The 56,259-nt window shown below is 54.9% G+C and overlaps 1 protein-coding gene across 3 annotated transcripts; it reads left to right on the top strand.

Annotated features, from left to right (window-relative positions):
* The first annotated feature begins 787 nt into the window (after positions 1–787).
* On the top strand, positions 788–55,804 carry LOC144939153 (C-type mannose receptor 2-like). Of its 3 annotated transcripts, none has more exons than XM_078866676.1 (32): positions 788–900; positions 3,279–3,682; positions 9,719–9,924; positions 10,781–10,976; positions 13,687–13,860; positions 15,793–15,969; positions 16,931–17,044; positions 17,489–17,647; positions 19,386–19,571; positions 25,639–25,796; positions 26,256–26,363; positions 26,813–26,931; positions 27,229–27,398; positions 27,752–27,969; positions 29,341–29,465; positions 30,956–31,109; positions 31,762–31,897; positions 39,423–39,464; positions 40,330–40,493; positions 41,419–41,480; positions 42,345–42,445; positions 42,789–42,931; positions 43,614–43,728; positions 44,643–44,794; positions 45,868–45,958; positions 48,237–48,475; positions 48,993–49,167; positions 51,327–51,467; positions 52,691–52,807; positions 53,057–53,230; positions 53,682–53,708; positions 55,581–55,804. In XM_078866676.1, exons 2-32 carry the CDS (start codon positions 3,619–3,621, stop codon positions 55,802–55,804), a joined length of 4,431 nt encoding a protein of 1,476 aa, XP_078722802.1. In that variant the 5' UTR covers positions 788–900; positions 3,279–3,618. The 3 variants fall into 3 exon arrangements, with proteins under 3 accessions (XP_078722802.1, XP_078722800.1, XP_078722801.1); XM_078866674.1 differs by having other exon boundaries at positions 52,691–52,840; XM_078866675.1 differs by having other exon boundaries at positions 805–885; positions 52,691–52,840.
* Positions 55,805–56,259: the final 455 nt, after the last annotated feature.

Below are 56,259 nucleotides of genomic sequence, written 5' to 3'. Positions count from 1 at the left end.
TGATAATTGTTTTTTTGACATTAGCTGCTGCTGCTGCCGCTGTTGTTATTTGTGCTTGTGCACCACTGCTAACGCAGCAGCAGCAACACGAATGTATCAGAAAACTTGGACCGGTGGTGATTTGACTGAAAATCAGAAACTTTCCCGGCATTCGTGTCGGCGTTTGCCAATCAACGTGTGCACGTGCTATGTGGGGAGCGGTGGCGCAGCGGTTAGCGCTACGCTGCGCTGCGAAACCCAGGGACCCGGGTTCGATTCCCGCTCACGGCCAACACCGGTGACAAGTATCTGAACCGGTCCTGGGCCTCCCTTAGGTCAACTCAGCCTCAAATTAGTAGCCAGTGTGGTGTGTAAACATCGCCACTGGGGAGACAAAGGCGGTCGAGCGTGGTGCTGGCCACCCACCCCCTCGTGTGCGGTGCCGGCCTCCATAGGTGCTCGCTAACAGCACTTTCCCTAACAGTCTGTTAAAGCTATACGGAGGATCTTTGTACGTATGTGGGGAGCGGTGGTGCAGTGGTTAGCGCGCTGTGCTACGCAACTCAGGGACCCGGGTTCGATTCCCGCTCACGGCCATCCCCCGCACTTCCGATTAGCGCGGTTGGCTGCGTACGGTGAAAACAAAGTTCAACACACCCACATACACACACACACATTTTTCCCCAATTCTCGGAAGCCTGCGTTCGCTCCCCCAGTTCCAAAAACTCTCCACCCACCCTCTCTCGCATCTCTCCAATCTCCCCCCACCCCGCCCCTCAGTGCTGCCCCCCCTCACCATCACCATCACCTCCTGCCCCTCTTCCTCGACAACATCAGCAGCAGCAGAAGTCGCTCGCCGCCGCTTCTGATTTAAATCCTCGAGCCAAGCTGCGAAGTGGCCGCGTGGTGAGCTGCCTTCAGGTGTGTGTACGCCTGTGTGTGTACACGTGTGTGTGTGCACGTGCTATGCACATGTGTGTGTATGCGCCTGTGTGTGTGCACTTGTATGTGTGCACGTGTACGTGTGTGTTTATGTGTGCACGTTTGTGTGTGTTTGTGTGTGCGCGTTTGTGTGTGTTTGTGTGTGCGCGTTTGTGTGTTTGTGTGTACTCGTGTGTACTCGTGTGTACTCGTGTGTGTTTGTGTGTGCACGTGTGTGTTTGTGTGTGCACGTGTATGTGGCACATTTATGGAGAGCCGTGGCGCAGTGGTTAGATCGCTGCGCTACGAACCTGGCGATACGAGTTCGGTTCCCCGCTCACGGCCAACATCAGTGGTAATCGTCTAAGTCGTCTCAGCCTCAAATGAGTACCTGATGTAGTCCGTAAACATCGCCACTTGGGAGACAAAGGCGGTCGGGCGTGGTGCTGGTCCCCTCGTGTACCGTTCAGCCCTTTATTGGTGCTCGCTAACAGCACTTTCCCCAAAGGCGTTTGAGGCTATACGGGGGACATTTGTCTTGTGTGCACATGCATATGTATGTGCGCACGTGTCTTTTGTGTGGGGAGCGGTAGTGTAGCGGTTAGCGCGCTGCGCTATGAACCTGGCGACCTGGGTTCGATTCCCGCTCACGGCTAACACCAGTGACGATTATCTGAACCGGTCCTGGGCCTCCCCTAGGTCGACTCAGCCTTAAATGAGTACCTGGTGCGGTGTGTAAACATCGCCACTGGGGAGACAAAGGCGGTCGGGCGTGGTGCTGGCCACCCACCCCCTCGTGTACCGCTCCGGCCTTCATAGGTGCTCGCTAACAGCACTTGCCCCTACAGTCTGTTAAGGCTATACGGGGGATCTTTTGTAAGGCGTGTGTGGTGTGTGTGTCACGTGTGTGTGTACGTGTCTGTAAGGCGTGGGTGGTGTGTGTGTGTCTCAGGTGTGTGTGTGTCTCAGGTGTGTGTGTGTCTCAGGTGTGTGTGTGTCTCAGGTGTGTGTGTGTCTCAGGTGTGTGTGTACGTGTCTGTAAGGCGTGTGTGGTGTGTGTGTGTCTCAGGTGTGTGTGTACGTGTCTGTAAGGCGTGTGTGTGTCACGTGTGTGTGTACGTGTCTGTAAGGCGTGGGTGGTGTGTATGTGTCTCAGGTGTGTGTGTGTGTGTCTCAGGTGTGTGTGTGTGTGTGTACGTGTCTGTAAGGCGTGTGTGTGGTGTGTGTGTGTCACGTGTGTGTGTACGTGTCTGTAAGGCGTGTGGGGAGCGGTAGTGTAGTGGTTAGCGCGCTGCGCTATGAACCTGGCGACCCGGGTTTGATTCCCGTTCACGGCTAACACCAGTGACGATTATCTGAACCGGTCCTGGGCCTCCCCTAGGTCGACTCAGCCTTAAATGAGTACCTGGTGCGGTGTGTAAACATCGCCACTGGGGAGACAAAGGCGGTCGAGCGTGGTGCTGGCCACCCACCCCCTCGTGTACCGTTCCGGCCTTCATAGGTGCTCGCTAACAGCACTTTCCCCTACAGTCTGTGAAGGCTATACGGGGGATCTTTGTCTTTGTAAGGCGTGTGTGTGTATCTCAGGTGTGTGTGTACGTGTCTGTAAGGCGTGTGTGGTGTGTGTATCTCAGGTGTGTGTGTACGTGTCTGTAAGGCGTGTGTGGTGTGTGTGTATCTCAGGTGTGTGTGCACGTGTCTGTAAGGTGTGTGTGTGTGTGCATATCACGTGTGAGGTGCCCACGTGTGCAAGCATCTCCGGCGTGCAGGTTCGTGTGCAACTCAGCACCATGTGTTTGCATATCAACGGTGTGTGTGCGTGTGCATCCCACATGTGTGTTTGACTATTCCCGGTGGATGAACTTGTGTGTGTGTGTGTCATTTTGGTGGTCGTTAACAGCACTTGCACCAATAGTATGTTAAGGCTATACGGGTGATCTTTGTCTTTGTGCGTACGTGTGTGTATTTTATCTTAAGTGCATGTGCCGCGTGTGTGTGCATCTCAGTGCGTGCGTGTTTATCAGGTGTGTGTGCATCTCAGGTATCAGTGCGTGCGTGTTTATCAGGTGTTTGTGTGTGTATCAGGTGTGTGTATGTGTGTCAGATGTGTGTGTGTGCACGTTCGTGTGTAAGGTGTGACAATTATCTGAACCGGTTCTGGGCCTCCCCTAGGTAGACTCAGCCTTAAATGTGGTTACCCGGTGCTGTGTGTAAACATCAGCGCTGGGGAGACAAAGGCGGCCGGGGCCGTGGGGCTGGCCACCCATCCACGCGCTCGTGAGTCGTGCCTGCCTAAATAGGTGTTCACTAACGAAACAGAATCACGTTGAACACGGTGATCTTCGTCTCTGCGTGCGCGCTTGCGTGTGATTCATCAGACTCGCGCGGGCCTCAAACACCTGAAGCTTGGCTTCAAAGGCGCCGCCTGCACCTGTGCAGCTCCACGGGGAGGACGGGACGTGCCGCCCGTCAAAGAGAGAGCGAGAGAGAGCGAGAGGGAGAGCGAGAGAGAGCGAGAGGGAGAGCGAGAGGGAGAGCGAGAGGGAGGGAACTTCTGCCGACTTCTCTCACATCTCTTCACCCCCTCTTCCACTCCACCTCCACTCACCCCCATCCCCTCTCTCTCCTCATCTCCCGGAACTTTCGACCTTTGTACCCCCCCCCCTCTCTCCCCCAGAGCCCCCCCCCACCGCCGACCCCCCCCCCCCAAACCTCGCGATGGCCCCCCTCCTGCGTGTGCTCCTCCTCGCCCACCTGGTGTCGCAAGCTGCCCCCCAGACAGGTAAGGCGCGCGCGCTGTGGATCGCGATCTCTGCGAAAGCAAAGGGTTGGTGGATCACGTAAAGATTTGTGAAATCATCTTCCATCACCCCCCCTCCCCTTCCTCACCACCACCACCGCCATCAATCCGCTGGGCGGAGTGGTTGCCTCGCCTCAGTGGATGGCAGCACAGCAAGTGGGCTCGAGAATGAAGCCGTCGATGCGGATCGTTGAGTGTTTAGGGTGCCGTGGTGGCGAGATGTTAACTACCTCGCCTGGTGTACAGGAGGTCGTGAGTTACATCCCGACCCCCTGACGCCTGCTGTGCATGTGGAGTTTGCGTTTCTCTCTCTCTCTCCACGTGGTCGCGTGGATTTTTCTCCGGGTCCTCCGCTTTTCCCCTCAACATTTAGAATCAACGTCACTCGTTTAGAGTCTTTATCGGCTGTGCATGTCCACGTGATGAAGCTACGTCGTCGTGCTGTCGTTTGTGGCCAGATCGCTTCCGAAAGAAGAGCTGTATAGCTCAGTGGGCCTCACCTAAAATTAAAAGTTTAGTTTTAGCCTCGTATGTGTGGTGAGCTTCCTCCAGGTACTCAGATTTTCTCACCCATCCGACAAATAACACCCCACTCCCGCGTTTCGCTTTCATGATTTCACCTCGTAACGCTGTGCCACCTCCGATGAGCACGGTTGGCTACGTACGGTGCGGAAGAAGTTCAACGTACGTACGCACATCGCTCTCGTCGAGAGAGGACGACTCGGACACGGCCCGGAGGAGGAGCCACAGGCGAGCGGGGAGGGCAGCAGCAGCAGCAGCCGCGGCGGTGACCCGGCATGGCCAACAGTCGGCCAAGCTCTGCGATCCCCTCTGTATATTAAGGTGTTATCGACCAATTAATGAGCGTCCATGCACGTGGGTGGAAACCGGAGTTCCCGGCGACAACTCGCGGATGCGAGGGGTGAACACTCGATGGCTCTCTGCACCTCCGTTTGGTCCGGTGCGAAAGGAGTTCAACAAACGTGCATATGCCGTACAGATGGATCAGATGTTCGTGGCGTTCACATTGGCGTGCACTGCCTTCTCATGGCGAGCCCGGCTACGTCTCCTGGACGCCCAAACGGGAGGGGAATGGTCACCGCGTCTGTGTGTGATCCGCCAACCCTGTCGCGTTCACTGCGTGCGTGACACGGGCGCCAGTAAGCCTCCGATACGCCGAGCGGCCAGAAGGAAACGGCCCTGCAAGTCACTGTGTGACGGTGGAGGGTCGGCGCGTTTCTGGAGCGGAGCAAGGTCGTCGTGATAAGAGCTAGGGGCGGCGGTGGGAGAAGAGAAAATTACAAGGTCGGGCAGTGCGAGGGAGGAAGCAGAGAGGGCCGAGTGTTGGACTGCAAAAGTGGCCAAAACATTCCACTGCGAGATTCTCCTGAAACGAGTCATTAGGGCTCGGACGAGGCTTTGCCGGATGAATCAAAGATATCGTTTGCGGCCGCAGAAGAGACAATGATTGCATTGCACCATCTAGCCCTAAACGTTACAATTTTTTTTTTTACAAAATTATTAATTTGTCTATCTACTGCTGATATGAAGACTTTTCGCAGCAGATGCCTTTAGACTTTGGTTGACTCTGTGTGTGCGTCACCATACTTTACCACGACTGATCAGTGCCGGGCATGGGGGGGGGGGTGCGAGAAGAACCCAGGACGGACCGGTTCAGACATTGCTGAAGTTAGCCGTGGCCTGGAATCGAACCTGGGACCAGCTGAGTTCACTGCACAGTGTTCGAAGCACGACCTCTCCGCTCCACCAACGCCTCCTGGGGTGTTCCCCTACACATTAAGACTCAACATCCAGGCGTTTCGATGATTTTGCTGATGCAAATGTCCACGTGACGAGCCACTTCGTTTGAGCTGCCATTGGCGCCCAGGTCGCTTCTGAAAAAGAAGCTCATAGCTCAGTGGACCTTACCTGGATAGGTAAACAATATGATAATTATCTGGCAACAAAACTGACACCTTTTTTTACAAGGAGTCATGTTTGCATAGACCACAATACCTGCAGTCGGAATGCAAACAAAAAACATAACTCTGATAATGTATGCACTGTCCTTGAAGTTGATTGGTCCACACCCGCGGCAGCTTTCCTCAGAGCCTAGTCTCACATGGGTTGAACCAGCTGACACCAAAAGGCACACAACTCAAAGACAATGCACCATCAGAGTGTGATAGCTCAGGGTAAGCAAATGAGGTTCCAATGGAGAAAAACAATAGTTTAGTTTTATTTGTATATTTTTTATTGTGATTTGTTTACCTTTCTTGTACTTTGCGCTCCTAGCGTGTTTTTGTATCGTTTGTTTGTTGTAACGTTCTAACCCCGTGCCCCGACTGGACATCTGCAAAACATAACTGTTATTCTGATTCTGCTGTGGAATGGTGGTGTCGCATGAGCCGACACCACCATTCCACGCGCTCCTGTTGCTGCCCTCGTACTCCGTTCTCACTCAGTCATCCTGAGCGGCAGCAGCCACAATCTATCATCTATCCACCGCTGGATGATGACCTCCCTAAGCCGCCCACATAAGTTGAACCCGTGCTGCGTTAACCCCGTGTCAATTTACAAACGCTTCAACCCATCAATCTTAATTTTGGAGCTTCAACCCATGCCGCAGGCACAACAGAACAACGGCCCCTGCATTGAATTTCAAGAGGCGCGGGAGGGACAAGGCCTTCATCGAGCAGTGGATAGATAATGGCTGCTGATGGTGGTGGACCTAGAACACTTGATTCATAGACAAGGTGGGGATGAGGATGAGGAGGAGGCACGGTGCGTGGGTGCCTACGAAGCTCTGCGCGACTCATTGTTTGCAGAGGAAGCTCGCGGGGGAGCGATTTCAGAGGAAGCGAGGGGGTTGGTGGTAGGAGGAGGGGGGGTCAGCGATAGGGGGGCGGGGGGGAGCAGAGGTGGGAGGGGATAGGGGATCAGGGGAAGTCAGAGGAAGGGCGGGTCCGTCTACTCTTGTGAAAAGACGACGAGATCCCTTCCTCTTAACTTCACACGCGTGTGTTTGTGTTCGAGTAGAAACACACACACACACGGATAAAGATCCCCCGCGTAGCTTCTATCAGACTGTAGGGGCAAGTGCTGTTAGTGAGTAGCACCTATGGAGGCCGACACGGCACACGAAGGGGCCAGCACCACGCCCGGCCGCCTTTGTATCCCCAGTGGCGATGTTTACACACCGCACCAGCTACTCATTTGACGCTTAGCCGACCTAGGGGAGACCCAGGAACGATTCAGAAAATCGTCACCGGTGTTGTCCGTGAGCGGGAATCGAACTCGCAGCGCTAACCACTACCCCACCACTCCACGCGCACGCCCGCACACAATAATGTAGGAAATGGTCAAACATCCCAGTGGCGCAGGAGTCTCACGAAGAGTAATCTTGAGACTCGGGGAGGCTTTCCTGGGCACACAAAGGGCTATTGTTGTCACTGCATCCGCCCGGGCATTCTGCTCTGGTCAAGAGGTCCCGACTCACAGTTCGAAGGCCAATTCATCATTTTCTTGTCGCACGGCTGCTGATGTCGATGCAGAGCAGCGACTACGATTTCACAATCAGGTGGTCAAGTCCGATAACCGCGTCAGGGGCAGCGGAGTGCGTCGCTGCGATGTCGACTTCGTGTTTGTGGATCGGGGCATCGCGTCCTTGCACGTTGTACGGCCTCTGTTCTGGATGGCCACAGTCGCACCGCGATTTGTGCATCGGGTATCCGCATCTGCCGTGATTTGTGCACCGGGTGCGGTTCAGGGTGGACCGCGAGCCTCGTGGAAGATCAAAAACCCACGGGGGATCTTCCGCGTTGGGTCTTTCACATTGACAGACGTAGCAGACAAATGAAGCGAATTATAAACTCATCGTCATCAATCTTAATTTTTGGAGCTTTCGTGACTGCAGGAATTATTCTTTGGTTCTTTCGGTTAAGTCACGTCATCAACAGCGGTTGTGCACGTGGCTGCCCGTAATCCAGCACTGTGGAAGCAGCAGCCAGAGTTTGTGGATCGCACACAGACGCTGCGTTGACGAGGTGTCATCACCGTGATGCATCAGGAGAAGGCTGCATGGCAAAAATGTGGACTCCACCTGTTCCATCTGTATGGGATAGAGGGTTGCCCCCTCGCATACATGGGCTTGCCATCGGGCGCTCCGGTGTCGTCCTCTCACATGCATAAACACGCGTGAATTGGCCGATAACACTTTCATGCATAGGGGACCGCAGAACTTGGGCATTTATTGTGGTTGCGCCGGATCACCGCTGCATGGCTGCTGCTGCTGCTGCTGCCTTCATGCTCGTCTGTCGTTCCTCCTCCTCCTCTCTCTCTCTACGACGGCGAGTGAAGACTGTGCGGCTGAGCGTTACCAGTTGACACGCTCATTATTTTGAAGGGGCACCACGGTGGTGGTGATTTTCGATGTAAAGCTTTCGTGACTGCAGGGATTCATCTTCTTGGTTCTTTCGGTAAAGTGTAAACATAATGCACGGGCATAATATGACTTTGAGACCCTCCCCCCCACCTCCTACGCATTCCACAAGTAGTGACTAATCCCATATCTGCATTTTCCATAAATATGATAAATTCCTCTGTTGATATGCAAATTCCTTTGTCAAGGCGCCCTTCCTCCCCTAACCCAGCTTAAATATACGCTGCCAAGCTTGTTGGTGTTCATTCAGACGCTGTCTTTCCGACAGACCTGTTCTTCACCTGAGGACGGCTGCTTGCGTTGTGGCCGAAACGTCGTGAGAATTGTATTTTATTATGTTTTATTTTTATTATTTTATTATTTCCCTTCTACGTGACTTTACCGAAAGAACCAAGAAGGTGGTGGTGATGTTAACTACCTCGCCTGGTATACAGGAGGTCGTGCGGAGGGGGGGGGGGGCACGGGGGAGGGGGGAGGGGAGTAGGGGGGTGCAGGGAGGGGGTTGCACACAGAGTTACTTCGCGGTAAATTAGCTGTAGATTTGAGGTTCTTTACAACATCAGTAGGACTGATACATTTACGGAAGTTTGCGGTATTTAGGGGCGCCGCGGTGGCGAGATGGAGTTCCATCCCGACCCTGACCCCTGCTGTTTATTTGGAGTTTGCGGTGTCTCTCTCTCTCTCTGTGGTCGCGTGGATTTTTCTCCGGGTCCTCCGGTTTTTCCCTCCACATGTAGAATCAACAATGTGCGTTTAGAGCATTTTGCCGCTATACATGTCCAAGTGATGATAAGCCACTTCGTTTCGCTATCGTTTGTGGGCAGGGCACTTCTAATAAAAAATATAACTACATTGCTCAGTGGGTCTCAACCTGGCACAAGAAAACCAAAAATAGTTGCGATGTGGCCCAACGAACTTCTCTGTGGTTCTCGTTCTCTGAGCGGCCACTATCGCTGCTGCTGCTGCTGCTTCGCTCAGCCTCAAACCCGAGATGACTTGCCACTGCGCCTGATTCCTTCCACGTAAGTTTTTTTTTTACTTCAGCCGGAACAGTCCGGAACGCTTTGACCAGAGTTCGATTCCCGCTCACCGCCAGCACCAGTGGCGAGATTATCTGCACCGATCCTGGCCTTCCCCGAGGCCAACTGAGCCTCAAATGAGTACCTGGTGCTGGCGAGTAAAAACAAACATCGCCACTCGAGAGATAAAGGCGGACGGGCGTGGTGCCGTAGCCCGGTCTTCATAGGTGCTGCTCACTAACTGCGCTTTCCCCAACAGTTTCTTAAGGCTACACGGGGGATCTTTGTCTTTTTGGCGGTGTGCAAAAACACGTGCATTAGGATTCTAGGAAGATATGGTATGATAATGATATACATAGATTATTGGTAATTGTGTATATTGTACTATATTATTATTATGGTTTGCACTCTAGTGGTAGTGCCTTACGCCAAACAATACTCGGTACTTTACACCATGCCTAGCAGCGTCCTGCAGAGAATACCGCGTGAGCGATGGAGCCTCGCTTCCACACGATAACCCGCTGCCGTCGTCTTCCTGTTCCTTTCTGTCGCCTCTAGAGCCAATCACCTTCCTCCTGGAGAACAAGGCGGGTGGCCAATGCCTGACCGTGCAGAGTGGAGCGCTCAAGTTGGCGCCGTGTGACCCCAAGGTCACGGGACAGCACTGGCTCTGGGGCTCCACCGAGAACCTCATGAGCGCGTCCCAGACCCCCGAGGATCGAGGCCTCTGCCTCACCGCCACGGCGCTCAAGAAGAGCGCGGCTGTAAGTGAACGGAGGGAGGGGGGCGAGGGGGGTGGAGAAACTGGCAGGAGGAAGGCGGCGATGACGATGTTTTTGCGTTAGTGGTGGTGGGGAGCGGTAGTGTAGCGGTTAGCGCTACGCTGCGCTATGAACCTGGCGACCCGGGTTCGATTCCCGCTCACGGCCAACACCAGTGACGATTATCTTAACCGGTCCTGGGCCTCCCCTAGGTCGACTCAGCCTGAAATGAGTACCTGGTGTGGTGTGTAAACATCGCCACTGGGGAGACAAAGGCGGTCGGGTGTGGTGCTGGCCACCCACCCCCTCGTGTACCGTTCCGGCCTTCATAGGTGCTCGCTAACAGCACTTGCCCCGACAGTCTGTTAAGGCTATACGGGGGATCTTTGTTGGCGTCAGTGGCAGCAGGGCGAAGGTCGAGATGGAGTCCTCCTCGGCACGGTGCCCCCCCCCATACCCCCGACGCCTTCAAACTAAATCTGAAGTATGACATCTGACACCGTAAAGTCGAAGCGCCCCCCCCCCCCCCGCTTCCCAAAGCGCGGGGCCCAGGGCGGCCGCCCCGACTCGCCGTGTCCGTGGGGAAGGCTCTGCCTGCAGGGACCACTCTTTTCAGTTTCACTCTCACAACCACGTGGCCTTACATCCTCTCGAGGAGAGCCATCAGCTGTAGCAGCCCCGTGGTCACGGCGGTGATTATGACACTGACGCTGCTGCCACTGACGGTGACGGAGGCGATGACGTTGCTTCTGTTCTTGCTGCTACTGATAATAATCATGATGACTGTGACAATGATGGACGTTGCTGCTGTTGATGACAATACAAATGACGACATCGCCGCTGCTGCCGCTGCGTGTAGGTGTCGGTGGAGCGGTGCTCTGCGTCCCAGGAGAGCCAGCAGCAGTGGCAGTGTCGCGACAGCGAGCTGATGGCGGCCAAAAAGCAAGTGCTGTCCCTGACGATACAGAGCGGGCAGCTGTCGCTGGGCCGCACAGGGGGCATCAGCTGGAGGATCCATGGCTCGGAGGAGACTCCGTGCAGCGTCAAGCATCAACGTGGGTGTTTGACCAACCTCCCCCAACCCGCACAACCACGGCCCATCGCTGCCAACCGCAGCTCAGAATCATCAACAAAACACGTTAATGAGACTGCAGCGCGTGGAATCCGATGAGCTATGATGCTCTTGTTTCCACAGATGCCCAGTACGGGCGCGGTCAGCGAGTTAGAATGGCAAACCGCACGACAACAAAAAGCGATAGGAGTGCGAACTGGAAAAAAATGGTAAGAAAGTCACGAAATATAAATACTGAATAAATAAAGTTTAACGAAGTCCGCTTTGTCAAGCTTGGGCAAGGCAGCAAGTACAGCAACAACAACAGCAACAACAACAGCAACAACAACAACAATGGGTCCCAGACCACACCAAGATAACGCCACACAGCAGCTGTAGTCGTCTCGATACAATGGCCACATGGACATTGAACTATCGATACACGGGTAATGATCAAAGTTACAAATCACATTCGCAAATGCGACCGCTGTATCCAGCACTAATCTCCTGCTTCAGGATGGAACCGCTAGGGGGCCGTCCATAAATGACGTCACGCACCTAGGGGGGGGGGGGTCAGACATTTGTGACGATGTGTGACGAGGGGGGGGGGGGTGAAATGTGACGTCACATCAAAATGCGCAACTTTAAATAAATATAGACAACACGTTCTACTTAATTAAATAGACTTTTTAATAAATGTTTTCTCCTACAACATCAAAGTGCAGCGGCACATTAAATACGCACTACAATGACAATAGTTTAAAGCGATTTGAAGCATTTTTTTTGGGGGGGAGGGCAGAGCTTTTTGACGTCATATTTGAGGGGGGGTCTGACTTTGTGACGCCGTGTGACGAGGGGGGAGGGGTCAAAAATTGTCCAAAATCGCGTGACGTCATTTATGGACGGCCCCTAAGTCGCCAACGACAACCAGCCATGATAGAGGTGTTTTGGGGTTATATCGCGTAAATATATAAATGTGTCGTTTGACCCACCGCCACCCAACACAGCCAATCAGTAAGGTTTGTCACGTAAACAACACGTCACGTAAACAGAACGTCGCGTAAACAACACGTCACGTAAACAACACGTCACGTAAACAGAACGTCGCGTAAACAACACGTCGCGTAAACAACACGTCGCGTAAACAGAACGTCACGTAAACAGAACGTCGCGTAAACAGAACGTCACGTAAACAACACGTCACGTAAACAACGTCACGTAAACAGAACGTTGCGTAAACAAAACGTCACGTAAACAACACGTCACGTAAACAACACGTCACGTAAACAGAACGTCGCGTAAACAACACGTCACGTAAACAGAACGTCACGTAAACAACACGTCACGTACCATTGGAACCTCATTTGCCAGTAAAAAATATGATAATTGTTTTTTTTTACCCTTCTATCTGGCAACAAAACTGACATCTTTTTTTACAAGGAGTCATGTTTACATAGACCACAATATCTGCAGTCACGTAAACAGAACGTGCCACTTAGTTTCTGCTTCAGCACCACAACCGCCGTTGTGTTGGAGAGTAAGCCCACAAATTGGCTGCGTCGTGCGGTGTCTGGGTGAACGACACATTTAGATGCACGCGATCTAACCCAACACACTTTTATCATGAGAAGCATCAGCTGCTGCTGGATCTGGCGGAGGGCAGAGATCGTTGGTGACGCGGTGGGCTCCTGGCATTGGTTACCGACTAAACTATTAAACTATTGTTCTTATTTGACTTGGTAAGACCCACTTAGCTACGTCTTCAGAAGCGGCACTGGCTATCACAAATCATCACGTGGAAATGTATAGCAGCAGCCTTGTTGATTCTAACTGTGGAGGGAAACACCGCAGGTCCCGGAGGGAAATCCACGCGACCACGTGGAGAGGGAGAGACACGCAAAGTCCAAATAAATACAGCAGCAGGCGTCAGGGTCGGGATCAGACCCACGACCTCCTGAGATAACATCTCGCCACCGCGGCGACCCTAAGTAGCTCTACCGTACATTTACCGGTGGTACTAATGTTGTAAAGCACTTTAAATCTAATTCTAGATTTGAAGCTTTCGTGACTGCAAGGAATCATCTTCTTAGGTTTTTTCGGTAAAGTCACGTAGAAAGTAAAATAAAATAAAAAAATAAAAACAAAAATCACGACGTTTCGGAGGCAACACAAGTCTCCGTCATCAGGTGGGACCGTCACAGCCAGATTAGCTGTATCAAGTGAGGCAATGATTCAAGATGTAATCCCTTAAATCTACCGCTAATTTACCACGAGGTGCCTTCAATCTCGGGCGAAGAGCCCCCTCCATGTGCAGCCCCCTCCCGTGCCCCTCCCCTCCTACCCCCGCCCCCCGTGTGGGTGGAGGCTGTGGGTAGGTGTGGTGGGGGCTGTGGGTGGAGGCTGTGGGTAGGTGGGGTGGGGGCTGTGGGTGGGGGTACATGTGCAGTAGGTGGCAATCATTGCTCATTAGCAGGACCGCATCAACGGCTTTGGCCAACGACGACGTCTGGGATCCTGCGTGTCCGATTGGCGCGGCTCGAGTCGCCTTTTGCTGCTGCCATCGACAAAACATCAAAAACCACGGGGGCCGCGTGAAATCAAATCGCTGGCCCCGGGTCCCCCAAACCCCCGACCCCCTTACACCCCCCCTCTCTCTCTCGCTTAAATGTTGAATGTCTCTGCGCGTCTGTCGGTTGCCGTCTCGCCCGTGACAGCGGTGTCCACGCTGTTCGGCACGGGCCACGGGCAGCCCTGCCACCTGCCCTACCGGTACAAGGGCACGTGGTACGTGGGCTGCACGACCGTGGAAAGCCGCACGGGGCTGCCGTGGTGCGCCACGACGCCCGACTACGACCAGGACGAGCTGTGGGGATACTGCCCGACGGCGCGTGAGTGCCGAGCGGAGCGGCCCGCTCACTCGGAGCACAGAGACACGCAGAGAGACACTCAAACACACAGCGAGACACGCAGACACACAGAGACACGCAGAGACACAGCGAGACACAGCGAGACACACAGAGACACAGCGAGACACGCAGAGAGACACTCAAACACACACAGAGACACAGCGAGACACACAGACACAGCGAGACACACAGAGACACAGCGAGACATGCAGAGAGACACTCAAACACACAGAGACACACAGAGACACAGCGAGACACACAGAGACACAGCGAGACACACAGAGAGAAACTCAAACACACAGAGACACACAGAGACACAGCGAGACACAGACACACAGAGACACAGCGAGACACGCAGACACACAGAGACACGCAGAGACACAGCGAGACACAGCGAGACACACAGAGACACAGCGAGACACGCAGAGAGACACTCAAACACACACAGACACACAGAGACACAGCGAGACACACAGACACACAGAGACAGCGGGACACGCAGAGAGACACTCAAACACACAGAGACACACATAGACACAGCGAGACACGCAGACAAACAGAGACACAGCGAGACACAGCGAGACACACAGAGACACACAGAGACACAGCGAGACACGCAGAGAGACACTCAAACACACAGAGACACAGCGAGACACACATATACACAGAGACACAGCGAGACACGCAGAGAGACACTCAAACACACACAGACACACAGAGACACAGCGAGACACACAGACACACAGAGACAGCGGGACACGCAGAGAGACACTCAAACACACAGAGACCCAGCGAGACACACAGACACACAGAGACACAGCAAGACACGCAGAGAGACACTCAAACACACAGAGACACACAGAGACACAGCGAGACACACAGACACACAGAGACACAGCGAGACACGCAGACACACAGAGACACGCAGAGAGACACTCAAACACACGCTGACTCAGTTGTTTAATCACACCCAATCACTCACAAACTCACTTGACTCTTAATTCACTCAATTACTCATTCATTCAATTACCCCTCAACACAGCCGCTCTCTCAACCTCTCTCGTGCACGCATCCTCTGAGCTGCCCCCTCAACCAGTGACTCGGTCATACGAACACAAAGACCCCCCCCCCACCCCCTCTGTATATTATACACGCCAACTTCGTCACACTCACTCATTCGCACGCTTACCAAACCACCCACTCAATCATCTGATAACTCGATCACGCTCATTCAAACAAACACATTCACAACACTCAGTCACGTAACTACTCATTCACCTCCATAGTAGCCTGGAACAGGCTGTTGGGGCGAGTGCTGTTAGCGAGCACCTATGAAGGCCGACACGGCACACGAGGGGGTGGGTGGCCAGCACCACGTCCGGCCGCCTTTGTCTCCCTAGTGGCGATATTTACGCGTCGCACCGGGTACTCATTTGAGGTCGAGTCGACCTAGGGGAGGCCCATGACCGGTTCAGATAATCGTCACCGATGTTGGCCGTGAGCGGGAAATCGAACCCGAGCGGACAGGTTCCGTAGCGCAGCGTAGCGCTAACCGCTCCACCACCGCTCCCCACAACTCAACACCCCCACACGATCTTCTTGGTTCTTTCGGTAAAGTCACGTAGAATGGAAAAAAATGAAACATTATAATATTTATTATTTATTATGTTTTATTAGAATGGAAATAATAAAAATAAAACATAATACATTTTATTATGTTTTATTTTATTATTTCCATTCTACGTGACTTTACCGAAAGAACCAAGAAGATGAATCCCTGCAGTCACGAAAGCTTTAAATCGAAATTTAACCCCCACACCAACTCACTGACATGCGCGCGTGTTCTTCTCCCCGCGTGTGCCCCCCGTGCCCCGTGCCCTGCCCCCCGTGCCCTGCCCCCCGTGCCCTCCGCAGAGCCCGCCGAGGACGGCGGCTGCCCGCAGCTGTGGAAGTTGGAGGCGGGGTCGCGCGCGTGCGTGCAGGTCAACGAGGGCACGCGCCTCACGTGGCACGAGGCGCGCACAAGCTGCGCTCTGCAGGGCGCAGAGCTGTTGAGCGTCGAGGGGAAGTGCGAGGCCGTCTACTTCGCCGGTGAGACTTCACGCACAAAGACTGTAGGGGCAAGTGCTGTTAGCGAGCACCTGTGAAGGCCAGAACGGCACACGAGGGGGTGGGTGGCCAGCACCACGCCCGGCCGCCTTTGTCTCCCAAGTGGCGATGTTTTCACGCACCGCACCAGGTACTCATTTGAGGATGAGTCGATCCTCCGATTAGCACGGTTGGCTACGTACGGTGCGAAAGAAGTTCAGCATACATCAACATACATACATCAACATACATACATCCGCACACTCGTTCCACACATGCAGGCACAACTCCATTCAGAGATACCTTTTCGGATTGTAACATATTGCGTAACCGATTTTCGGATTTATCACGGTATTTTTTTTGTTAGGAATTTCACTTAATTCACACTCACTCCTTTCAAAATGCACCGCGCTCATTCACTCGCCCACCCGCTCGCACCATCTGGAACTCGGGGGGCTGCTCTGGCATCTCTCACCGGCGACAAAGGTGGCAACCCGCACCGGCCGTGCGATGTTGACACGCGGTGGGGTCCAAGCGGACCGCCTCGTCCTCGTTTGGTCCCTCGGTGGTGCCAACGTCGCCCACCACTGCGATGTGTACATTAGGGGGGGAGGGGGGTCGGCATTGTGGACGGGAGTGCGTGATGGACAGGAGTGCGTGATGGAGGGGAGTACGTGATGGACAGGAGTGCGTGATGGCCTGAACAGAGGTGGCAGCGGCATCAGCAAGCCACAGAACGCAATGTGTTGCTGTACGAAACATGTTCAACACACATGCAGACGCGTGTGTACATGGATGCAGGTTGAACTTCTTTCGCGCCGTACATAGCCGACCGTGCTAATCGGAGGTGCCGGGGGAAACACACACAAAGCAAAGCGGTTCTAAAGAAACGAGTTTTACATTTAGGAGTGAGTTCCAGCCATCGCTCCCTCCGCTTGCTGCCTCCCCTCCCTGCCTCCCGCAGGGGCGATGCTGGGAAAGGATTCCCTCTTCTGGATGGGGCTCAACCGCCTCAACTCGGTGGGCGCGTGGCAGTGGAGCGACGGCCGAGCGCTGACGCGCGTGCACTGGGAGTCGGGTGAGGCCCTGGGGTGGGCAGCGATAGGCGGGGACGTGGGGGGGGGGGGCCGCGTGCAATGTGGGGGGGGGCGTGTGGGTGCACGGACACATGGGAGCAACTGTGAATGGTAACGATGATGATGTTGTTATTAATGCGATGATGTTATTAATGTGATGATGCTGTACTTGGCGATGGTGGTGACGATGGTGATGATGATGCTGATGACGGTAATTATGATGATACTGATGTTGGTGGTGATGATTATCGTGGTTATGATGATGGTGATGATGGTGGTGGTGATGAGAGTAGTGATGATGACAGTGATGATGATGGTAATCATGATGCTAATGGCGATGATGGTAGTGGTGATGATGATGGTGATGACAGTGATGATGATGATGGTAATAATGATGCTGATGATGATGGTAGTAGTGGCGATAATGCCTTTGTTGTCACACTCAGAGCGGCCCACGAGTGACGACGAGGCTAGCTGCGGGGTATTGAACCCGGAGTCGCACGGCTTGTGGAAGGTGGTGCGCTGCACGGAGAAGCTGCCCTACATCTGCTACCAGCGCCTGCCCGAAGCAGCGACCAATGCCACCGCGCCCAGCCTCCCACCCCGTGAGAGACACGCAGACACACAGACACGCAGACACACAGACACACAGACATGCAGACACAGACCACGTGTCTGTGTGCCCGCGTGACACACAGACAGACACGCAGAACCGCGGGCACGAAGACGCACGCATAGACGGACAGGCAGACGAAACATACGGACGGGCAAACAGACGGACGCACACACGGGCGTCAGTACGAGAGAGAGAGAGAGGGAGGACGCACGTAGGGGCAGAGAGACGGACGGATGCGTGGACGCACGGGTCGACCAAGGAACGTACGAACGGGCGCACAGGCGGACGGACGGACCAACGGACCCAAGGGCAAACAGACGGACGCACGGCTGAACAGATGGAGATGTAAACAGGCAGACACGTGAACAGACAGACACGTGAACAGACAGACACGTGAACAGACAGACATGTGAACAGACGGACACGTGAACAGACATGTGAACAGATAGACACGTGAACAGACAGACATGTGAACAGATGGACATGTGAACAGACAGACATGTAAACAGGCAGACATGTGAACAGACAGACACGTGAACAGACAGACATGTGAACAGACGGACACGTAAACAGATAGACATGTGAACAGATGGACATGTGAACAGACAGACATGTAAACAGATGGACATGTGAACAGACGGACACGTGAACAGACGGACATGTGAACAGACAGACACGTGAACAGACAGACACGTGAACAGATGGACATGTGAACAGACAGACACGTGAACAGACAGACACGTGAACAGACGGACATGTGAACAGACAGACACGTGAACAGATGGACATGTGAACAGACGGACACGTGAACAGACAGACATGTGAACAGATGGACATGCGAACAGACAGACATGTAAACAGGCAGACACGTGAACAGATGGACATGTGAACAGACAGACACGTGAACAGATGGACATGTGAACAGGCGGACACGTGAACAGACAGACATGTGAACAGATGGACATGTGAACAGACGGACATGTGAACAGACAGACACGTAAACAGATGGACATGTGAACAGACGGACACGTGAACAGACAGACATGTGAACAGATGGACATGTGAACAGACAGACATGTGAACAGACAGACACGTGAACAGACAGACACGTGAACAGACAGACACGTGAACAGACGGACATGTGAACAGACGGACACGTGAACAGATAGACATGTGAACAGATGGACATGTGAACAGACAGACATGTGAACAGATGGACATGTGAACAGACGGACACGTGAACAGACGGACACGTGAACAGACGGACACGTGAACAGATGGACACGTGAACAGATGGACATGTGAACAAACAGACACGTGAACAAACAGACATGTGAACAGATGGACATGTGAACAGACAAACATGTGAACAGATGGACATGTGAACAGATGGACACGTGAACAGACAGACACGTGAACAGATAGACATGTGAACAGATGGACATGTGAACACATGGATTGACAATTCTTTGGATGGATGGATGGACAGACGGACTGATGGACAATCAAGTAGCTAAACAGGATGGCGGAAAGACGGACAGATACACGCAGACGGACAGGTGGAGCTGATAGTAACGATGCCCCGATGCTGCGCTGCTGCTGCTCATGATGCTCATGATGCCGATGATGCTGATGTTGCTTATGACGTTGATGATGCTCAGGATGCGAATGATGCCTATGATGATGATGCTCATGATGATGCCAATGTTGCCTCTGATACGTGGCAGCCGTGCTCGCCAACGCCACGTGCCCACGCGGCTGGAGCGCGCACGGAGCCGCGTGCTTCCGCGCGCAGCCGACGGCGCTCGTCACGTGGCACGAGGCGCGCGCCGCGTGCGTGCGCGACGGTGCCGAGCTCGCGCGCGTGAGCAGCGAGGACGAGCACGACTTCGTGAGCACGCGACTCGCGCCCGGTAACACACAGATACACACACACACAGACACACACAGACACACACACAGACACACAGACACACACACAGACACACATAGAAACACATAGAAACACACACAGACACACACACACAGACACACAGACACAATAGAAACACACAGAGATACACACACGGACACACACACAGACACACACACACACACACATAGAGACACACACACAGACACACAGACACACACAGACACACATAGAAACACACAGACACACACACAGACACACACACAGACACACAACAACAACAACAACCGCCATTCGCCACTAAGTGGCGGTGACGTCACCACGACGCTTGTGCCAGGCCATGTGCACCTTGAGGCCACGTGAAGTGTCGAACGCCCGCTGGCAGGAGGTCACGGGGCAGACCCAGGTGCCACGGGTCGACTGACCGAGATGACCGAGATGACTGGCTGATGCACCACCTGTGCCCCCTACTGTACCAACTTGCTGTGCTTTAGCCACCCGGCGCTCCGCTCGTTGTTGTGAGCGTCGCTCCTCCGCCCTCCGTTGTTGTTGGAGGGCGACTGCCTCCAACTGCCCAGTAGCGTCCTTCACGAGCCTCCTCCACTGAGGCCGATCTTGACACCGCTGGTACCAGTCATCGGCAAGTCCACTCAGCTCCACGTCCTCCTGTACCACATCACTCCATCTCTTCTCTAGCCCGTGCCGTGCCCGTTTAGCCCCCTCGATCCGGCCGAACAAAAGCTGTTTAGGCATGCGGTGGCTGGGCATGCGGGCTACATGACCCAGCCAACGCAGCCTTGCCTGCCGGAGGAGCTCACTGATGGGACTTTGCCCAGATCTTTCAAGGACTTGTGAGCTCCTCACACAATCCAGCCTGGTTAAACCCAGGATGGATCGTAGGCAGGCCAGCCTAAATGTTTCCAACCGGCGAAGATGCTCCACTAGGGGGGTCCACGTTTCGCAAGCGTAGAGAAGGGAGGGAATGACCGTGGCCGAGAAAACCTGAAGCTTCGTGCGGAGCGACAGACCAGGTAGCTTCCACACAGCGTTACGCAACCGATGAAAAGATATTGCCGCTCGACTGATTCGGAGTGAGACCTCTGCTGATAAACTGGAGCCGGTCATAAGCACACTGCCCAGGTATGGGAAACTCTCCACTCTCTCCACAACTGCCCCATCACCAATTGGGAGTTGTGGGGGTGGAGTGTCCGATGGTACAAAATACCCAGGCAGGTGCTTAGTTTTGGTGGGGCTGATGGTAAGGCCCCACCTCTTAGTGGCACGCTCCAGTCTCAGCAGCAGCGTCTCCAACTCCTCTTCTGAATGAGCAGCTATTACCAAATCATCGGCATACATAACGTGGTTGACCAATAGGGAGCCATCCCTTGATCGCACCCGGGCGTCGATCAGCCTCCCATTATATCTGTACCAAATGGAAATTCCCCCGGTACAGCTATTGAAGGCTTCACGAACTACGCAGTCGAAATAGATGTTAAATAATGTGGGAGCCAAAGGACATCCCTGTCGCACCCCAAGGTGTACAGGGAAAGGCTCCGACTCCCGGCCACGTAGTTTTACCCGGGCCCGCTCACCATCATGAAGGTCCTTAATGATCGTGAGCAGAGGGTCAGGGACTCCGAAAGCACGAAGAACAACCCAGAGCCCAGTCCTACTGATGGTATCATAGGCCTTGACCAGGTCAATAAAGCAGAGATGTAGGTCTTTTTGGAATTCCCTACACCTCTGCTGTAGCAGACGGACAGAAAATATGGCATCTGTGCAGGACCGCCCTTTCCTGAAACCGCATTGGGGCTCCGCAAGCCTCTCCTCAGCGTGCCTAGCAAGGCGATGTTGAATAATCCTTGCCAGGACCTTACCCGGCACACTGAGGAGTGAGATGCCCCTGTAGTTGTTACAGTCGGTACGGTTCCCCTTCTTAAAGAGGGGGACCACCAGGGCATCCTTCCAGTCCTGCGGAACCCGTCCAGTGGTCCAGACTGTTGTTATGATGTCATATAGGGCAGTCTGTGCACAAACGCCACCCTCCCTCAGCATTTCGCTTGGGAGATCATCTCTGCCCGGTGCCTTCCCTGGTCTCAGACTCCGGATCGCCCTCAGTACTTCCTCAACAGCTGGCACCTCAGCCAGCCACTCACAGGGGGTGACCTCTTCCAATATTTGAGGCACCGCAGCCTCAGCAGGGTTATCCCCACTTTGTGCCATGATGTTTTCCTGGCTGAGAGATTTTCCCTCCCCCAGGACCTCACAGAAATGCTCAGCAAATCTGCAAACCTGTTCCCGGGGGTCGGAGATTGGATCACCGTTTTTTCCTCTAATGATGGTAATAGGTGTGGCGCTGCAGGTTACTTTTTTGATGGAGTTAAATAGTGATTTGTGATCGCGGGCCACTGAGGCAGACTCCATCTCCTCAGCAACCCGCGACCACCACCCATCCTTACAGCGCCTTACGGCTCTCCGAACCTCCGAGCGAAGGCTGGGGTAAACCTCCTCATTCTCTGACGTGGGATGCTGTAGGCGATGAGAGTGGGCCTGTCGCTTTTTCTCAATTAACCTGAACACCTCCTCCGTCAGCCAGGGTTTCTGGGGAGGTCTGGACCGCGTACCCAAAGCAGCCATTGCAGCTGCATGAGTCACAGTCTTAAACCTCGCCCATTTACCCTCGACATCAGGTGGAGTGGGGGACGATGCCAACCCCAGCTGCAAGCGATGATGAAATTCTCGCTTGCAACTTTCATCAGCTAACTGAGACCAGGCCACTTTTGGTTGGAATGGGATCCTGGGTGTACACCCACCACCGGAGTGGAAGAATGGCAGGCGCATCTTACAGATGACTAGTCGATGGTCAGAGGGCAGATCAGCTCCACGGTAGGTCCTGGTGTCAAGGACATGGGCTCGCATCCGCTGGTCCGTCACTATGTAGTCCAGCAGATGTTCTTGCTTGGACCCGGCATGTATCCATGATGTTGTGTGGATGCGCCGATGCCGGAAGAGCGTGTTGGTAATTACAAGCCCATGGGCTGCACAAAAATCTAGCAGCCTCCTACCGTTATTATTGAGCTGATCTGGCCCATGCCTTCCAATCACTCCAGACCAGGTGTCAGCATCATGACCAACTCGGGCATTGAAGTCACCCAACAAGATGACTCTGTCCCGAGTGGCCACTTTAGCCAGCACCTGTGACAGGAGGTCATAGAAAGCGTCTGACTCATCGGCTTTGCCTGCATCCCTCCACGGATGTTCGTCTTCGGTGGGGGCATAAGTAACCACGACCACCATTCCTCGCCTCTGATTGATGGGAAGGCGAGCCCAAAGTATCCTGGGGCTTACAGCTTCCCACACCTCACCGCCACGCTCCCACGCCCCCTTCATTCTTTTATTCAGAAGAAGAGCCACACCCTGTTGTTTGGCAGTCTCCTGCCCCGAGTAGAGGACTGTCCACCCCTCATGGTGGCAGGATCCAGAACCAGTCCACCGGACCTCCTGAATGCCACAGAGATCCAGACGGTACCGGTCCAGCTCCCGACAGAGGAGTGGCAGCCTCTCCTCCGCAGTGAGCGTTCGAACATTCCACGTGGCCATCCGCAATGGTTTTTCGTTGTTTCTGGAGGAGCCCCGAGGGTGAAAATTCAATCTCCTGGCTCCGCCAAATGGGGTTTGGCCAGGAGACATCATAAAAGCCTGACCCCCCGGGGCCTCCGGCACAAGCTTATTAGTTACAGGTCTATGTTTACTTCGTAGTTTAGTGTTGGTTAATTGAAGGTGGAGGGGTTACCAGCCCCTCGCACCCGTCCAGAGCCCCCGTTTAGCCACTGTGGTGGCCACAGACGCCATGAGGGGAGAGGCCAATGGGCATTGGCCCTCCCCCCACAGCACTACCCACGACAGTGTTGCCCATCCGGCACCGCGAGGAGGTAGGAGGTTGTTTTGCCGGACACAGACACACACACACACAGACACACACAGACACAAAGAAGAATCCCCGCATAGCCTTAACAGACTGTAGGGGCAAGTGCTGTTAGCGAGCACCATTGAAGGCCGGAACGGTACACGAGGGGGTGGGTGGCCAGCACCACGCCCGGCCGCCTTTGTCTCCCTGGTGGCGATGTTTTACACACCGTACCAGGTACTCATTTGAGCCTGAGTCGACCTAGGGGAGGCCCAGGACCGGTTCAGATAATCGTCACTGGTGTTGGCCGTGAGCGGGAATCGAACTCGGGCTGCCAGGTTCGTAGCGCAGCGCAGGTTGCTGAGGAGATGGAGTCTGCCCCATTATCCCGCGATCACAAATGACTGTTTAACTCCATCAAAAAGTAACTTGCAGCACCACACCTATCAGCATCATTATGGGAAAGAAAGGTGATCCGATCTCCGACCCCCAGGAACAGGTTTTCAGATTTGCTGAGCATTTCTGTGAGGTCTTGGGTGAGGGCAAATCCCTCAGCCTGGAAAACATCACGGGGAAAAGTAGGGATGACCCTGCTGAGGTTGTGGTGCCTCAAATATTGGAAGAAGTTTGACAGCAGAGGTCTCACTCCGAATTAGTCGAGCAGCATTATCTTTTCATCAGCTGCGTAACGCTGCGTGGAAGCTACCTGGTCTGTCGCTCCACACGAAGCTTCGGGTCTTCTCGACACGATCATGGCCTCTCTTCCCTATGCTAGTGTAATGCGAGCAAGGATTGAGGGGGGGGCGGAGTCTGGGTCACGTGGGGAGTGGGTGGAGTTAGGGTCACGTGGGGGAGAGGATTTAGGGAGAGAACCGGAAGGGGAAGGGGGAGTTGAGACGGAGTGAAACACGAGGAGGCCACGCTGGGCAAGACGGAGAGAGAGTGGCGCGGTTGCCACGCGGGGGGAGACGTCGACACCGATGGCCATCGGTGTCAGACGAAGAGAGCTAACGGGGCAGTGAGAGGCTAGCTGTGTACGGGGCAGCAGTGACGCTAGATAGCGGGGCAGCGGTGTGGCTGCAAGGATTGCCTGACGGGGCAGCAGTGAGACTGCATATTGGAGCAGCAGGGAGACTGCACAACGGAGCAGCCGAGGGCTGTGGAGAGGTCGTCGAGCGGGACGCGGGCCTGAGCGAGACGCCGTGGTACGGAGATTCTACGAACCCAATAAAGGACAACGGGATCCACATCTGAGAGAGAGTCCTTTATTACACTAGCGAAAAGTGGGCCCCTCTAATGGAACATCTTGGCCGGTTAGAAACATTTAGGCTGGCCTGCCTACAATCCATCCTCGGTTTAACCAGGCTGAATTGTGTGAGCTTACAAATCCTTGAAAGATCTGGACAAAGTCCCATCGGTGAGCTCCTCTGGCAGGCAATGCTGCATTGGCTGGGTTATGTAGCCCGCATCCCCAGCCACTGCATGCCTAAACATATTTTGTTCGGCTGGATAGAGGGGGCTAAACGACTGGCACATAGGCTAGATAGGAGATGGAGTGATGTAGTGTAACTGGACGTGAAGCGTTTGTGGACTTGCCAATGATTGGTACCAGCGGTGTCAAGATCGGCCTCTGTGGAGGAGGCTCGTGAAAGACGCTACTGGGCAGTTGGAGGCAGTCGCCCTCCAGCAACAACTAAGGGCAGAGGAGCGACGCTCACAACAACGAGCAGAGCGCCGGGCGGCTAAAACACAGCAGGTTGGCACAGTAGGGGACACAGGTGGTGCATCAGCCAGTCATTTCAGTCATCTCAGTCAGTCAACCCATGGAACCTGGGTCTGCCCCGTGACCTCCTGCCAGTGACGTTTGACACTTCACCTGCCCTGGCTGGCACAGGCGCCGTGGTGACGTCACCGCCATTTAGTGGCGAATGGCGGTTGTTGCTGTTTTGGTGGTGGTGGTGATGATGGTGATGTTGGTCGTGGTTGTGGTGGTGGTGATGTTGATGATAGTAATGATAATGGTAAATTTGGCAGTGGTGGCGGTGATGACGATGGTGGTGATGATTGTAATGTTGGCGTTCGTGGTGATGTTGCTTGTGGCGGCGATGATGGTGACGGTGGTGGTGGTTGTGGTGATGATGGTGGTGGTGTTGTCACCCAGAGGACGACTCCTTGCTGTGGATCGGACTGAGCGCGTCGGGCCCCGGCGCTGCGTTTGCGTGGTCCGACGGGAGTCCCGTGACCCTCACGGTCTGGGACCGCTCCCAACCCAGCCGCGGGGACCGCTCGCCCGCCACCTGCGTCTACCTGTCGGAACATGTACTGCTCCCCCCCCCCCCCCCACACAACACCTATCTCGTACAGGTGTCTCGCACGTGCTGCCTGCTCCAGCAGTTTCTGTCGACACTTCTACAGTCTGGCCTGTGTCTCGGTTAGCGCCATTGCGCTACGAACCTCGCAACCCGAGTTCTATTCAATACAATGGCTGATTATCTCAACCGATCCTGGGCCGCTCCTAGGTTGACTCGGCCTTAAATGAGTACCTGGTGCGGTGTGTAGTGAATAATGGCATTGGGGAGACAAAGTCGTTCGCGCGTGATGCCGCCCCCCCCCCCCCTAGTGTCCCGTGCCCAGCCTTCATAGGTGCTGCTTGCTAGCGGCACTCGCCCCGAAAGTCTGCGAAGGCTGTAACGAGGGTGGGGGGGGGGGTGTTTTTGTCTTTTGTGTTCTTTACGTCACCCGTTGATCGTTGTGTGCTTGCACCGCCTCTCCTCTCAGAGCCGCCGCTGGAGCGACGCGCCGTGCGACCTCCCCAAGGGCTACGTGTGCAGGAGGCCGAGCATCTCGGACGGCGTGCGCCCCGCGGACAACCCCGACTGCCAGCCGGTGCGTGCGCCTCCGCGCCAGCAGCTGCACCGGCACCAGCGGGCGGCAGCAGCAGTAGCACGACGACCACCATCGATCTGTCTTTCCCTTCGCTCGTACGGCCCATGATGTCGGTGCAGAGAGCATCGACTACGATTTCACATGCAGGCGGTCAAGCCAGCAGCAGAGTGCGTCGTCGCCGCGATGTCTCCTTCGTGTTTGTGGATCGGGGGCAGTGCGGCGTTAAACGTTGTCCAGGCTGTCCTGGATGACCGCAGTCGCCACACTGCTACTGGGGAGTCTGCTGCCATGGTTTGTGTGGATGCGATGTAGGGTAGAGCATGAGCTTAGTGGAAAATCAAACCCAGCGATATTCTTGACAAATTTGCTACCCCCACCGTGCCCCCTCCCCTGCGCCCCCCCCAACTCCTCCACCCCCCTTCAACCACGCACCCCCCCCCCGCCCCCAGGGCTGGGTGATGGGCCCCCACTCGTGTTACTGGGTGGGGGCAGAGAAGGCGGAGTCGTTCACCGGCGCCTTCAACGCGTGCCGTCGTCACAACGCAACGCTGGTGTCCATCACGAGCAGGCGAGTACAGGCCCTGCCTCCAACTCTAGCTCCAACACTAGCACCAACACTAGCCCTAGCACCAGCACTAGCCAATGCACCAGCATTCTCTCTAAGACTAGCCCTAGCACTACCACGAGCCGTATTCCTAACACCAGCCCTACCACATCAGCCTCAGCGCTAGCCCTCGTTCTAACCCCAGCCCCTGGCTCCGGCCATTCGCCTCGATCGCGACGAACAACGCAGCGCACCGGCGAGCAGCCCCCTCGCCCTGACTCTTTCACGTGTCCCTCTACCACCCCCCCGCGCGTGTGACAGCTTCGAGCAGGGCTTCGTGCACAGCATGCTCGGGGACGCGGCCGTGGGGGCCGCGGCGGAGCCCGGGGCCCACGCGTGGCTGGGCCTGCGCGACGCGCGGAGTCCCGGCGCGTTCCGCTGGGAGAGCGGAGAGGCGCTCGGCTACACGCACTGGGAGCGCGCGCAGCCAGGTGACGCGGGCAACCGCAAGGAGGTTGACGATGACGCTGGCATCATCCTTCGTGAAAATGATGTTGCCGATCACTGCCGACAATTGTTACGACTTTGTCGACGGTGACGACTGTGTCATCAAAGACGCTGCCGACACCGGCACAGTTGATGATGATGACGGTCGTGACGACGATGACGTTGTCCATTTCATGATCGTCAGCAACGGCGATGATGACGGTCAGAGCCCGGGGAAAGCCCCACTGTGTGCCCCCCCCGCACCCCCCCCCCCCAAAGCGCGGGGCCCGGGGCGTTTGCCCCGATTCGCCTGCACCCCTAGGGGAACGGCTCTGACCGCACTCGCGCGCGTGCGCAGGCGGTGACACGGGCTGCGTGACCATGGACCCGGTGGGGGGCCGCTGGAGCGTGCGGAACTGCTCGGCCTTCTCCGCGCGCTTCGTGTGCGAAAAGAAACTCCAGGGCGACACGGAGGAGGTGGGGCACTTTTCGCCGACCCCCACGACCACGGACACCACGCCCCTCCGCTGCGCCGACGGGTGGTACTCCAAGGACGACCTCCCCTTCTGCTACCAGGTACCGGCGGCGCTTCCGTTCACGAAACTAAAACTACGGACGAGTGTTAGTTTGTATTTATTTAACCGGGTAAACGCCCACTGAGCCATAGAGCTCTTTTTTCAGAAGCGACTCTGGGCTATCACAAATGATGGCTCAACGAAGTGGCTCATCATCACGTGGACTTTTGTAGTAGCAGCCAAACACTCTAAACACGTGATGTCTATTCTAAACGCGGAGAAAAAAAAACCCCGAGGAACAGGATAAAACAAATCCACGCGACCACGGGGAGAGAGACAGCGCGCAAGTTCTGAATATACAAGCGTCAGGGTTGGAATCGAACCCACGACCTCCTGAATACCAGGCGAGGTAGTCAACATCTCCTAGCCACCGCGACATTTTGGCTCCACCGCCACCGCCACCCTCATCAACATTTCTCAGCCAGGGGACCGCAATTGGCACACGGCGCATCCCGATACCGACCGCCAACCTTCGGCTGCACGTTCATTCGGTCCCCCCCTCCCCATCGTCCTCCCCCACTTCGAGAGGGATGCCCGGGGCAGCAGCGCCCGCTTTTATTCACCGCCCCCCCTCCCCGGCCCGGCGACGTAACAACTTGAGGAAGCGAACGGAGGAGAGTGAAAAGGGGCCCGAGCTTACGGAAAATCGAGGGTGGGGTGAGGGGGTAGTCGTCTGTGCCTCTGTGTGCGCGTTAAACTTCGCGTAGCCATGCCGCGCTGAGGGGAAGGGGTGGACTGGTCCGGAGCAGAGCTCACTTGTCAAACGCACACTGCTCCCACGGCTTATCCAATCAGACGCGAGCTCTACCACTAGCTCCTCACTAGCCAATCAGACGTGAGCTCTACCACTAGCTCCTAACTAGCCAATCAGACTCTAATAAGTCAGCATTCGGGGTGATTTCGTCCATATTAATGTGTTGCGTGTCTGTGTGTCTCTCCGTGTGTCTGTCTACCCGCGTGTATCTCCGTGTGTCGGCGTGTCTCTGTCCGCGTGTCCGCGTGTCTCTCCGTGTATCCGTGTATCCACGTGTCTCTCCGTGTGTCGGCGTGTCTGTCCATCTACCTGCGTGTCTCTCCGTGTGTCCGTGTATCCACGTGTCTCTCCGTGTGTCGGCGTGTCTGTGTCCGCGTGTTCGCGTGTCTCTCCGTGTGTCCGTGTATCCGCGTGTCTCTCCGTGTGTCGGCGTGTCTGTGTCCGCGTGTCCGCGTGTCTCTCCGTGTGTCCGTGTATCCGCGTGTCTCTCCGTGTGTCGGCGTGTCTGTGTCCGCGTGTCTCTCCGTGTGTCCGTGTATCCGCGTGTCTCTCCGCGCGTCTGCGTGTCTGTCCGTCTGTTCCGCGTGTCTGTCCGTGTGTCGGCGCGCCCCCGCGCAGGTGAACCGCATGGGGCAGGACGTGCGCCAGGTGTGGCGGGTGGCGCTGGAGCACTGCCGCGTGCAGGGCGCCGAGCTGCTCAGCGTCCAGTCCACGGAGGAGCACAGCTTCGTGGACGACCTCGTGTGAGCCAGGACCCTCACGCTCGGGCCCCCCCCTCCCCCGGCACCCGCCGTGACCCGAGCCCCGGCCCCTGACGTTCGCCACGAGTCTTGACACTTGACGTAGGGCGCGACCTTCGCTTCCGGGGCAGAGGTCGGCGAACCTGCGGTTTCGGACGCCGCGCGCGGCTCTTTGAGGGCCGCCTTTGTGACGTCACTCGCAGTGCGGATCTTGAGACGTTGAGTCTCTTTTGCCGAATTCGAAAACAAAACTGGCCCAGGATGGTTGGAGACCCCTGCTCTAGTTCTGCTCTAGAACTACCCCGAGCCTTAGACCTAAACCTAGACCTAGACTTAACCCTCCAGCCAACCCCTGACCCTACAGACAACTCCTAACCCTCCAGCCAACCCCTAACCCTACAGACAACCCCTATCCCTACATCCAACCCCTAACCCTATATCCAACCCCTATCCCTACAGACAACCCCTAACCCTCCAGCCAACCCCTATCCCTACAGCCAACCCCTAACCCTCCAGCCAACCCCTAACCCTACAGACAACCCCTATCCCTACAGACAACTCCTAACCCTCCAGCCAACCCCTAACCCTACAGACAACCCCTATCCCTACATCCAACCCCTAACCCTATATCCAACCCCTATCCCTACAGACAACCCCTAACCCTCCAGCCAACCCCTAACCCTACAGACAACCCCTATCCCTACAGACAACTCCTAACCCTCCAGCCAACCCCTAACCCTACAGACAACCCCTATCCCTACATCCAACCCCTAACCCTATATCCAACCCCTATCCCTACAGACAACCCCTAACCCTCCAGCCAACCCCTATCCCTACAGACAACCCCTAACCCTCCAGCCAACCCCTAACCCTACAGACAACCCCTATCCCTACATCCAACCCCTAACCCTACAGCCAACCCCTAGCCGAGGCTTTCCCTCTGGACGTGTCCCTTGACCGGTGTGTGTATGTTGAACGTCATTCCTACTGTACACAGCAAACTGTGCTAAGCGGAGGTTCCGGGGACGGCCACAAGACGGGCACTGCATCGCGTGCTTGCAGATGCGCTTCTGCGGCTGTCTGGAACGCTGTTCGGAAGCCGCTGGAGCTGTGCACTTTTAAATCATCTAGGTTGACAAACTCGGTGATTTAGGACTGCTTGTTGGTGTGTTTAGTTTGTCGTCCTTTCCCCCACACCCCCAGTTAGTACGGCGGGCTATGTACGGTGCAAAAGAATTCCAACATACGTGGAAATGGCCGAAGCACCGTCTGGAATGCGTTCACCCCGCCACGCGGCTCTCTCGCTCTCTCTCTCTCGCTCGCTCTCTCGCTCTCTCTCTCTCTCGCTCTCTCGCTCTCTCTCACTCTCTCTCTCGCTCTCGCTCTCTCTCGCTCTCTCTCTCGCTCTCTCTCGCTCGCTCTCTCTCTCCCTGCTCTCACCTTGCTCCCTCTAAGCTCTCTCCCCCCGTTCCCTCTCGTGCGTGCGCGCGCAGGGAGAATTCGAACAGTAAGCGCTCGATCAGCGACATCATGCACTACTACGACTACTCGGAGGAGAGCGACTCTCTCTCGGACCCCGAAGCCTTCTGGGTGGGCGCCAACCAGCTGGACCCCGACGAGGGCAACATGTGGAGCGATGGCTCGGCCGTGCGTCTCCGCACGCTGCTGCACATCCTGCTGCACGTGCACACCTACACTCCTGCTGCACAATATCTGCTGCACATCCTGCTGCACTTGCACACCTGCTGCACACCTGCTGCGCATGCACACCAACACTCCTGCTGCACAACTGTTGCACTACCTAGATACAGGGATACCCACCTACATAAGCACTTTCACACCTGCTTGCATGCACACCTACACCCCCGCTGTACACCAGGATGCATGGATACCTATGCACCTACATACGTGCCTGCACTCATGCTCTCCTGCACTACTGGACACCTAGACAGCTGCACAGATGGGCACCTAAGCAGCTGAATATGTACACACTTGGACAAGTAGATGCCTGGACACAGAGACACTTGGACACCTGCACGCATGAACATCTAAACACCGGGACATAGACATTCTCACCTTCATTTATGTATCCCTATACACATAGACACACAGAGCATAATGCCTGTACACGTGCTTGTCTGTTCATCGTGTCGAGTCGAGCGGAGTCGAGTCGAGTGAAGTTCGAGTTCAGCGTGATGGATCGCATCGAGTTAGGGCCGCGACCCGGGTAAAGTCGCGCCGAGTTGACTCGGCTGAGCAGAGGAGGCCGCATCTCAACCCCCCCCCCCCACCCCCCCAGGTGGACCGCCAGTTCGTGCGCTTCCACCCGAGCGAGTCGGAGGGCCACTGTGGCACGGTGGAGAACTCGTACGTGACCCTGTGGAGGATGGAGGCGTGCGACCTGTTCAGGAGCTGGATCTGCAAGGTCGCCAAAGGTGTGGAGGGCAAGAGGCGACCGCATGCACGCCGGATCCAATGGGGGGGGGGGATACGGGCAGCCTACAGTCACGCAGAGAACACAAAGATCCCCCGTGTAGTGGTGGTTAAGGAGGTTAAGGAGTTTAGTGGCGATGTGGCTGAATCCTCAGTCGACCCCAGGCAGAGACGACAGGTTCAAGATGAGGAGCCCGGCTCCCAAATGAGCGGCACATGATCCACCGTTCCCTGGCCGTAGAATGTGGAATTTCAACTAACTACGAATTGCTATCCTGTTCTAATTACAGTGATGTGACAAGGACAAAGATCCCCCGCATAGCCTTTGACAGACTGCTGGGGCAAGTGCTGTTAGCGGGTAGCAGCAGCTATGAAGGCCGGCAATGTGACACACGAGGGAGTGTGGGTGGCCAGCACCACGGACAGCCACACACAAAGACAAAGATGCCCCCTATAGCCTTAACAGACTGTTGGGGCAAGTGCTGTTAGCGAGCACCGATGAAGGCCGACACTGTGGCACACGAGGAGGTGGGAGCCCAGCACCACGCCCGACCGCCTTTGCCTCCCCAGTGGCGATGTTTACACACCACACCAGGTACTCATTTGAGGCTGAGATGACTTAAGGGAGGCTCAGGACCGGTTCAGATAATCGTCACTGATGATGGCCTTTGAGCGGGAATCGAACTCCGGGTCGCCGGGTTCGTAGCACAGTGCGCTAACAACTACGCCACCGCTCCCCACATGTCGCACACACACAGTCACACACACACACAGTCACACACAGTCACACACACACAGTCACACACACAGTCACACACACACAGTCACACACACACAGTCACACACACAGTCACACACACACAGTCACACACAGTCACACACACACAGTCACACACACAGTCACACACACAGTCACACACACACAGTCACACACAGTCACACACACAGTCACACACACAGTCACACACACAGTCACACACACAGTCACACACACAGTCACACACACAGTCACACACACACAGTTACACACAGTCACACACACACAGTCACACACACAGTCACACACACACAGTCACACACACAGTCACACACACAGTCACACACACAGTCACACACACAGTCACACACACAGTCACACACACAGTCACACACACAGTCACACACACACAGTCACACACACACAGTCACACACACAGTCACACACACACAGTCACACACACAGTCACACACACAGTCACACACACACAGTCACACACACACAGTCACACACACAGTCACACACACAGTCACACACACACAGTCACACACACACAGTCACACACAGTCACACACACACAGTTACACACAGTCACACACACACAGTCACACACACACAGTCACACACACACAGTCACACACACACAGTCACACACACACAGTCACACACACACAGTCACACACACAGTTACACACAGTCACACACACACAGTCACACACACACAGTCACACACAGTCACACACACACAGTCACACACACAGTCACACACAGTCACACACACAGTCACACACACAGTCACACACACACAGTCACACACACACACAGTCACATAACAACAACAACAACAACAACAACCGCCATTCGCCACTAAGTGGCGGTGACGTCACCACGACGCTTGTGCCAGGCCATGTGCACCTTGAGGCCACGTGAAGTGTCGAACGCTCGCTGGCAGGAGGTCACGGGGCAGACCCAGGTGCCACGGGTCGACTGACCGAGATGACCGAGATGACTGGCTGATGCACCACCTGTGCCCCCTACTGTACCAACTTGCTGTGCTTTAGCCACCCGGCGCTCCGCTCGTTGTTGTGAGCGTCGCTCCTCCGCCCTCCGTTGTTGTTGGAGGGCGACTGCCTCCAACTGCCCGGTAGCGTCCTTCACGAGCCTCCTCCACTGAGGCCGATCTTGATACCGCTGGTACCAGTCATCGGCAAGTCCACTCAGCTCCACGTCCTCCTGTACCACATCACTCCATCTCTTCTCTAGCCCGTGCCGCGCCCGTTTAGCCCCCTCGATCTGGCGAACAAAAGTTGTTTAGGCATGCGGTGGCTGGGCATGCGGGCTACATGACCCAGCCAACGCAGCCTTGCCTGCCGGAGGAGCTCACTGATGGGACTTTGCCCAGATCTTTCAAGGACTTGTGAGCTCCTCACACAATCCAGCCTGGTTAAACCCAGGATGGATCGTAGGCAGGCCAGCCTAAATGTTTCCAACCGGCGAAGATGCTCCATTAGGGGGGTCCACGTTTCGCAAGCGTAGAGAAGGGAGGGAATGACCGTGGCCGAGAAGACCTGAAGCTTCGTGCGGAGCGACAGACCAGGTAGCTTCCACACAGCGTTACGCAACCGATGAAAGATATTGCCACTCGACTGATTCGGAGTGAGACCTCTGCTGATAAACTGGAGCCGGTCATAAGCACACTGCCCAGGTATGGGAAACTCTCCACTCTCTCCACAACTGCCCCATCACCAATTGGGAGTTGTGGGGGTGGAGTGTCCGATGGTACAAAATTCCCAGGCAGGTGCTTAGTTTTGGTGGGGCTAATGGTAAGGCCCCACCTCTTAGTGGCACGCTCCAGTCTCAGCAGCAGCGTCTCCAACTCCTCTTCTGAATGAGCAGTTATTACCAAATCATCAGCATACGTAACGTGGTTGACCAATAGGGAGCCATCCCTTGATCGCACCCGGGCGTCGATCAGCCTCCCATTATATCTGTACCAAATGGAAATTCCCCCGGTACAGCTATTGAAGGCTTCACAAACTACGCAGTCAAAATATATGTTAAATAATGTGGGAGCCAGAGGACATCCCTGTCGCACCCCAAGGTGTACAGGGAAAGGCTCCGACTCCCGGCCACGTAGTTTTACCCGGGCCCGCTCACCATCATGAAGGTCCTTAATGATCGAGAGCAGAGGGTCACGATCATTAAGTCACACACACACAGTCACACACACACAGTCACACACAGTCACACACACACACAGTTACACACAGTCACACAAACACAGTCACACACAGTCACACAGTCACACACACACAGTCACACACACAGTCACACACAGTCACACACACACAGTCACACACACACACAGTCACACACACAGTCACACACAGTCACAGTTACACACAGTCACACACACACAGTCACACACAGTCACACACACAGTCACACACACAGTCACACAGTCTCACAGTCACACACACAGTCACACACACACAGTCACACACACACAGTTACACACAGTCACACACACACACACAGTCACACACACACAGTCACACACACACAGTCACACACAGTCACACACAGTCACACACACACGCAGTCACACACACAGTCACACACACTCACACAACAACAACCGCCATTCGCCACTAAGTGGCGGTGACGTCACCACGACGCTTGTGCCAGGCCATGTGCACCTTGAGGCCACGTGAAGTGTCGAACGCCCGCTGGCAGGAGGTCACGGGGCAGACCCAGGTGCCACGGGTCGACTGACCGAGATGACCGAGATGACTGGCTGATGCACCACCTGTGCCCCCTACTGTGCCAACTTGCTGTGCTTTAGCCACCCGGCGCTCCGCTCGTTGTTGTGAGCGTCGCTCCTCCGCCCTCCGTTGTTGTTGGAGGGCGACTGCCTCCAACTGCCCAGTAGCGTCCTTCACGAGCCTCCTCCACTGAGGCCGATCTTGACACCGCTGGTACCAGTCATCGGCAAGTCCACTCAGCTCCACGTCCTCCTGTACCACATCACTCCATCTCTTCTCTAGCCCGTGCCGCGCCCGTTTAGCCCCCTCGATCCGGCCGAACAAAAGCTGTTTAGGCATGCGGTGGCTGGGCATGCGGGCTACATGACCCAGCCAACGCAGCCTTGCCTGCCGGAGGAGCTCACTGATGGGACTTTGCCCAGATCTTTCAAGGACTTGTGAGCTCCTCACACAATCCAGCCTGGTCAAACCCAGGATGGATCGTAGGCAGGCCAGCCTAAATGTTTCCAACCGGCGAAGATGCTCCACTAGGGGGGTCCACGTTTCGCAAGCGTAGAGAAGGGAGGGAATGACCGTGGCCGAGAAGACCTGAAGCTTCGTGCGGAGCGACAGACCAGGTAGCTTCCACACAGCGTTACGCAACCGATGAAAAGATATTGCCGCTCGACTGATTCGGAGTGAGACCTCTGCTGATAAACTGGAGCTGGTCATGAGCACACTGCCCAGGTATGGGAAACTCTCTACTCTCTCCACAACTGCCCCATCACCGATTGGGAGTTGTGGGGGCGGAGTGCCCGATGGTACAAAATACCCAGGCAGGTGCTTAGTTTTGGTGGGGCTGATGGTAAGGCCCCACCTCTTAGTGGCACACTCCAGCCTCAGCAGCAGCGTCTCCAACTCCTCTTCTGAATGAGCAGCTATTACCAAATCATCGGCATACATAACGTGGTTGACCAATAGGGAGCCATCCCTTGATCGCACCCGGGCGTCGATCAGCCTCCCATTATATCTGTACCAAATGGTAATTCCCCCGGTACAGCTATTGAAGGCTTCACGAACTACGCAGTCGAAATAGATGTTAAATAATGTGGGAGCCAGAGGACATCCCTGTCGCACCCCAAGGTGTACAGGGAAAGGCTCCGACTCCCGGCCACGTAGTTTTACCCGGGCCCGCTCACCATCATGAAGGTCCTTAATGATCGTGAGCAGAGGGTCAGGGACTCCGAAAGCACGAAGAACAACCCAGAGCCCAGTCCTACTGATGGTATCATAGGCCTTGACCAGGTCAATAAAGCAGAGATGTAGGTCTTTTTGGAATTCCCTACACCTCTGCTGTAGCAGACGGACAGAAAATATGGCATCTGTGCAGAACCGCCCTTTCCTGAAACCACATTGGGGCTCCGCAAGCCTCTCCTCAGCATGCCTAGCAAGGCGATGTTGAATAATCCTTGCCAGGACCTTACCCGGCACACTGAGGAGTGAGATGCCCCTGTAGTTGTTACAGTCTGTGCGGTCCCCCTTCTTAAAGAGGGGGACCACCAGGGCATCCTTCCAGTCCTGCGGAACCCGTCCAGTGGTCCAGACTGTTGTTATGATGTCATATAGGGCAGTCTGTGCACAAACGCCACCCTCCCTCAGCATTTCGCCTGGGAGATCATCTCTGCCCGGTGCCTTCCCTGGTCTCAGACTCCGGATCGCCCTCAGTACTTCCTCAACAGCCGGTACCTCAGCCAGCCACTCACAGGGGGTGACCTCTTCCAATATTTGAGGCACCGCAGCCTCAGCAGGGTTATCCCCACTTTGTGCCATGATGTTTTCCTGGCTGAGAGATTTTCCCTCCCCCAGGACCTCACAGAAATGCTCAGCAAATCTGCAAACCTGTTCCTGGGGGTCGGAGATTGGATCACCGTTTTTTCCTCTAATGATGGTAATAGGTGTGGCGCTGCAGGTTACTTTTTTGATGGAGTTAAATAGTGATTTGTGATCGCGGGCCACTGAGGCAGACTCCATCTCCTCAGCAACCCGCGACCACCACCCATCCTTACAGCGCCTTACGGCTCTCCGAACCTCCGAGCGAAGGCTGCGGTAAACCTCCTCATTCTCTGACGTGGGATGCTGTAGGCGATGAGAGTGGGCCTGTCGCTTTTTCTCAATTAACCTGAACACCTCCTCCGTCAGCCAGGGTTCCCGGGGAGGTCTGGACCGCGTACCCAAAGCAGCCATTGCAGCTGCATGAGTCACAGTCTTAAACCTCGCCCATTTACCCTCGACATCAGGTGGAGTGGGGGACGATGCCAACCCCAGCTGCAAGCGATGATGAAATTCTCGCTTGCAACTTTCATCAGCTAACTTAGACCAGGCCACTTTTGGTTGGAATGGGATCCTGGGTGTACACCCACCACCGGAGTGGAAGAATGGCAGGCGCATCTTACAGATGACTAGTCGATGGTCAGAGGGCAGATCAGCTCCACGGTAGGTCCTGGTGTCAAGGACATGGGCTCGCATCCGCTGGTCCGTCACTACGTAGTCCAGCAGATGTTCTTGCTTGGACCCGGCATGCATCCATGATGTTGTGTGGATGCGCCGATGCCGGAAGAGCGTGTTGGTAATTACAAGCCCATGGGCTGCACAGAAATCTAGCAGCCTCCTACCGTTGTTATTGAGCTGATCTGGCCCATGCCTTCCAATCACTCCAGACCAGGTGCCAGCATCATGACCAACTCGGGCATTGAAGTCACCCAACAAGATGACTCTGTCCCGAGTGGCCACTTTAGCCAGCACCTGTGACAGTAGGTCATAGAAAGCGTCTGACTCATCGGCTTTGCCTGCATCCCTCCACGGATGTTCGTCTTCGGTGGGGGCGTAAGTAACCACGACCACCACTCCTCGCCTCTGGTTGATGGGAAGGCGAGCCCAAAGTATCCTGGGGCTTACAGCTTCCCACACCTCACCGCCACGCTCCCACGCCCCCTTCATTCTTTTGTTCAGAAGAAGAGCCACACCCTGTTGTTTGGCAGTCTCCTGCCCCGAGTAGAGGACTGTCCACCCCTCATGGTGGCAGGAGCCAGAACCGGTCCACCGGACCTCCTGAATGCCACAGAGATCCAGGCGGTACCGGTCCAGCTCCCGACAGAGGAGTGGCAGCCTCTCCTCCGCAGTGAGCGTTCGAACATTCCACGTGGCCATCCGCAATGGTTTTTCGTTGTTACTGGAGGAGCCCCGAGGGTTAAAATTCAATCTCCTGGCTCCGCCAAATGGGGTTTGGCCAGGAGACGTCATAAAAGCCTGACCCCCCGGGGCCTCCGGCACAAGCTTATTAATTACAGGTTTATGTTTAAATCGTAGTTTAGTGGTGGTTAATTGAAGGTGGAGGGGTTACCAGCCCCTCGCACCCGTCCAGAGCCCCCGTTTAGCCACTGTGGTGGTCACAGACGCCATGAGGGGAGAGGCCAATGGGCATTGGCCCTCCCCCCACAGCACTGCCCACGACAGTGTTGCCCGTCCGGCACCGCGAGGAGGTAGGAGGTTGTTTTGCCGGACACACTCACACAAAGACACACAGTCACACACAGTCACACACAGTCACACACACAGTCACACCCACACAGTCACACACACAGTCACACACACACAGTCACACACACAGTCACACAGACACACAGTCACACACACAGTCACACACACAGTCACACACACTCACACACACTCTCACACACTCACACAGTCACACACACAGTCACACCCATACAGTCACACACACACTCACACAGTCACACACACACACTCACACACACACAGTCACACCCATACAGTCACACTCACACACGCAGTCACACACAGTCACACACACACAGTCACACACACACAGTCACACACAGTCACACACACAGTCACACACACAGTCACACACAGTAACAGGCAAACGGACTCTGTGTAGCCGAGTGGCGTTCGTTAAGCGCCCACGCCACTGTGTTTACATTTCCCCCATTGTCTTTTGTTTTCCAGGAAAACCTTTAAATCCGATGTCGAATGACATGTTCCACAAAGGTAAGCACGTCGCACTACTTATATGCGGATCGCGATGTGCCACCCGACACAGCCAATAATATTGAAGCAAATCTAACCCCCCCAAAAAACTATGTTATAGATTGCATTGGTTGCGAAAGTCTACGTGTTAAACAGACATTTATTGTGTGTGTAATATGTTATATACAAAATACAAAGATCCCCCGTATAGCCTAAAACAGACTGTTGGGGCAAGTGCTGTTAGCGAGCACCTATGATAGGCACACGAGGGGGTGGGTGGCCAACACCACGCCCGACCGCCTTTGTCTCCCCAGTGGCGATGTTTACTCATTTGAGGCTGTGTCGACTTAGGGAAGGCCCAGGGCCGATTCAAATAATTTTCACCGGAGTTGGCCGTGAGCAGGAATCGAACTCGGGTCGCCAGGTTCCTACGTCGGATTGTTCCAAAAGTGCGACGTAGGAAGAAACGATATTGTAAAGTATCAAAGTAAACTGTTGTGATTTTAGCAGACAAGGCCCACCGTGCTATTAGCTCGATTTCAGAAGCGACCTGGCCACAAATGATAGCTCCACGAAGTGTAAATTTACAACAGCCAAATACGCTCAGCGCGTGACGTTGATTCTAAATGTGGAGGGTGGAAACCGGAGGACCCGGAGAAAAATCCACGCGACCACGGGGAGAGAGGATAGAGAGAGAGAGACGCAATCTCCAAATATACAGCAGCATGCGTCAGGCTCGGGATCTAATAGCACGACCTTCCTGCTGCAGACAACACCCTCCACAGCTTGCCATCAGCCGATGCCACCTTTCAAGACGCAGTCAAACAATGAAAGCCCCTCCCCCCCGTACCCCCTCCTCCCCCTCCCCCCCCCCCGCGGGACACAGAGAACATGACGGCGGACGGCTGGTACGCGCTGGGCACGCGCGACATCTTCTACAGCCGCAACGAGACCGCGACGTTCGCCGCGGCTCGGCGCGAGTGCGCGCGCGGAGGGGGCGACCTGGCGATGCCGCGCAGCGAGCGCGAACAGCGGGAGCTGCTGCGCATCGTGAGGAGCTCCCGGGGGGGGGGGGGCTCTGCCGCACCTGGGAGGGAGGGGGGTGGTGGGGGGTTGTTGGCATGCTAGGGGGGTGGTGGGGGGGTTGGTTGGCACGCGAGGGGCAGGGGAGGGGGGCACAGGCGGTGCGTGCACCAAGTCGTCGGAGTCAGTCGATCCACGGCCACCACCTGGGTCTGCCCAGTGGAGAAGTCGACAACTCACGACACGATCATGTTGACGCGACCTAACCCAAAAACCCTGATTATTATTTATGGGTAATTTTCATCGCCAACGCCTCCGTGTTGAACTCACTTTCAAACAATTTTTTTGTATTCAAAATAAACTTTTTATTTCATCGGGTAAGGCCCACTGAGCTATTAGCTTATTTTTCAGAAGCCACCTACCCACAAATGATAGCCCCAATAAAGTAGCTGATCACGTGGAAATGTATTGCAGCCAAATGGAGGACGGCACACTGCGCATGAGGGGTGGCGTGGCACGCACCACGCCCGACCGCCTTTGTCTCCGCAGTGCTGATGTTTACACACAGCACCAGGTACTCATTCAAGGCTGAGTCAACCTAGGGGAGGTCCAGAATTGGTTTAGATATTAACCACTGATACCGTGGCCAGGAATAGAATCCAGGGTGACCGGGTTGAAAGTGCAGTGCGCCCAACCAGTCCTCCACCGCTCCCCCTACACACGCACACCCAGATACATTATGTGCAAAGACACAGACTGCTTCACACGTAGAGAGTTACTTGTTCACTTCTTAAAAATGTTGATAAAAAAATTCAATTATTGATGCCCATTCATTGAACTGTGTCTCTCTGTGTCTCTCTGTCTGTCTGTCTCTCTGTGTGTCTATACCTCTCTCTCTCCCTGTGTCTGGGTGTTTGTGTGTCTCTCTGTCGTCTCTGTCTATGATGCGTAGACATCCAAGTACGACCTCCAAGAAATATGGATGGGTCTTCAGATGGATAAAGGAGTGTTTGGGTGCGTACTCACGCTAAACACAATAGCATGCACACACGCAAGGTAGTCACACACGTACACAATAAACAAGGGAGGCACGTACACATGGATACGTACAATAGTTTCACTCACCACTCATGTCGGCCCTTGCCTGGATTATAATTTAGGTCACCGGACTCATAGAGCACCACGCTAACCACTGCGCCACCGTTCTATGCAGAATGCGTGCGCACGCACACGTAGACAAAGACACATTGAGAAGTGCACATAGACGTGGAGGCACGTAGACGCGTACGCATCACACGGACACGCAAGCACACGGGACACGTATGTAGACACACACACAGACGTGTCCACAAGGCCTCATTGGATCCGCGTCTGTTCGGCTCGGAGATCCGTAGACATATTTTTGAGCCCGGCCCACCGCATCCAGTATGCCTCCCACTGGGGCCACTCCTAGTCACGTGCCACCTACTCCAGTCCACCAGCGTCCCGGTAAAGATCCCTGTATAGCCTGTAACACAGACTGTGGGAGCAAGTGTTGTTAGCGAGCAGCACTGATGAGGACCCGCACAGCACACGAGGGGGTGGTGGCCAGCACCACGCCCAGCCGCCATTGTCTCCCCAGTGGCGATGTTTACTACACACCAGGTTACTCATTTGAGGCTGAGTCGATCTTGGCGAGGCCCAGGACCAGGTCACTGAGTGCTGGCCGTGAGAGACAATCAAAGCCGGGTCGCCGGGACGTGGTAGCGCGGCGAGCTAACCGCGACACGACCGCTCTCCCCACATCGACACGGACACGCTCGCATGGACGCGCGCGCGCGCGATTACCACGCTTGGCTACGTGCCGGTGCCAACGACGCTCGACGTGCACACGTGCAGGTGGGTCGACGGCTCGCCGCTGAACTACACCAACTGGTCGCCCTTCGAGCCCAACAACCACGCGCTGGAGGAGTACTGCGGCAGCATGAGCTCGCAGATCGGTGAGCAGAAGTCCTGCCCCTCCGTCCGTCGGACTCCGACCAATCCCTCCGTCCGCCTCACGCCGAATCTCTCCATCCCCCTGTCCGTCTACCCATCCTTCTGTCTCGTGCGAAGTGCACGTGCGTGCGTGTCTGCCCGTCTCATGCCATCTGTGTCTGTCTCCATACATCGATGAAATCCCCGTCCTCCCTATCTCTGCCTCCTCGCCTGCGAGTCTGTGATGTTGGCCGCTCAGTCTCTGAGATCATTCTGCCGATGATGAATTGATGATGCTGATGACCCAAACCGACGAGACGATGACCGTGCGTGTGCCCCCCCTCCCCTCCCCACCCGCCCTCGCAGGGAACTGGAACGATCGCAACTGCGGGGCGCGCCTCGCTTACATTTGCCAGCGTGGGAACGGCACCACCCCCATGGCCACCCCAGCCCCTACCGCCCCCTCCACGGGGGGATGCCCCCGCAAATGGCTCCTCTTTGGCAGCAAGGTGACCCCCCCCACCCCCACGACGCCACCACCCTCCCCCACCCCAACAAACAAAAGACAAAGATCCCCCGTATAGCCTTAAGAGACAAGTGCTGTTCGCGAGCACCTGTGAAGGCCGGCATGGCACACGAGGGGGTGGGTGACCAGCACCACGCCCGACCGCCTTTGTCTCCCGAGTGGTGATGTTTACTACGCACCGCACCAGGTACTCATTTGAGGCTGAGTCGACCTAGGGGATGAAGCCCATTACACAGCTGATGATGCTGCGGATGATGATGTTGATGACGGTGCAGATGATGGTGATGGTGCTGATGGTGCTCATGATGCTGGTGATGCTGATGATGCTGATGATGCTAATGATGCTGATGATGCTCATGATGCTGATGATGCTGATGGTGCTGATGATGCTCACGATGCTGATTGTGCTGATGATGCTGATGATGCTCATGATGCTCATGATGCTCACGATGCTGATTGTGCTGATGATGCTGATGATGCTCATGATGCTCATGATGCTCATGATGCTCATGATGCTGATGGTGCTGATGATGCTCACGATGCTGATTGTGCTGATGATGCTGATGATGCTCATGATGCTCATGATGCTCATGATGCTCACGATGCTGATTGTGCTGATGATGCTGATGATGCTCATAATGCTGATGCTCATGTGTTGCGAGCAGTGCTATTTGATCCGGGCATCCAACTCATCGGAGTACGTCAACTGGGACTCGGCGAACCTCGTCTGTCACAGCCGAGGAGGGCACCTCGTCACCGTGCAGTCCCCCCTCGAGCAAGGTTCTCAATCGATGCACATCATCATCGTCATCATCATTCACATCGTCATCTTCGTCAACATCATCATCGTCATCATTCACATCGTCATCTTCGTCAACATCATCATCATCATTCACATCGTCATCTTCGTCAACATCATCATCATCATTCACATCGTCATCTTCGTCATCATCATCATCATTCACATCGTCATCTTCGTCAACATCATCATCGTCATCATTCACATCGTCATCTTCGTCAACATCATCATCATCATTCACATCGTCATCTTCGTCAACATCATCATCATCATTCACATCGTCATCTTCGTCATCATCATCATCATTCACATCGTCATCTTCGTCAACATCATCATCATCATACACATCGTCATCTTCGTCAACATCATCATCATCATCATCATTCACATCGTCATCTTCGTCAACATCATCATCATCATTCACATCATCATCTTCGTCAACACCATCATCGTCAAGAGCACCATCGTGATTACCATCATCCTAATCGTGGTCAACAATAGCTGTTGCCTTTATGTGTCCGTGTGTGTCCGTGTCTGTGTCTCGGTATTTGTGTATGTCTCCCTCTCTGTGTGTCTGGCTATCTGTGCGTGCGTCTCTATGTGTCTGTGGCACGATGTTTGTGAGTCTCTCTGTATCTCACTCTATGACGTGTATTATTGTAGACATCCAAGTACGACCTCCATGGTACATGGATGGGTCTTTAGATGAATGAAGGAGCATTTGGGTGCGTGCTCGCTCGACCGTAATCAAGCGCTGCCAACCGTCGCCATTCCTTCTCGCAAGGGATTGCTGGGAGACGTTCTCGGGGAGGCCTTCATCCAGCAGTAGATCGATCGTGGTTGCCCAGGATGACGATGATGAGCAACGCCCTCCCCCACTCCCCCCCCCCCGCAGCCTTCCTGCTCAGCAACATGGTGCCGAATACAAACGGTCACCTCTACATCGGCCTCACAGACCGCAACAAGATGGACGAGTACCTGTGGACTGAGAACCTGCCGCTCTCCTTCAGCAACTGGGCGGCCGGGCAGCCCTCGCGGACTTACTCGGTAGTGCTGAGGTACCGGCGCGGTACCGCCACTCGCTCGCTGACTCGCCCGCTCGCTCGCCCGCTCGCCCGCCCGCTCGCCCTCCCGCTCGCTCGCTCGCCCGGAGGGTCCTCGCGGCGCGGCCAACGGAGTCCGCCGATGTCCCCAAACGTGCACCCCCCCCCTCCCCGCCTCCCTTCTTCGGAAGCCCGAGAAGGGCCGGGGGTGGCGGCGCTCGGGGAGTTCGCCGGGCGCCGGGGGAGCGGGGGGGCGAGGGAGCGGGGGGGCGGGGGGCGGGGGAGCGAGGGGGCGGGGGGGCCGTTCGGCCGCTCCCGAACCGTGCCCCCCCCCCCCCCCCCGTGGTGAGCTGTGAGCGCGGAGTCGGCGTCGCGCCCCGATCAGCGCTGCGGTCGGATGCGCGATGGCGATGACCTCTGACCTCTGTGCTGGTGTACGCCAGCCGGCGTCGTGTTGCTGCTGCTGCTACTGCCGCTGCGCGATTCCTCACAACCGCTACGCTCTGGCATGCGGTCGTTGTCTTTGGCTTCCTTGCGTAGTTGTTCAACGCTCTCCGCTGCATTTCCTGGAGTCTGTCATTTTTCCGCATTTTCCGCTTTCCCCACCTGTGATGCATCATTGTCGCCCAGCCACCCCAGCCATCCAAAGCCTTTCCGCTGACGACTTCCCGACTCTCTCGAGTGCTGCTAAGCTTGGCTTTTAAGTAGGAGATTATCGGTGTAAGGCACTACCACTGGAGTACGAGCTATGTGCCTAAACAAAGCGGTGGACGTAAAGTTAAGACATCCAATGGTATGACTCCATCCTGTGCCGGACACTCAGAAACGTTATTGTTGATGTTGTTGTTGATGTTGTTCTTAATGCCATTGGTGATGTCATCGTCGATGTCATCGTTAATGTTGTTGTTGATGTCATTGGCGATGTCATCGTTGATGTCGTTGATGTCATCGACGATGTCATCGTTGATGTCATTGTTGATGTCGTTCTTGATGTCATCGTCGATGTCATCGTTAATGTCGTTGTTGATGTCGTTGTTGATGTCATCGTTGCTGCCATTGTTGTGGTGGTGAGTGCAGCACGACTGCGTGGGCATGGATCCGTTCACAGGGAAGTGGGTCACCATCTCCTGCTTTGAGCTCAGTGGCTTCATCTGCCAGAAGTTCCGAGGTCAGCAGGTCACCCCTTCCCCGCTCACCCACACGCTCAGCCCTCCCCACTCACCCACACGCTCACCACTCCCCGCTCACCCACACGCTCACCACTCCCCGCTCACTGGCGCGCTCAGCCCTCCCCACTCACCCACACGCTCACCACTCCCCATTCACCCACACGCTCACCACTCCCCGCTCACCCACACGCTCACCACTCCCACTCACCCACACGCTCACCACTTCCACTCACCCACACGCTCACCACTCCCACTCACCCACACGCTCACCACTCCCACTCACCCACACGCTCACCACTCCCACTCACCCACACGCTCACCAATCCCACTCACCCACACGCTCACCACTCCCACTCACCCACACGCTCACCACTCCCACTCACCCACACGCTCACCACTCCCGCTCACCCACACGCTCAGCCCTCCCCACTCACCCACACGCTCACCACTCCCCGCTCACCCACACGCTCACCACTCCCCGCTCACTGGCGCGCTCAGCCCTCCCCACTCACCCACACGCTCACCACTCCCCGCTCACCCACACGCTCACCACTCCCCGCTCACCCACACGCTCACCACTCCCACTCACCCACACGCTCACCACTTCCACTCACCCACACGCTCACCACTCCCACTCACCCACACGCTCACCACTCCCACTCACCCACACGCTCACCACTTCCACTCACCCACACGCTCACCAATCCCACTCACCCACACGCTCACCACTCCCACTCACCCACACGCTCACCACTCCCACTCACCCACACGCTCACCACTCCCACTCACCCACACGCTCACCACTCCCACTCACCCACACGCTCACCACTCCCCGCTCACCCACACGCTCACCACTCCCCGCTCACCCACACACCCCTCTTCTCACCGGCATACTCACCGCTTTCCGCTCACCCACACGCTCACCCCTCCCATCTCACCAGCACACTCACCCCTCTCCTCTCACCTGCACCATCACCTACCTGCATCCTGTCTCACCTCGATACCTGGGCACAGTTTCACCTGCATCCTTCCCACACAAAATACTCCCCTATCTGTGGATATATCGATGGATAATCACTGAAATAAACATTGTAATCCACTCCTATGGGTAATGTAATCCACCGCAATGAGGATTGTAATCTACACCTATGGGTAATGTAATCCGCCGCAATGATAATTGTAATCCACTCTTATGGGTAATGTAATCCGCCACAATGAGAATTGTAATCCACTCCTATGGGTAATGTAATCCGCCGCAATGATAATTGTAATCTACACCTATGGGTAATGTAATCCGCCGCAATGAGAATTGTAATCCACTCCTATGGGTAATGTAATCCGCCGCAATGAGAATTGTAATCTACACCTATGGGTAATGTATTCCGCAGCAATGAGAATTGTAATCCACTCCTATGGGTAATGTAATCCACCGCAATGAGAATTGTAATCTACACCTATGGGTAATGTAATCCGCCGCAATGATAATTGTAATCCACTCTTATGGGTAATGTAATCCGCCACAATGAGAATTGTAATCCACTCCTATGGGTAATGTAATCCGCCGCAATGATAATTGTAATCTACACCTATGGGTAATGTAATCCGCCGCAATGAGAATTGTAATCCACTCCTATGGGTAATGTAATCCGCCGCAATGAGAATTGTAATCTACACCTATGGGTAATGTATTCCGCAGCAATGAGAATTGTAATCCACTCCTATGGGTAATGTAATCCGCCGCAATGAGAATTGTAATCCACTCCTATGGGTAATGTAATCCGCCGCAATGAGAATTGTAATCCGCTCCTATGGGTAATGTAATCCGCCGCAATGAGAATTGTAATCCACTCCTATGGGTAATGTAATCCACCGCAATGAGAATTGTAATCCACTCCTATGGGTAATGTAATCCGCCGCAATGAGAATTGTAATCCACTCCTATGGGTTATGTAATCCGCCGCAATGAGAATTGTAATCCACTCCTATGGGTAATGTAATCCGCCGCAATGAGAATTGTAATCCACTCCTATGGGTAATGTAATCCGCCGCAATGATAATTGTAATCCACTCCTATGGGTAATGTAATCCGCCGCAATGAGAATTGTAATCCACTCCTATGGGTAATGTAATCCGCCGCAATGAGAATTGTAATCCACTCCTATGGGTAATGTAATCCGTCGCAATGATAATTGTAATCCACTCCTATTGGTAATGTAATCCGCCGCAATGATGTAATTGTAAATCCCACGCGAACCCGTCTCTCTCCACCCGCGCCAGACCCGCTGTTCCTGCCCCCCGCCGCCACGCCGGCCCCCCGGCAGCGCAACTTTGGGGGGCTCAGCTACTGGGTGGTGGCGGGGGAGCGAGTGGCGTGGGCCCGCGCCGCCGAGGTGTGTGCTGCCGAGAGCGCGGGGCTGCCCCACGTGATGGACCCCACGCACCACGCCTTCCTCACCGTGCTCGCCAGCCGCCTCAGGGAGCCCATCTGGCTCGGACTGCACGCACACGGCAACAAGGTGATGGTGGTGGTGGCGGTGGTGGTGGCGGCGGTGGTGGCGATGGTGGTTGTGGCACTGGTGGTGGTGGCAGTGGTGGTGGGTGGCACTGGTGGTGGTGGTGGTGACGGCAGTAGTGGGGACGGCGGTGGTGGTGGCGGTGGTGGCGGTGGTGGTGGTCGTAGTGGCGGTGGTGGTGGCGATATTGGCAGTGACACATTCACAATCATCATCATCATCATCATTGTCGTAATCATCTTACAACAAAATAAATAAATGTTTATCATCTTTGACATCACCGTCTTCATCACCATCATTGGTGGTGATGCTGGTGGTGGTACACAGTGTAGCAAACTCAATAATACAATCCAGTTAGAGCTGGGCTATCCGATTAATTAAGTATTAATTTACTCGCTCAGGTGAGTTCGGGTTAACTCGGCTACCTCAGGTCAGGAGCGGTCGAGGTTCACTCCGCTTGGCCTCCGCGCGGTTCGCCAGTCACCAATCTGTTCCCGTGTCGCTTCTTGGGCCGCTCCAGACCTTGGAGGCCCGCTCGCGCTTCGCGTGGGCCAGCGGGGAGCGCCTCTGGTACGAGGAGTGGGCGCCCGCGGAGCCGCGGCCCGGCAGGGACTGCGCCGTCATCTCCCTCAACGGCAGCTGGGCGAGCGAGGAGTGCGACGCCACGCGGCGCGTCGTGTGCCAGTCCTTGTCCGGTACGCGACATCAATCGTGAACGCTAGTCGACACTTTACTAACCCGACCGACTTCAGACTCTGCCTTCTCGACAGACCTGTTCTCCACCTGAAGACGGCTGCTTGCTTTGTGGCCAAAACGTCGTGAGAATTATTTTATTACGTTTTATTTTCATTATTTTATTATTTCCCTTCTACGTGATGACTTTACCGAAAGAACCAAGAAGATGAATCCCTGCAGTCACGAAAGCTTTAAATCAAAACTTAACCCGACCGAGTTAAGAAGTAGCCTGCCGATGATGAATCGCCCCCCCGTACCGCCTGCCGATGTTCAAAGCATGAAGCTAGTCAAATGTTTTTATTTTTTAATTTCATATCGCGCTGTGATTTAGCTTGGATAATCAGAATGCTGTAAACCGGCTTAGCAATTGGCAAGATTTCTGCTGTCAATTCCAAACCGTGCTTGCCAGTCCTACCGCTGATCGGTAGTGTTGGCATGTATGCATGCGCGAGGGAGTTTACGATTGGCAGGATGATGATGACGATGATCAGTCGCATAGCGGCAAAGTGTGCAGGCAGAGCAACTACATCTGGGGGCCGCAGGGTCCCAGGCGCCGGGCTAAACATGGTGTAGACCACCTCCAATTAGCACGGTTGGCTACGTATGGGGCGAAAGAAGTTCAACAATGCATACATATTCGCTGGTCACGTCCGTCAATCCCGTGAGCTCCCGAGCAGTGCGATTCGCGGGGTGTCCACTCGTGTGCAGCTCTGTCACAGGGCTCTATCTGCTGTCGGTCTGTGGGAAGACTTTATCTCCTTCGGTTGGCTCACTGCTGACGTGACCTTTTCACCCTGTTGTCCACTTATTACCGCCCCTCTCCCCTCTTATCTTTTCCTTTCTCTTTTCGATCTCTTCCGAATGTTCCCTCTGTCTCCCTTTCCTGTCTCTTGACCGTCCTATCGCCTCCTCGGTCACGGCTCGGGGCCTCCTACCACTCTGCGTGTGTATTACTCTGCTTGCGTTTGACACTGTTGAAAATAATCGCGTCATCTTTTTTTATTGGAAAACTCAACACATTTGTCAATAAGATTGCGCCCAGTAATGTGGGAACAGCGCGGGAAACCAGCACAGAGTGAGCTTAACGACGACCCACTGTCTATTGTCCAATTCTAACCTCACCCCCCCCCTTCTCGTAAATGCGAATTTAACGTAAGGTATTTCGAATCGTTCCCTAAGTTATACGTTACGTTTTTGAGAAACTCCATACATTCTGTTGCCGTCTAACGACGTATGCCCATGTGCAATAGGCGACATTCTGGGCAATGTCCCTTCTTCGCAGCGCATAGAGAGGAGCCACAGAGGTATAATGCGTTGATTGTTTTTTTTTGGTGCTGTCATTTGTTCTTGTGCACCACTGACAATGCAGCAGAAGCAGCAGCTCCGTTCGATCATTTTTAGTTAGAATGTTTTAAGTCACCCACTGGTTACCCAAATGTTCTTCATGGCGGCCCTCAGTGGCCTTCAGTGCAGCCCCTGACTTGCGGCCCCCGACAACACATGAATGTGAAAACACCTCCCAGCATCATCGTGCTGCTACCACACTCAGTGGTTTAGAATGTGTGGCGGCCCTGACACTGATAATGTCTTCTTGGCGAAATGAAACGAAGCTATTTTAAACCGCTATTTTATTTATTTCACCAGGCAAGGCCCACTGAGCTATGTAGTTCTTTTTCAGAAGCGACCTGGTTACCACAAATGACAGCTCAACGAAGTGGCTTTTCTAAATGTGGAGGGAAAAACAGGAGGACCCGGAAAAAAATCCACGCGACCACGGGGAGAGAGACACCGCGAACTCCATATATACCGGTGTCAGGGTCGGGATGGAACCCACAAACTCCTCCAGACCAGGCGAGGGAGATAGCATCTCCCAGCCACCGTGGCGCCTCGTGGTGTGACCCACCGTGACCCGCCGTGACCCGTCGTGACCCACTGTGACCTGCTGTGTCCTGCTGTGACCCGCTGTGACTCACCGTGACCCGCCGTGACCTGCTGTGACCCGCTGTAACCCGCTGTGACCTGCTGTGACCCCCTGTGACCCGCTGTGACCCGCTGTGACCTGCTGTGACCCACTGTGACCTGCTGTGACCCGCTGTGACCCCCTGTGACCGGCGTGCAGCTGGGCGCACGCCCGAGCACGGCACGTGCCCCGAGGACCCGTCGGGCACCAGCTGGGTCGCGTTCCGTGGACACTGCTACTCGATCCACACGGACAGCCCCAAGTCCTGGTCGCTCGCCGTGCGCCACTGCATGGGGCTGAGTGCGTGTGGGGGGGGGGGGTGGGGAGTGGGGAGTGGGGGGTGGTGGGGTGCACAGGGCACGGTAGGGGGCACAGCTGGTGCATCCACCAGTCATCTCAGTCAGCCAACCCATTGGCACCTGGGTCTGTCCCGTGACCTCCTGCCAGCGGGCGTTCGACACTTCACGTGGCCTTGAAGTGCACGTGGCCTGGCACAAGCGCCGTGGTGACGGCACAGACGCTTAGTGGCGAATGGCGATTGCTGTTGTCAGGGGGCTGTTTTTGCTGATGCTGATGATGGTTGCCGTGCTGATCCTGCTGCTGCTGGCGATAGTGCTACTAATTATGATGCTGCTGCTGTTAGCGCTGGGGGTGCCCGATCTGGCTTGAGGTGCTGCTTGCACCAGTGGTTGTGCTACTGCTGCTGCTAGTATTAGTGCAGGGAAGAGGGGAATGTGGTGTGGTGGTGCAGGGGGGTGGGGGAGCAGTGATGGTGTGGGTTGTGAGAAGTGGTTTAGTGGTGTGACCTGCGGGAGTAGAGGTGGTGGTGGTGAAAGGTGTGGGGGTTGACCATAAGGGTGTGAGGGTGTGAGGGTGATGGTGTGATGCATTGAAGTACCCTACCCTCTTGCCTTCCCGTGTGCATTCCCGGGACATCCACCATCTCCCGTGCCTCCATGTGTACCCCGTTGTTTCATTGTATTGTATCTTCTTGTATCTTCTTGTATCTTCTTGTATCTTCTTGTGGCTCGGTCTCTCCAAGAGCCTCCCACATATCCCCGCGTCTCACGCAATTCCCGATGTCTCGTTGTGCTATCATCTGTGGCCAGGTCGCTTGTGAGTGGGCTTTGTCTGGTACGATGGGGATGGTTAAGTGTTGTTTTTGTTTGTGTTTGGGTGGATTTGTTTACCTTTCTTGTACTCGGCACTCCTATCGTGTGTTTGTATTGTTGTTGTTGTAACGTCCTGACCCCGTGCCCCTACTGGACATCTGTGAAAAAGAGCTTCATAGCTCATCGGATTCCTCCAGTATAAATACACATTCTGATTATGATGATTCTGATCTCCCTCGAGCTGCTTGCATCTCCCTCCCAACAGCCTCTGTGTCTGGCTCTGACTCTCATTTCTCCCTCGTACCCCTCCCTGCGCCTCCTTCTCATCTCACGGCATCTCCCTGTGTCTCTCCCCCGTGTCTCGTCGTGCATCCCCCGCTATCCCCCCCCTCGTGTCTCCGTCCCACACAGACTCCTCCATGGTGAGCATCCACGACATGGAAGAGAATAAGTTCTTGGTGAAGATGTCCGTGATGTCCGATTCCCTGAGCCAGGGCCTCTGGACGGGCCTTTTCAAGTTGGAGACCGGTGAGGGCCGCAGTTCCCATGACCGCTCAGGAGGTAACTTCCCTCCAGCGGGGCTCCATGGACACCCCATCTCACGCTCTCACATCCTGTCTCTCCCTTCTCTGTTCTCTCTCTCCTCTATCCAATGCCACCTTCTCACCCTCTTCCCTCTCTGCCCCTTGGACTCCCCTCTCTGCTCTCTACCCCATCTCACGCCCCACCCCCTCTCTCTTACGTCCCCTCTCCCTCCCCGTGTGCGCCCATCATCAGCTCACGTTCCAACCAACCTCTACTGGCAGGACGAGAGCCCCGTGTCGTTCACCAACTGGAACTGGGGGGAGCCCAACTCCGCGATGGAGCGCTGCGTTGAGCTGCTGGTGGGCGGCCGATGGAACGACAAACCCTGCTCCATGGTGCTGCCCTACGTGTGCAAGAAGCCGCAGGGTGCGTGACGGCCACGGGGGAGAGCCGGGCGGGAAGGGAGAGGGGACAGAGGGTAGTGAGCGAGGGAGAGACGAGAGGGAGGTAAGGGAGAAGGAGAGGGCGCGGAGAGGAGAGGGGAGATTTTGAATGATCGCTTGAATAGTCAAAGGCCATCTGGCGTCGTCTTGTTCTGGGACGAGGAACGTAACGTCACCGTCGCTTATGAAACGCTCGTATCTCCAACGGGGCAGACGAGGGTTGTGCAGCTTTAAACACTTCAACCTGAAACTTTCTCGAGCGGAGCCGGCAAGCGCGCACAGGCTCGGGGCGTGGGAGGTGCGGGAGAGGAGCTGCGTGGTGCGTCGCTCGCTCGCCGCGATGGGGTTCGCGTGAGAATGCACGGCGTGCGTGCCCAGTGGGGGGGGGGGGGCCTTTCTAACGCGACGTTTTCTCGTGTGTGTCTTTGTTGCAGTGAGCGTCTGGGCGGCTCAAGTGTCAGGTGAGCAATCCGAGTCGAGGGTAGTTTTGTTATTTGTTAAATGTGCGCCTGCTCATTCGTCTTTGCATGCATGTGTCTGTCCGTCTGTCCATCCATGTGTGTGTGACCATCATGGGCGCAGTTTGTGGGGGGAGGGGGGGGCAATGCCCCTCAACTGGACACCTTCATAAATGTATTTTCAGTTGTTTACAATTAAGATTAAAAATATATTAATTATATGCACCCGCGATTCCTAATTTGAGAGACAAAGCGAAACCATGCCCCCCGCCCCCCAAATCGAGAGCTCAAACTCCACCTATGATGACCGTCCATTTGCCCATTTGTCTGTTCAGCAGTATTTGTGTCTGCCCGTACATATGCACTGTACATGCATCCGTCCTCATGTCCGTCCGCATATCTGTATGTCCGTCTGCCTGTTCATCTGTGCTCTAGGCTGACCTTGCCATATGAGTGTTACCATTTATAATCTGAGCTGTCATTTTTCGTGTCATAAATCGGAAGAAATATTGGCTTCCTGCCGTCTCTATTTGTCAACGCTGACTTGACAATTTTTTTGTCAAATATTGGCTTTCTAGCCCTTTTAGAACAATAGAATGTACGTCTGACACTAAGGATGGAACTGTGCACCACATTACAGCAGTGATGGTGTATTCATAAATTGACGTTGAGAAGTCTACCCCAAGACACGGAGAAGTTAGCTCTATTGGAATCCAAACACTAAGGCTGGAACTGTTCACCACATCCGCAATGCGATGAATCGTCTCGAGCAGTGCTTCTTCTTGACCCGGGGTGCACGCACCCCTGGGGAGCGTGAGATGCCCTTTCTAGGGGTGCGAAACATTGGCATATTTTTTTAGAAGGTAAATAATCGAAAACACAAATTAAGCACGGGCACGTAAGTACAACTACTTTGTTTCACAAAACTTATGTATTTATGAACATGTACAGCAAGGCTGCAGTAAAGGTTAGGAATCACTGGACGAGAGCAATCATCAATCAATCTCATTGATTCTTATTTTCCTTTGTGGTGCGTGTGGAATTGACAGCAGTGTGAATCTGTGGAATGCACACTGGAGTTGATCTACATAATCTAGAGGTGTGACTCCATATACGCTGCAGTGATGCGGAATATGTTTCATCTTAAACGGTGTGAGCATATAGAATCTACAGCCCCATGCATCTATAGCGTCTAGTGGTGGATCTATATAATCAGCAGCGCTGTGAGCCTGTACAAACAGACACTCATATATGATCAAAATCACTGTTGCCGAGCACGTACTGTATGTGTGTTGAACTTTTTTTGCACCGTACATAACCAACCGTGCTAATCGGAGGTGCGCGGGGGGGGGGGGGGTTAAGGACTCCAAACTAAACACACAAAAATCAGTTCTAAAGAAATGAGTTGGGCACAGACACCATAGGTTCCCAAGCGCCGAGCAGCCAGCAACAAACAGCACCAATAACAATATCAATATGAATTTGCCGAGCAGAGTCACTCATTTCTAGATTGGAAGTTTGCGTGACTGCAAGGATCCATACTCTTTGTTTTTATCGGTTAAGTCATGTAGATACAAATATATATAATAAATTAAAATTTTTACGAAAATTGTATTTATCTTATTGGTTCTTTCGGTAAAGTCACGTGACTGTACCGAAAGAACCAATAAGATGAATCCCTGCAGTCACGAAAGCTTTAAATCGAAAATTGTATTTGTTTTCATTTTAATTCATTTAATATGTTTTACCTACGTGACTTAACCGATAAAACCAAAGAGTACAGAGTCACTCACTCTCTCTCTTTTCCTGTCATCCCTACCCCTCCCCCGGCGTGATCTGGGCGCCACCACCACCTTCGTCACCATCATGTTGCAGGGGGCGCGGTGTCTCCCGCGGGCATTGCGGCCATCGTGCTGTGCATGCTGCTCGTGGTGGCCGTGCTATGCACGCTGGCGGTGCGTGCCTCGCACACGCGCGGCCTCTGGGCGCTGCCCTGCGTCCCCTACAGCGGGGTCATGTTCGCCGCGTCACGCGACAGCACCACGGACAGCGGTCCCAAGATGCTCATCAACGACGACGAATGCAACGAGCAGCTCTGAGACGGGGGGGGGGGGGGGGGTGGTGGTGGGTGGGGAGGGGGTTGGAAGTGGTGGGGGGTGGGGGGTGGGTAAGAGAGGAGGAGGAGGGGAAGAGGTTGAGGATGAGATGGGACGCAATGGGGAGAGAAGAGGGATGGACGGTGCAGAGAGGTTTGGTGTGTGTTGGAGAGTGGGTAGTGGGAGATATGGTGAGTGGAGCCATACGTAACACAGATTAGAGGGAGTGGTGGGGGGGGGGAATAGATAAACGAAGGGGTGAGAGTTAGAGAGGGATATGTGGACGGAAAAGATGATGGAGTGAGAGCAGCGAGATGCACGGTTTACTACGTGTGGTGCGAAAGAAGTTCAACACACACGATTGGTGGTAAACCGGAAAGGAAGGAGATAGAGAGAGAGTGGGTGGTGTGAGAGAGGCAGACCATTGAAGGAGTTGGGGGAGAGTAGATGGGTGGTAG

This window comes from Lampetra fluviatilis, chromosome 2 (genome assembly GCF_964198595.1).
Source record: "Lampetra fluviatilis chromosome 2, kcLamFluv1.1, whole genome shotgun sequence".
NCBI classification, from domain to species: Eukaryota; Metazoa; Chordata; class Hyperoartia; order Petromyzontiformes; family Petromyzontidae; genus Lampetra; species Lampetra fluviatilis.
The sequence above is the reverse complement of the archived record's forward strand: the minus strand, read 5'-3'. Positions and strand labels throughout refer to the sequence as shown.

Coding starts and splice junctions, on each gene's coding strand:
- LOC144939153 (XM_078866674.1), top strand. CDS start 3,619: ATGGCCCCCCTCCTGCGTGTGCTCCTCCTCGCCCACCTGGTGTCGCAA. Junction 26,364..26,812: donor ACAACCCCGACTGCCAGCCG/GTGCGTGCGCCT, acceptor CCCCGCCCCCAG/GGCTGGGTGATGGGCCCCCA. Junction 26,932..27,228: donor CTGGTGTCCATCACGAGCAG/GCGAGTACAGGC, acceptor CGCGTGTGACAG/CTTCGAGCAGGGCTTCGTGC.